The sequence below is a fragment of the Prionailurus bengalensis genome, chromosome B4 (genome assembly GCF_016509475.1).
Source record: "Prionailurus bengalensis isolate Pbe53 chromosome B4, Fcat_Pben_1.1_paternal_pri, whole genome shotgun sequence".
In the NCBI taxonomy this organism is placed as follows: domain Eukaryota; kingdom Metazoa; phylum Chordata; class Mammalia; order Carnivora; family Felidae; genus Prionailurus; species Prionailurus bengalensis.
This window is the reverse complement of record NC_057358.1, coordinates 7,188,689-7,258,704: the sequence shown is the minus strand read 5'-3', so window position 1 is coordinate 7,258,704 and position 70,016 is coordinate 7,188,689. Positions and strand designations below refer to the sequence as shown.

The following is a 70,016-nucleotide window of genomic DNA, read 5'->3' as shown; positions in this document are numbered from 1 at the left end:
CCCCTGGGTAAAGAGACTAGAGGTTTGAGACGATACAACAGAGGAGAAATATAGAAGGGCATGTTCGTAGGATCCTCCCCTACAGAAAATAGCTGTGAGGCACAGCCAGAGAGGTCAGCGGGCTGTGGAAAAGTAAAAATTTATCTATCACAGCCAAGGTTGGTAGGTAACATACAGAACACCCAGTTAGACTTGAATTTCAGATAACAACAAATAACCACTTAGTATAAGTATGTCCCAAGGATCACACGGGACATACTTATGCTCCTATACGACCCCTCATTTTTTAATTCACATTCACATTCCCATGGGCATTCTGTATTTTTATTTGCTGGATCTGGCAACCTTAGAGACGGTAAAAAGTTTGCCGTGCATAAAAGTGAAAAATCAGGAAAGAGGAGGAAATGTAAGTGTGTCGTTCAGAAATACGAAAGCAACCATCGCAAGAAACGACTAGAAGAGTGTAAGTGGTTTCCTCTGGGAGGTAGGAATTGAGGGCAGGGAAAGTTCAGGCCAGGGGACGGCCGTTTTTCTTAAGCCTTAGCAGGAGTGTTTGAATGTTCATCTAGGCACTTGTATAACCTTAACAAAAAGCTAAAATTTTGTTTAGCAAAGGAAATGCTTACCGATGACTTCATTTTAACGCCCTTTGTCCCCCTGGCTTTTCTTTCTTTATTTATTTTTGAGAGAGAGTGGGGGAGGAGTGGCGAGAGAGGGAGAGAGAGAGAGAGAGAGAATCCCAAGCAGGTTCCGCACCGTGGGCACAGAGCCCAACTCAGGGCTCGAACCCACAAATTCTGAGAGCATGACCTGAGCCGGCAGGTAGCGCGGGTGGGATCGGAACCCCGCAGACCCCTCTGGCCTCCAGAACCCTGCACTCAGCCAAAGTGGCGCCTCCCTGCAGAGGTGTGATGCCGGGTGTGGGACTCTGGCCCCAGCCCCACCTGGAAGTCACCTAAATCCCCTAAGTCAGGGGCCACGGAGAACGGCCGGGCCTTCTCCCCACAGCACCTAATTCCTTCTCTATTTCTAGCACTGTCCCCTTCGGCGGGGGGCGCGGAGAGGAGCCGGTCGGGGTCCTCAGAGCCCAGGGTGCCGTCCAAAGTCAGGAGGAGAGGAGGCCGGGGCTTGTCCTGTGCCTGGGTGTGTGCGAGCTCACGCGAAGGAGCCGAGCAAGCAGGGAAGGGTCAGAGCCCTGCTTCCTCCCTCCGCGTGGTGTGAACCCAGGGCTGGAGAGAAAACGAGTCTCAGGACCAAGAAAGAGTGGCCGCCGTTGCCCGTCGTTCTGATTATTATTTGCAGAAAGCCCAACCACACACTCAGCAGGGCCATAAATGCCCGGAACGTGGGCAACGCCCCCTGGTCCTTTTCGGGGGAGTCAGCCCGGGTCCCCTCTGCTACCATCAGATAATGGCCCAGATGATAAGTTTCAGCGACCTGGGCTGGAGCCTCCCCCAGGATTTGATCCCAGCCAGAGATCTGCTTCCCTCCTAAAGGCAGCTCTCTTTGATGTCTGCGATTTTCCTCGGGATAAGGGGCTCGACGACCTGCTCCCGGCCTGACTCAGTGGGGCCCTCCCTCCGGCTCTCTCGGGAATGACTCCCTTGCTGGAGGCCTCCAGGCCACGCAGCCTCTTTCCCAGGGTCTGCTGGGAAGTTCCCAATACCACTGTTTCTTTTTCTGCTTTTTGCGATTTTTTTAAAGTTTATTTATTGGGGGAGAGAGAGAGACAGAGACAGAGCACGAGCAGAGGAGGGGCAGAGAGAGAGGGGGAGACACAGAATGAGAAGCGGGCTCCAGGCTCCGAGCTGTCAGCACAGAGCCCGACGCGGGACTCGAACTCAGGATCCTGACCTGAGCCAAAGTCAGATACTTCACTGACTGAGGCACCCAGGCGCCCCACGTAAAACCGTTTCTTCAAACGAACATCAAGAGAAGGCTTTTTCTTTTTATATAAGGCCATAAGTCTCAGCCACCCCATGGGAGCCCATGGTTTTAAGAAGTCGAGTGGAAATAGTTAAGATTCTGGCTTAAGGGGAGCTCTGTGGGTCCTCACTCTTCCCCGTCACCGAACGAATTTTCTGCGGGGGGCGTCTCACTGACTCCTTGGGCACTGGGTGGCCCCTCAGGGTAGGCTCAGGGCTCTATTTAACTTTCAATCTAAAATATTTGTGAGACTGGCAGCTTGGGGGCCTCCATGTGCCTCTCTGGCGGGTGAGTGGGAGCTGGTTAGCCCTGCTGGGAAGGACGGTCATTGCTGGGGGTGCTGAGCCGCAGATCAGGCAGATCTGCTTACTGGCCTGCTGGTCAGTCGCTGAAAAGCCCCAAACTGTCCGGGTGAGCTGGGAACCGTCAAAAACTAGGCCTCTGCCACCGGGATTTGAGACTGGTCAGCGGCACAACTATTGTCGTGAGGTGGGAAGGGCTTTATTCCAAGTTCTGAATGTCTGGACTGGAGACACGTTCCTGTATTCATCAAATGCACACACACACACACACACACACACCCCTATGAAGGACTGATAGCTTGCACACGAAAACCAGATCAGATCACAGAGTCTGATAAGCCGAGGTGGGGTAAATCGCAGAGAGCATGAGGAACCAGCCCAGAAGCCATCCTGCAGAGCCGGGCTTTCCCCAACAGCAGAACTGGGGGGCACTCGTCCATATAGTGGCCTGGTTTCCCACCCGGGTGGGTCACTGCCTTTGGAAAGGTCGTGAAGGTAAGAGAGGGAGCCGCTGCTGTTTCCTCTCGCACTAAGAGTGGGGCGGTGGGGAGAGAGAACAAGCCGGACCACGAGGCAAACTCTGACAGGTCTGAATCCAACACCAAAGATGATCCCTTCTGTCTCTATTTTCTCCTTCCAGAATGGCATCATTCCAGACTCTGAAGTTCTAAGTTAGGGGGCAGCTCCCAAGGCTTAGAAAATTCTGGACAGAGCTCTCCGAGGAAACACCGCCTCCCTGAGATCTTCAAACCCCTTCAAACCTACTTCCCTGAGCCCCCGCAAACACCTGCCTGCCCCCCAGCTCTCTCCCCTTGGGCAATGCAGCAGCCCAAGATAGCAGCTCCCCTCTCTCTTCCCCCGGAGGGAGGGAGCCAGGCTGAAGTTCCGGCAGGTGCCTCTGCCTCGCCTTTTCTCCCAGGGCAAGAGGCAAATGCAGGCACCTCCTGCCACTCCCTCTTTCCTCCTAGTGGGAGTGGGCGGCGAGGGAGGTGTCCCAGCCACTCCCTCGGGCCCCCCAGGGCTGTGGTTTAGGGAGGGACCTCTGCTACCAACTCCTTTCTCAGAGCAGAGGGCTGAAGCCCATAATCCAAACCTCCCCCTCCCCCCCCCACCTCTTTCCCACCACCCCCAAGAAGCTTTATGGAAGCCTCCCAAATGCTGCCTCCTACACGACTTTAGCCTCTTCCCCAAACCTGCCATCAGGCATGGCTACAGTCCCAGCCCCGAGAGCGTCTGTCTGGCTGGGGCAATTCTGAAGAAATGCAAGAAACAGCCCTTGCCTCGAGGAGTTTGGAGTCTGCCCCCAGGAGATGGCGATTTGGCTACTTAGATTTCCAAACCCACCCTAAAGCCCTGGCTTGATAAAATCTCTTTGTCCCTGCTCCTGGATCTCTCATCTGACCCCTGACAGAAGAGGACTTTGCGAGAACATACCTCGGTCTCTCCCATATCTGATTCCCACCATGGGAAGGAGGGGGAAAGCGAATTCTTCAGGAACATGAAGGTTCGGGGTGGAGGATGGTCATCAGATCTTCTGTAGATCCCCGCCACAAAGAACTTCAGGTCCACGACCGACATGCTTGGCTGTGTTGGAGAGGCTACTGGCGGAAGAATGAAAGAAACATGGCGGGCCCTTCTAGGAAATGGCCGCTGAGTGTATACCTGGTCATGGCCTTGCCTGCATTTGGGGCTGCAGGGAAGAAGCCGGGACAGACAGGTTAACCCGTCAGAGGACGGTCTAGCACCCCCAATCCATCCCTACCCCTCCAGAGAAGGGTCACCGCTTCACGACACAATAAGATCCCCTACTGGGAGGGAGCTGCTGGGAAGCAGTGCTCTAAGGAAACAACGAGAACCCCAAAGATCCAAACCTGCCTTATCCATCTTCCAGAAGGAGTCGTAGAGAGACGAGGCAAGCAGAGGGGCGAAAGGGCTCCCAGGAAGCCCAGCTAGAGGCGGGCAGCGATATGAGGTTAAAAGAAGGGATAGGACGGTAAGAAGTAGAAGGAAGTCCGTAGTGATGACAAAAGTGACCTAGCCTAGAAAATCCACCCCCCAAAAAAGGTCCTGAGGTTTAAAGATAATTGTAATTTTTTTAATGTTTATTTATTTTTGAGAGGGAGAGAGACAGAGAGAAGGAGACACAGAATCTGAAGCAGGCTCCAGGCTCCAAGCTATCAGCACAGAGCCAACCACGGGGCTCAAACTTGTGAACCGGGAGATCACGATCTGAGATGCTTAGATGCTTAACTGACTGAGCCACCCAGGCGCCCCGAGAGAATTGTAATTCGTGACCAAGAGAGTTCATTGTTCCAATCCGAGCTTTTGTCACCTTAGACACTGGGAGCAAAACTAAGACAGGCTTGTATCCCGGCTGGCCAGACACAGGAACTGAGGAGAAGAAAAAGAAAGACAGAGACATGGAAAAGAAAGGTCACCCAGGGGCAGGATGGGTTGGAGCATAAAGCGTGACGGAGACGACATATGGGAAAAGAGACAACGTGCAGGAGTTATGGTAAGAGGTGGGCATTCTTCCGTTGTTGGTGGTCTACTGTCCTCGGGCCCCTCTGAGGGCCCGTGTCCATTCTGTTCTGGACAAGAATGAGCTCAGACCCTGGTCAGGCCCCCAGCTCCCTTCTGCTAAATGTCCAGCCACTAGATGTTCGGGTAGAGGGAACATTCTCCCAGAAGCAGTGGACCAGGACTGGGGGATTATGCCTGATGACAGTCATTCCTTTGGAAAGGGCCTGGCTGCACACCTTCTTCCGAGATCTGCCCGTGAGGCCGTGAGAATCTCCACATCACAACGGTCGAGGGTTCTGGGTAATTGCTCCCCTACTCGGAAGCCTCCTTCTCAGCCCAGTATTTGAGTACCAGTCTCGCGTCTCTCTCCAATGTTCCAGGGAACAAGCTGAGAACTCACAAAGATGCACCGTTTGACAGACAGGGGAACTGAGGCACTGAAAGGGAAGTGTCGAGCCCGAGGGGTGATGGTGCCAGAGCAGAGAAGAGCCCCACCTCCCGCAGCCTGCCCGTGCTCTGGAGTCTTTAAAGCCCAGGGCCTGCAATGTAATTACCTCGATTTCCCCATTGTTCCTGTAGAGACGATAGGGATGGCTGTAATGTGGAGCCCGTCCAAGCTGAGCTTTAAATGTCCTTCCTGGGGCGCCTGGGTGGCTCAGTTGGCTGGACGTCCGACTTCAGCTCAGGTCACGATCTCACGGTCCGTGGGTTCGAGCCCCGCGTCGGGCTCTGTGCTGACGGCTCCGAGCCTGGCGCCTGCTTCGGATTCTGTGTCTCCCTCTCTCTCTGCCCATCCCCTGCTCATGCTCTGCCTCTCTCTGTCTCAAAAATAAATAAAAACATTAAAAAATTTTTTAGAATAGTCTATGGAGACTACATCCAGGCCACACTCAAAGAGCTGTGTGACTTGCCCAAGAACACGTTAAGAATCGGCTAAACTAACCCTGGAATCCCGGTCTCATTACCTCCAGCTAAGAATGACAACAAGAAATTAGCATTGCCACCATTGGGTAGCCCCTTTGTGCTAGCCTGTGTACAGAAAACTGCTGTAAGCACATTGCTTACTAGCTTAACCCCACTTGTAATCACAATTTGAATTATAAATACTATCAGAAATATCACCTTTGGGGTTAAAAGACAGTAGTCCCAAAGTCTCAAGATGAAAGGAAGAAGGAAGGAAGGAAAGAAGGAAGAACAGAAGGAAGGAAGGAGGGAAGGAAGGAAGGAAGGAAGAAGGGAGGGAGGGAGAGGAGGAAGGAAGGAAGGAAGGAAGGAAGGAAGGAAGGAAGGAAGGAAGGGAGGGGAGGAAGGAAGGAAGGAAGGAAGGAAAGAAGGAAGGAAGGAAAGAAGGAAGGAAGGAGGAAGGAAGGGAGGGAGAGGAGGGAAGAAGGAAGGAGGAAGGAAGGAAGGAAGGAAGGAAGGAAGGAAGGAAGGAAATGTGACATGGGGGTTCATAGTAATATAGAAAATTACAGGAATGTCCTACTTCCCACAAATTCTGCACTACTGTATTTACATTGAATTTCTGGAGTGATAGCCTTTGAATGCGCCGGGGAGTTGGCTATCTAAAGTAATCCTACGGTGAATCCTTTTTATTAGCGAAAGCATCTTTTTGCAAGGCAAATAATTCCTCTTGATGTTCCTAAGTCAGTTTTACTTAAACTGCAGTGCCTATCTGTACTGAAAGCTAATCCCCATATTATTCCAAGCACAGCTCGGATTCCGTACAGGACGATACTTTGGAGCAGCGTGGGAAGAAAGCGCTTGAGGAGGAGAGGATCCTGGAGATAATTCGCATAGATTCTCTTCTTCCCTCATTTCTCCCATCTTCTTCACCAGAGCAAAGCCCCACCTTTGGGCCCTGAATAAAAGGGGTTTTTTTGGGGGGGCGGGGGCGTTTTATGAAAGAAAAATAATCATTAACAGGGTAGACAAAGAAGCTTATGTGAGAGTGAAGAACAAATAGAATCAAAAGGCAATTCTCAGCAGCACTAGGGCACGAGCGGGAATGTGTGGGACAGATGCAGAGAAGATGAAAGAAATTGATTAAGGGATTAAACTCATCGAGGATGCCCAATAAACGTTTTTAAGTTGATTATTCGTTGTGTGTTCGAGTGGAAGCTATAAAGAAAAATTAACGAACCGGGAGGGCCTTCAAGGGTAAACGGAGGTAGGGTTTACTCAGAGGAAGGGGATGGTCAGTTTTTCCATCCCCCCCCCCCCCCGCCCCCAAGGAGCGCAGCATGGAATCAGGTGAGCTCAAAGGATGGCTGACGTTTCGCTCGTGTTCTCTGATAATCCACGTAAGTCATGCTCCCTGTGGCAAACCTGGAAGATACAGTAAAAGAGGTAGGCGTACCCATAATCCCACCCCACAGGTAACCACTGCTCATTTGGAAGCACAGCTCTGGAGCTCTCTGAAGACAGAACATCTTTCTGAAAAGGTGTAAATGAGGCAGAACATTCCAATTCCACAAGACGGAGGGGGCCCAGTCCCCGCCCGAGAAGACTGCAATCCTTGGACCAAGACGATGAAATCTTGGGAGCCCGGAGAAGCACGGCTGCAGGTTCCGGGGACCCCTTCCTCCCCCCCACCCCCCCTCCAGGGCATGGAGCCCGAGCCCGGGGAGCCGCCGCCTGGCCCAGTCCCCGCCTGGCCCCGTCCCCACCTGGCCCGCCTGCAAAGCCAGACACCCGTCCAGGTGCGGGTGGGGCACTCCACGTCCTGACGAATGGGGAAGCGTCACCCTGGGGCATTTACTGCTCCTAAATCGAGTTCTCAGGTCAGGGAAAAAAATAAACCAAGAGAGGAATTTTCCACTGCCCCATTAATCATGAGCACGGCAGGCTGGGAGCAGGAAATTCCGCACAGGGCATTCCAGGTCTTAGGGTCCACCCAGTCCCACCGCTGCCTACCGTGCCCTGGCGGGGGCGCCCTCCGTTGTCTCCCCCTCAACGGGTGTTCGCTTGCCCGAATACCTCGTCAGTGTTTTGGCCCAGTGCACGAGGTGGGCGGGGGGCCTGGGGCCTTATCATCTCCGTGCGCAGTTCCTGTAGGACACGCAGCTCGAAGGCCATCAGAGGGAAGCTCTTGACCAGATATCTTCCCATCTTGGGTTCACAGTGGCTGATACAACCCCTGAGACTCGACTCCTTGACGTAAGCGCTTTCCTGCCCCCGTGTCTCTCTCCTGAGACGGCTCAGAATCGTGGCCAAGAGGTCACTCCACCACTAACTAGCTGCGTGCACTCAGGCCGGCCATTCTGCCCCCGTGAGCCCCTGCGGCCTCATCTGGAACAGAAGAATAGTATTTCCCTCGTAAAGTTGTTGCGAAGATTCCAGAAGATGAGGCGCGGACGGACTCCGGTACGTAAACAGTGAGCACTGGTTGTTGACCGTCCAGTGACTCAGCCCCTCGGCAATTATTTCTCGAACGCCGGCGTGCCTCTGAGGACGTGCGGCTTCTGCCTTCGAGGAGGCCTTCGTCCGACGGGGCCACGAGCGTGAGAATCAACGACGGCGACATCGCACGACAAAGTCCGTGCGGTGCGCGTCAGGGTCATGGTTTCGCAGGCTCTCTCGTGCCGCTTCCCGATAATGCCACGAGGCAGGTGTTAACGTGCCGGAAGGACGAGGCTGAGGTCCAGAGGCCACCAGTGGCTCAGTGGTCGCTTGTGGACTGGAATCCAGGCCTTCTGAGTCCCACCCTAGTGCTTGTGATCCATATTCAGAGCTTCCTGTTGGCTTCCCGAGGCTGACTCAGAAACCTGCTCGATGCTGAACACAGCTTTATTGTTTTTTATGCTTATTTATTTATACTGGGAGGGACAGACATAGCGCAAGCAGGCGAGGGGCAGAGAGAGAAGGGGAGAGGGCGAACCCCAAGCGGGCTCTTCACCGCCAGCACAGAGCTCGACGCGGGGCTCGAACTCACGCACGGTGAGATCGTGACCCGAGCTGAAACCAAGAGTCAGACGCTTAACCAGCTGAGCCACCCGGGCACCCCGGAACACAGCTTGAAATCCGAACTTGAACACGCTCGTCCACCGCAGGGCCAGCTTTTCCGGGGAGACGGAACACAACCCGCAAGCCCTTCCATCGGTCGTGGTTCCTGTCCTGCCGCCGTTGCCATTCCGGAATGGCGGCCCCGAATGTCACCCTGGGACATGTGGCCCTGGGACCATAAACCGCCACCAGGCCATCGCTGCTGAAGGCTGCCCTTCGGTGCCTGACGGCGAGGATCAAACGTGGCCTATTAAAGGGGCCGTAAAGAAGCCAGACATCCTGCGCGGATGAGCGGCGTGGGGCACAAACAATGAGCCAGATTTTCCTGTCTCTTAGGGGAGTCGCTCTCATCCGGCAGAAAAGGAAAAGAAAAAATCGTGCAACTCGAGGAAGCTGAAGGAGGCGCAGGGGAGGCTGAGAAGCAGAAAGTAATTTTATTTCTTCTGACGCCTTACCGCCCGTCCCCCTCACGTGCACGATTTACCGCCGTCGGCGTGGGGGTCATTCAACCCCGGGCCCAGGCCCAGGCTCAGCCTCCTCTCCTCGCTCCGGTCGCCGGCCCTCTGAGCATTGCTGCGGGAAGTCCCAGACGTCACGGGGCCCGCCCTGCCGCTTGGTGATCCTTCTGGCACCTCGAGCTGAGTCCGGGCCACGGTCCCACAGGCTGCCTGGGCCTCTCGTCCCCCCTGCTGACGGCCTGGCCTCCTGCGGCCGCCGAGAACCTGGCTCTCGTCGCGCTGTCTCTCCTCGGCCTCCACCAACCGGAGGTGGGACCTGTGTGGTGACACCCTTCTCTGCCCCCTCCCCAACTTCTGAATCTCTTTCCGTTTCTTCTTCTCCTCTTTTATTTGTTTATTTATTTTGGAGAAGACCGATTCCACCTCCTTTTTTCGAGGTCTTTGCTCCTGACCCCCTTCGGCCTCACTTCCTATAGGGTTTCTCTCCGGGTGGCCCCCTCGGTTGTGCATCTTGACTCTTGTCTTCCCTTCGATTCCTCCTTTCCTTCTGCTCGACAGCCTGACTTGACTGTTAGCCTCTCGGCCCCAGTCTCTTCTTGGGCAGAGGTCTCCGGGGAGGCGCCTGGGTGTCCTCTCCTCCTCACCTCCACGCAGGCCGTGTTCCACCCCCTGACAATCCTGCAGCCACCACAGCCATCTACGGAGCTCTTTTTCCAGATCAGAAGAGTCACCTAACGCAACAGCGGCTGGCCTCGGGGCGCCTGGGGGGCCCGGTCGGCGAAGCGTCCGACTTCGGCTCAGGTCGGGAGCTCACGGTTCGTGGGTTCGAGCCCCGGGTCGGGCTCTGTGCTGCCGGCTCGGAGCCTGGAGCCTGCTGGGGATTCTGGGTCAGCCTCTCTCCCTACTCCTCTCCCACTCATGCTCTGTCTCTGTCTCTGTCTCTCTCTCTCTCTCAAAACTAAATACACAGTTAACAATTACAAAAATAAAAAAGGTGGCTGGCCTCTTCTCAGCTCTTAACCTTCGATTTCTGCAACACTTGCCTTTTCTTCTTGAAACGTCTCCTCCCTCGGCTTCCAGGAGGCAGCTCTTCCCTCCCTGGCTCTGCTCTTGCCTAGCCAGCCCCTGTCCTTCCTGCCTCCACCTCTTAAATGGGGGCGATCTTCCGTCAAGCTCTACCGTGTCCTCTACCATCAAGCTCTCTCTGCGATCTCCTAGTCTCCCCGTGACCTCAAGGACACAGCCACACAGGCCACCCCCCAAATGCTCACCCCTCCCGCATTTCAATTCCAGGCATCTAACTGCCCGTTGGACAATGTGTTCAAGATGCCTCGCCAACAACTGAACTTGTTTGGGGCTGGGCTCACCGGTCTTCGGGATTCTTTGGCTCCTCGGGACTTGGTGCACTCTTCCAAGAGGCACCGCAGATGTGTGGTAGGGCAAGGCAGAGGAGAACAGTGGTCCGTCCTCGCCGACGCCTGGTGTAGGCTCACTCTACCTCAGCCCATCTCATCTACTCAGCTCCCAGGTTCCACTGGTTTTCCCTCCGGAAGATGCCTCCCATCCATCCACGTCTCTCCCGTTGCAACCCTGGAACGGATGCCTTCTGCCAACTGCTTGGGAGCCGGCCACGGCCTCCTGGCCAGTTTCTCTTCTGCTCATCTCGCCGCTCCCAACCCCATCCTCTGCTTGTCTGCAGGCGTGTGACCACAACTGGACCACTTCTCTGCTAAAATACCTTTTGCCTCCATGTTGAGTACTCAAGAAAGCCCCAACGCCGTGACCTACCGTTCAGAATCTGGCCCCAACTTCTCTTTTCAGCCTTTATGTGTCCTCTGTACTTTTAAGAACCCGGGCAACCCCAGGGTCACCTGGGTGGCCCAGTCAGTCGAGCATCCGACTTCGACTCAGGTCAGGATGTCATTGGCTCATGAGTTTGAGCCCCACGTCGGGCTCACTGCTGTCGGCACAGAGCCCGCTTCGGATCCCCGGTCCCCCTCTCTCCCGGCCCCTCCCCAGAGGCAAGAAAGGCAACTCCAGGTGAGGGCCTCCTCCTCTCCCACCTCCAAGTGGAGTTCACATCCTTACATCCGCTAGGGATGCCTTTGCTCTTTATGCCATCGTGCCTGATGAAATCCTCCCACCCTTCCAACCCAGCTCAGACGACACTCACTCACTCTCCGAACCCTCCCTGGTCTCACTCTTTGTAAGTCACTTCTTAGTTTGCACCTTCTTTGTCACACTTACCAGTGTTGTTATTGATGACGTGACTCCTGTTCCCCCATAGATCGTAGATCCCAGGCTCCTCAAGGGAAGGGTCACGCCTTTCTGTTCTTGATAGTGCCCCTGCAGCCTGGCATTGTGTCCTGCACAAAGCCCCCTCTCGGGGAGCACTTGCTGATCTTGCGGCTGGAAAGCATTTTGATCAGGAACGTGGTCTATAGAGCCCTTGACGTGAACACTTGGCCTCTGACGTCTTTGTTCGGAAAGCAGCATCTTCTTTTCCTTTTTAAAAACTTCTTCTCGGTTGTTGTTGTTTTTTCTTTAATGTTTATTTATGTTCGAGAGAGAGAGACAGAACGTGAAAAGGGGAAGGGCAGAAAGAGAGGGAGACACAGAATGTGAAGCAGGCTCCGGGCTCCGAGCTGTCAGCACAGAGCCCGACGCAAGGCTCGAACTCACAAGTCATGAGATCACGACCTGGGCCAAAGTCGGATGCCTGACCGGATGAGCCACCCGGGCACCTCTCTGCTCTGTTTTTTTAAGATTTTAGTTTCTTGTGGTAAGAACTCTTCACACGAGAGCTACCCCCTTAGCAAGGGTTTAAGTGTACGATGCGTTACCGTTGACTACAGGCACCAGGCAGTAGGGCAGAGATTATTCATCCCGCTCGACCGAAATGGTATGCCCATTCACTAGTCCCCCGTGTCTCCCCCTCCCCCAGCTCTTAACAGCCATCAGTCCACTGAGCCTACGGACTTGATTACTTTGGAGACCTCACGTAAGTGGAATTGCACAGTATTTGTCTTTCCATGATGGCTTATTTCATTTAACACAGTGTCTTCCAGGTCTGCTCCCGTTCTCATGGGCCGCAGAACTCTCTTTGTTTTTAAGGCTGAGTAACATTCCCTTGTATATACAGCCCACGTTTTCTTTCTCCATTCACCTGTTGTTGGACATTCAGGTTGCTTTCACACCTTGGCTATTGTGAATACTGTTGCAATGAACATGAGAGTGCTGATGTCTTTCAGAATCCTGATTCGGGTTCTTTTGGAAAAATACCCAAAAGTGCATCCGATGAGGGGCACCTGGGTGGCTGGTTGGGCGTCCGACTTCGGCTCAGGTCACGGTCTCGCAGTTTGTGGGTTCAAGCCCCGCGTCGGGCTCTCTGCTGTCAGCACGGAACCTGGAGCCTGCTTCCGATTCTGTGTCTCCCCCACTCTCTGCCCCTCCCCAACTTGTGCTCTGTCTCTCAAAAATAAATAAACATTAAAAAAAATTTTTAAGTGGATCAGATGGTAGTTCCATTTTTCGTTTCTTGATGTACCAAAATTCCAATTTCTCTACATCCTCACCAACACTTGTTCTCTTCAGCGTCATTTTCAAAGGCATTAAAGATATTGATGGTTGGACCCTTCTAATAAGACTAATAGTCACCATTTGTTGAATATCTTTCTACGCCATGCACCAGACTAAATATTCTACCTACGTTATCTCATCCAATCTTCATAGAAATCCCCATTTCACAGGTGGGAAAATGTATTTTCTACGGTCCATAAATATGTGATTCTGCTCCTATGAGCTTTACTGGAGCTCAGGAGCCCCAGGAGGTAATAACCGGCACTTCGCCTTGATGCCTAATTGTAAGAATATCTGAGTCTATGTAGCCACTAATTCTCTTTATGAAGAACCACTCATATGGAATTTGCCACTGCTATTAATCAGCTCTAGCCACGAGTCAGTATGATACCAGAGGCGGAAGAAGCAGTCAAACCTGTTTGTCTTACCGTGTCTGAATCATTTCGTTTCCAGTTTTGAACTTTTACGCATCTTTGGGGCCACTGGATCACCACTGAAGGCCACTGGATCACCACTGAAGACCCAGCCCAATGTCGGAAATATAGTGGGTACTTAATGCCTTCACTGAAACTCTCTTTCCCTCTTTAGAACGTAGTCAAATCGTTGTGCATGCACAGCTGTAATACATAACCAGGCACGTGTGTCTTGTTCGCATGGAAACACATCTTCCAAAAGTGCAAAAGAGAAAGAGCGTGCCTCCTTATCCCCTCGGGGGTTCTCAGACTCTTCTATGTTTGGGAGAGTCAGATACCTGAGTCTATATGACGGCTGATGGCAGACCTTGCGTGAATGTTTTAGGAAACAGGTTTAGATAAGAGTGCAGACGGTTGATTAACCTTAAACAAAGTCCAAGGACTCTTCCCAGCCTCTCTATGCTCCCGGAGAAGCTCAAGGCCACCAACTACACACAGGGAGCAGCCAGTCTACAGAGGGGACAGCACACTCCCCTGTGCATGCACCCCCAAGGATGTACGAGGGCTTTGAGTTCTCGCCCAGTCAGCGGCCAGTCCCAGCGTCAGAGAATCAGAGTGGATCTCGGCAAGAGTTTCCTCCAGTAATTAGTCCTACATACAGAGAAGGCAACCCTGCAAAATATTCTCTTCCCACCCAAATGTTGAGATTCAGCTATCTGCTCTGATGGCAGAGAAAAAATCACGGGCGTTTCAAGATAATGAATAAACTGACTTATATTTGATTTGGGAAATACAAGACGACCACGCAAGCAGGTAAACGTTTGCATATCCGCGGAGAAGCACGTACGCATGTGGCCTCAGACATCAGCACCCACTTTTGGGACCACCCTCGTCTGACTGGGCTCCGATCCCGTGATCGGAGGCCAATGTCTCGCTAGCGTTAAGTCTCAGTAACTTTTTTTTTTTTTTCCTGAGGATTCCCCTCAACACATGTGGGGGCCAATGTCCGGGCTGAAACCAACGTTGCCAATATTTTACTCCGGATGCCAAGAATATTGTATACAGGGGGTTAAACAGCATGTCGCATTATAACATTTTTCGCTGTTGTCCAACTACTCGACCTCACCCTTGGCTAGACTAGCAACCCTTGGGAATAACAAAATTGGCCACGACGGAGCTGACAGCACTTCCTTATTGATTCACCCTTCACCAAAGGACTCACCGAAGCTGTCATTACCATGACATTTCATGGTCCGGAAATGAGAAAACCGTAGATGAGGAAAGTAAGCCTCTTTCCGGGTACCACAGAACAAGTTCCAGTTGAGGCAGAGATGGAAAATCTCCAGCATTCTGGATAAGTTTCATCGCTTTGTATCTTGAATCTCCTCATTCCATGGGTGGGTGGGGGGGGGGGGGAGAGAAGTCGAAGTATCAATCCAAGCCCTTGGCAGATACCCAGTTCTCTCCCTGCTGATGAGTTCTTGCCTTTTTATGACACTGACAGAGAAAAATACAAATGAGAATCTAAATCATACTTACCCTTGCTATACCAATCCTTAAAATTCTAGAGATTAAAAAAAAAAAAAAAAGAGGGAACTTCAGACAGACATTTAGAAATTTGCTTTTGTTGGGGCACCCGGGGGGCTCAGTCGGTTGAGCGTCCAACCTCGGCTCAGGTCACGATCTCAGGGTTCGTGAGTTCGAGCGCCACATCAGGCTCTGTGCTGACAGCTCAGAGCCTGGAGCCTGCTTTGATTCTGTGTCTCCCTCTCTCTCTGCCTTCCTCTGCTCACACTCGGTCTCTTTCTCGCTTTCAAAAATAAATCAATAAACATTAAAAAGAAGAAAAAAAAAAGAAATTTGACTTTGTCGGACAATTCCTGGTGAGTAGCAGCCTCCATATTCCTGCTTATTGTCTTTGGAAAGCAAATTCTGTCAATAACTGCCTTTTAAAAGTCCAGGAGCCATCTCTAGGAAAGCAAGTCATTTTGATTTTCATTTAGTTTGGGTTCATTATAAATGTTCCCATTTACTCCACTAGTCCTTGATGGATATCACTTGAGGTATGCCAATGTGGACTTAACCTACTCAACGCAACATGGAATTATTCAGTTTCCAGGGTGCTCTGGTCTCGAGAATAAAGCACAAGAATGAATCATAGTACCAGCCTTATCTTGGATATCACAGAGAGTAACTACCTGCCTTTACAGCCCCTAAAAATATATAATGGTGGGCCTCCCTGGGATGCAAAACTAATCTTCAGAAGGCCTCTAATATAAGTCTTGTTGTCTTAAACATGTCTAGAAACAGAAATGCCCTGAGGCAGCCCTCCCCAATAGCACCATCCCAACTCAGGGACCTCCCTAAGTGCCCCTCCCAGCGCACGTCCACCCATCCCCCATGATTCTATCTTCCATGCTGACTCGAGAAGATTCTCCCAATCTGGGATATTTATCTCGAGTAAATTATTCGGGATCATTTTCCAATGCATTGGGTTTGGTGCCACTCAGCATCACACTTATACCAGTCCCACCATTGCCAACGATGGTGCTGGAGCAGTGGTTTCAAGTCCACTGGAAGGTCCCAGTGGGACCACTGGAAGGTCCCAAGCAGGATTCTGAATGACACTGACAGCACAAGGAAAGTATATCTCTCTAGCCCTCTGCTCTCCCTGCCCAAAGGATCCCTGATTGTCTACAACACTTCTCCTGTGACCTTGTCACTAGCTAATCCTTGCCAGGTAATCCACTGGTAACTCAACTCTGGAAAGACTTCAGTAGTTACAGGGATAATAATAACTCTTTAATATTATAGGTTGAATTGGTGTCCAACATAGTTCTAAGGACATTATATACATTAAGTGTCATATACATTAAGCATTTCACTTAATCCCCCACAATAACTAAATGCTTTGAGCATTCTCTTATTGCAGACAAAGCAACTAACACTTAGAGAGGTTAAGTAATTTGCTTTCAAGCGACAGATCCAAAATTTGTATCCGGGTCCTCTGGCTCCGGAATCTTCTTTTTACCATTCTGCCGTAGCTGGACATCCAAAGAGACAGAGAACCACCTGTTACGGGGCCGACCCGGCCCTCGGCAGCCCAGTCTGCAAACAAGGAATCTATCCGGGCCCTTCTATCCCAGCCCCTTCCCAGATCTTCCATCAGATGGGTGGCTCTGGGAAGGGTGTCCCCACGCTCTCACCCTCCCACTGCAAACTCACGGGGAATAAAGAAATGCATGCCTGGCATACCACCTTTGGAAAGTTTGCCACACGGGCTGGGTCCTCCCTCTCACCTTCATTCTTTTTTCCAAAGCAACAGTGTCAGTGACCCGGGTCCTTGGAACCAATTTCAATCACTAACCAAACCTGCTTCTTGGCCAAGCCCAGCAAGCTTGGGAATAGAAACCAAACACACCCAGAGGTGAAGCACACAGTACACAGCACCACGAGCTGAAACCAGGCTTCTAAAATTCTGTCCTTATGGTAATTCTGTTCACACCTCAAAGGGGGAGGGGCACCACGTAAAGCCCACCATCTCCTTCCCCCAACACTCCCCAGAAGAAAGCAAGACTGGGCCCAAATATCACAGGAAGTCAGTGAGAAGGAGACCTGACAATTTGGGGGGAGTCTGGAATCCCCATCCTGGATGTTTTCACCACTTCCTTTCAATACGCAACTTTGGAATGCCCTTCCGGTCCTTGGACAAACGCTCCAGGGTCGCATCGCCAACTTCGTTTGACCACGCCAAGGGGCACCATTTATAAAAACAAACAAATACAGTTTTGCTTCTTTTTGTCAGTCCATACACAGTTCTGACAGGGCAAGTCGTATTAATTAGCATTAGCCAGTCACCCTCAGATCCAGGATGAAAGGCAGGAGGCCCTGTACGGCATCCCACTATTAATAATATTATTATTATAATTATATTTTATGGCAGTTTCCCTAACCTTTACTGCTCAACACTGGTTAATTTCTCCATTGTAAAAAGTGGGTTCTTTTATTGGACTGAGTGTTTTGTGATTAGTTTGGTTGGATTTTACCAGCTATATATAATTAAAGGTGGCAAGTCTCCAAGTGGTGCCTGAAAACCCGTTATCCGCTCATGCGTGTGGGCAAGCAAGCAATTTGAAAGAAAATGACCACTCTTCACAGGCCATCCAAGACAGAGACTGCATGCTCCTTCTGTCGTGGAAGGGATTTGAAAGCCAGGGCTTCCACACTGGAGACTATGCTGGGCTCCTGAGGGCTCCCATGACAAGCAATGGAATCTAACCCCAACGTGCCTCTGCCGAGAACATTTTCCCGTGGGACACCAGTCCCACGCTCCCTAGGTGTGAATTTTTACTGCAGCCTTGACTTTTGCCTGCCATGAGGTCCCGGGCAAGTGATTCCACCTCTTGGGAGAGAGGGTTAAGTGGTTAGGCTCCCTGACAAGAGAGAAACTATAGGACAGTTGCTCAACCTAAAGAACCAATGGAAACACTCTGGGGGGAAAAAACAAACAAACAAAAAAAAACAACCCAAAGCTTGAGGACACAGGAGTACAGCATCCTCTCCTCATCTCCCGATTTGGCTTGACGAGCGGTGGCTACTCACATTGGAGGGCAGAATGCAGCAACACAGCTCTGGAGTCTGACAAGCTGTGAGTTTGGTTACCCAATGGGCTTGGCTCCCACCAAGCCTCTTTGTCCACCTACATAAAGCGGGGATGGTAAATAATCATATCTACCTCCTAGGGCCGTTGGGATGATTAAGTCAGAAAACACAGAAAGCACATAGTAAGTTCTCAATACACAGGGTGGCCACGAAGTCTAGAAACATAGGCGAATATATCAATGATTTATTGACATTAATTTCCTTACACAATAAAATAATTGCCACGTTTCCAGACTTGGAGACCACCTTACGCATTAGCCGATATTATTGTTCAATAAATCGCACTGGTAGGGGTTGAAAGACACCAAAAGGCCCCTTTGCCCAAAAATATCACACTGGCACTGGCACTTAGAATTCCCGTGGGACTCAAGTACTTGATTTAAGTACTTCTGTGTGTATGTCTACATACACGCACAGTGGAATGTTACTCAGCCATCAGAAAGAATGGAATCTTGCCATTTGCGATGATGTGGTTGGAGCTCGCGTGTATATTACACTAAGGGAAATAAGTCAGAGAAAAAGAAATACCGTATGATTTCACTCATGCGGAATTTAAGAAATGAAACAGATGAACATAGGGGAAGGGGTAAAAAAAAGAAAGGGCAACAAACCATCTGAGACTCTTAACTATAGAGAACAAACTGAGGGTTGATGGAGGGAGGTGGGTAGGGGACGGGCTAAATGGGGGATGGGCATTCAGGAGGGTGCTGGTTGGGATGAGCGCTGGGTGTTACATGTAAGTAATGAATCACTGAATTCTATTCCTGAATCCAGTATTATACTATATGTTAACTAATTAGAATTTAAATAAAAACTTGGAAAAAAATTAATTAAAAAAATAAAAATAAATCAAAAAGTCTTCTGCGTGCAGAGCTTAACAAAGAAGGGTAACTTCAAGCCTTTAAGAGTCATCTACACCTTAGGTCCAAGAGAGCGTGTTGGCTCTGACTAGCTACTAGCATGGAGTTGGGAGGGAAGATCAGTTGACATGCCCCAGAGTACAGGGATAGTCTTGCATTGAGGTTCTGCAGCTAAACGAGGGACAGTACCAGGAGCTCAACACCATGGTGACAGATACCAAAAGGCACTGGGTGGGGATCAGCTAGAGGGGATGGAAGTGAATGCAAGGCAAACTTCGCCTTCTGGAATCGGTCACCCATTCTCTCTCCATAACCCATCTCTCAGCATAACTCATAGTTTCTAAAGTCAACATCCCACTTAACAAATCCTACTCTATCCCATCAACCTCCAGGAAAATAACCTTTTTTTTTTTTTTAAGTAGAAGATCACAGTTCACCCCTCCCTTAGACAGCAGTCCATCTTGACCATGTCATTCTCAGGTCAGCCTTGGCGGGACTTCTACACGGTGCCAAAGAAGTCCCGTTGCCACTGAGAACTGGTCTTAGACTTGGCGAAGGGCAAGGTAATGCCCCGCCTACACATAGCCTGAGATAAGCTATGGACTGGTGAGCATTCCACTTTGTTTTGTTACCTATAAGCCTTCTTTAAACATCCCCTGGAAGTGCCAGTCCTTAAGTTGAGCGAGGCCACGCCTACGCTCAAGCTATAGGCAGGGTGGTATCCAACGGGAAGCTGGAGCCCTGTTAATTATAGGGCAAAAAGGTTGGGCTGAAGGGCTGCATGGGGCTTCTGTATCAGACATTCCATATTTCATGTGGACGAGTTTGATCCTTTAAGCTCTGAAAACACCGGAGGGCAAACTGTCAGCACCATGCACAAGAATTTTGCCCTGAACAAAATGACCTTTGAGCCCTTAACCGGTTTCATATTCTCCAGGCTTCTACGTACTTATTCCTCTTCGATCACTCCCCAACATCTTACGTGCATTTATTTGCTGGTAGGGTTGGCCCTCTCTGGCCAACAGCCACTGATTAACATCTAGTCTGCAAACCATGTAGAAACGTAATCCTTAACAAAATGGGGAAGTTCCGAACAAGCCAACATATTGTATTGATTTGCAAACATCAGCTCGTCGTGAGCATCTTTTCTCGCTACGTTATGGCCGTCTGTCTTCACTGAAAATCCACGGAGACGCCAGGATCGAGCTGGGGCTCTCCCGCCACATTATCGCAGACATCAAATTCGGTGGCTGGGTGTTGGGTGCAAAGTACGATTCTAAGGCCTCAAATGGGACATCCATTGACATAAATGAGACTTTTCTTTGTTTTTAAGACGTGAAGTCACGGTGACATCTTTCATTAGGGGCATCTTCATCTAGATATGTAACATCTTTTTCTCAGTGGTAAGCCAAAGCGGCTTTTCCCTTTGGTTTAAGGCTTACTCTGTAGACTTCCGTTTCATACTGTTAAGGCCGAGGACAGATATACTAGCTCTCCCGCAGTCTAGGACAGGCCCCTGGGGACAGGCCTTTCTGTGTCTGTGGGTAACTCAGATATGCCCATGGAGCTTCAGTTTCCTGGGTCATGACAGAGAGGGCAGGCCAGCAGTGTACCTTAGAGGACCAGGGTGATGGAAAAAGCGGATTGATACATGCCTCTTTCTTTCCTCCTCTCCTTTCACCTTTGTCCAGCCAGCTGGCTGTGGGGGCAGACACCCCACCAGCTCTTCTATCTGTGGTCATGGAAAGCAGAGACACCTAATCCCCAAGCTTCACCGTCGACACTGCCGTAGCTGAAAGCCTCTACCTTCATCAGAGCCACTGGTGACCAGGGAGGCAGCCAGCACAGCTGGCTGTGCCACCTTTCCTTCCTCGTCTCTGAATGGACACGCTAAGCAGCAGAGGGTCGGGCTGGGTCTGGAGTTAAGAGGAAAAGCTGCCGGAGGAAGGGGCTTGTCTAACCCACAAGATGGAGGGTCCATTTCTGATGGACCCGGGGCTGCGGTAGGGGCAGAGAATCGGGCTTCAAGCTCCAGCCCTTCGTGTCGCCACCAGTCACACTGAGGTTGCCCCCGTGGCAGGTCTCGGGCCCAGATGCAATTAAGAAGGCATGGTTCTCCTACCTCCTCTCTTGCGAGCCTAGGACTGAGCATCGGAACATGCTCAACCAGTGAGCCAGATCTGCGGTCCCAATTTGTCCCCAGGCACAGAGAGAGTAAGCTTCTAGAAGTGGAGCTCACGTGCAGGTGGATAGGATGTTCGCTTGCACGTACCGTTTATTAGGGGCTGAGGTATGTCCCAGGTATGTCTTGCTCCTCACCCACCAGAGCCTCTGAAGTTCGATCCCAAGAGCACTTTCATGCGGGTGAAAGGCCACCATTTATACATGACTAAGAACACTCGATCGTCCTATTACACTTGCCATTCTGGACAAATCCGGAGTAGTGAGAAGACACAGAAAGAGGGCTTCTTCCCTGCCCTTCCTTCGTGAAGCCCTCCCCTCTGGGAGTTTCAAGATGTTCACGAGAAATGAAAAAGATCACACTCTCACCTCACCTTGGGGCCCAAGGAACCCGCCGTCACCCTGTGAGATTAGAGGTTGTGAATAAAACTGCCCTGGGCTTGGGTAAGGGCCTTTCTGCCCTTCTGTATTTCTTTAACCAGTAGAGTAGACAGCAGCCAGTGGAACCAATTTCAGCGGACTACCGCCTGATGCAGATGAAGCCAAGATGGCACCCCAGCTCCAGGTGGGGATTGTTCAGTTTGAGTAGCAGAAAAATTCCTCAGCTTCCTGTTACCTACCCAGCCCCGGAGGGGCAGGGGATGGGACCCTCTAAGCCATCTGTTTCTCCAGGGGGAGGAACAGCCACTCCCTTTTGACAAATGAGGAATTCGAGATGTGAGGATCGGAACCAGAGGCTGGCGCAGCACAAGGGAAGGGCCATGAGCCAAGGAAGCGGGAGGCTCTGGAACCTAGAAAAAGCAAGGAAACAGGTCCTTCCCTGGGGCCTCCAGACGTGTAAAGAGCATAAATTTGGGCCATGATAAGCTACTACGATTTTGGTAATTTGTTACAGCAGCAGTGGGAAACATACAGATGTTGCCTGCATGGAGGCATTGGACTTGACATTCACAAAAAGTTTGCCTGGAAGCCAGAGATTTAGGTGTTCCTCTTCTATTACCTTATCTATGACCAGGCATCCGAGGAACTTCGAGAACATCCTGTCTGTCTCACACCCCACCCCACCCCCAGCTACTCCTACCTGCCCAGAAGGCTGTCTAATTGGAAGCCACCATGCTTAGTGAGTAATTTTGATTTCTCTTCTGAGAAAGGGACTGATATATGTTCAAAGCAGCGTAGCAGAGTCATTCGTGTCTCCAACAAAATGCTGAGCGTGGCCTATGCGCCAGGCACTTCCTCGCCGGGCTGCCGACATAGATCTGGCTGCTCCGATGGGGCCGGGCCTCCATCAAGGGGTGGGCTCTACAACCAGTTGGCTGCAAGTCGAAGCAAAGCCACTTAGCAGATGTGTGACTTTGAGCAAGTTACGCCCACTCTACCCCACGGTGTCCTAAGCCACGAAAGGACAACAGTTTTCCCACTCAACAGGGCTCTCCTGGGAATTAAGTGAGAAGATCCATCTGGGGAGAAGGGCACCCTTCCTTCCTCACGTCATGCGCTCCACGGAAAGGTTAATGGGTTATGAGCTTTGTCTGGTAGCCTAGGGAGACCAAACGGCCGCCTCCCGGCCCATCTTCCCACTCTGACCCCTCGAACTGTCCCGGCTGAGTGAGCCCCTAGGGTCAGACGGAACGAATGACCCGTCCCTTCATCCTTCCAGGAGGTCTCCATGGGTCCAGACACTTGTCGGGAGTCCTCGGGTCCTCAGAAGAGTGAACCCGATCAGTTGAGTGCTGGGAAATCCGGAATCCTCTGAGGGGGGCCCAGCTTGCTGCAACGCTGAAGACGTTCAAAGTGAAGAAGAGGGTGGCTTCATGCACTCGGTTCTCAAGTTTATAAAAGACAGGTCGGCCTACGTGCCCAGCACAGGATCGGTTTGCCTGCAGGAGAGAAGGGATTTCTGACTCAGTGCTGTGGGACTGTCGCCGGAGTGAGTCCCAGGCAGCTTCCGCTGCAGCAGCAATGACCATGGCTGGGGGCTGTGGCTGGAGCCCCCGCGTGTTCCGAGCGGCTCATCGGTGTTCAAGCATCACACCAGCCGTTCTGGGTAAGGCTCCGGAATGGAAATCCCAATAAAGGAGAGTAGAGTCGCCGCCCCCGACCATAAGAAAGGAGAGAACAGCCCCTTTTGACGAGGTGGATTTTACCTAATGATCCCTTCCAGTTCAGGAGATGGAGTTTTTAATGACCCTCAAAAAGCGAATGTTCTACCCAAGCTCCTCTCACCCTCACCCCCACCCCCAGCCAGAGCCCAGCAGATAGGACAAGGCATTGGAGATAAACTAATTGAAGATCAGGCTGCACACGGCCGATTCAACAGCAGCTCCCCCGCCCCCCCAATTTGCAGTTCCTTCTGTTTCTTTTCCTTATAAAAAAATTGTTTTAGTACTTTACCAGTTTGCTCAATAAGTCTTAATGAATTTTATAGTCAGAAACCAAGAAAGCCGAGGAAGGAAACAAAACTTTCATTTTCCAGGAGGTTTTTATGCCCAGAAACCAAAAGAAAGGAAGCCCAGATTAGCTGATTTCTAAGTGAGCTGCCTAACAGTGTAGGCATCGTGCGGGCACCATCCAATGTTTCTGCAGTGGGGTCCCTTTCAGGCCAATTCATCGAATCAGGATCCGGTTCCAGGAGCCAATGGCCTTGCCTGTGTCCACACACCCCTAAGGGGCGTCATTCTCCCCCCAAAGCTGCTTCCCTTAGAACACAAACTCCCCTCCAGGTGTTTGCACATCTTTGGGCCGGGCCTGGGCCGGGAGGTACAGGTGAGTGCTTTATAATGCCTGCCTTGTGTTTAGCCTGAGTCCTGTAGGGGTGGACGAGGAGGGGGCAGGGGGCCTGGGGGGAGGGGCTGTGGGCCGGCTCTCCAAATCCCCACTCCAATGTGCAGCCTGCCAAACTGCACACAGACATGACAGGGGATTGTAAAAACGCACCACAAACAATGTGGCTAATGTACCGGGATCCCCTGCAAAGGAGCTCCAGGGTGAGTGAGGAAGGACCTAGAGACATCAGAATCTGTAGAGAGCACCCCAAAAGGAAGAGCTTTGGGGAGGGGGGACGTTGATCTCCTTCCTCTGCGTGTCCCAGTCTCCAAAGAGGAGAGGGGTGGGGGAGGCCCAGGGGAAATGAAACGCTGGACCCTGGCTATCTCCCTAGAATAGCCTGTAAGCGATTCCGGCAGAATTTCTTTACACAATGGATGACTGAAATGTGAACCACGTTGCCAACATCAGCGGGACAATCAAGTCCTGTGTATTCCCCTCGAGAGGGGCCCGGACACATGGCAGAAAGAGTAGGGGATCTGCAGACTAGGACACTCACCCCTGTCCGGGGTCGACAGTCACAAAATATAAGTTAATTTTGTGTTTTGCAAGATTGTGCCAGGAGTGGAATCACCCCGACCCTTCTGGAATCGTATGAACTATTACCACCCTAGGCTTTTAAAATACGCCGGTCAAAACACTGAAGGTGATGTGAGGACGTCTTTCCTAATAAAGGATTGGAAAGAAAGAAAGAAAGAAAGAAAGAAAAAGAAGAAAGAAAGAAAAAGAAATCCAATGGAATCACAGTATTTGTCTTCTCCAGTGGTCTTGGAGATCATCTCGTCCAATGACACAGATCAAGAGCCGATTCCCAGAGAAATCAAACAATTGGCCTCAGACCGTTGCTCTTCGTCAGTGCAAGAGCCAGGGATGAAACCCAAGCTTTCGGGCTCCTACATTCAAATGATCAGTTAATTTCTCTGAAATCTCAACTTTTCCCTGCACTGCGCTTTTGCAAAGGATGTGGACAAGTCCGCTCTGAGGGTGTATTCACACTGGGCAAGAGGGAATAAACAAAAATGGAAGTGTGTCTCAGAAGTTCATTTGAAGGTGCAGGAAGGGGCTGGGGTGTGACCCAGCTGTTCTGGATAATGGTTAACATTTTTTGCTTTGCGGATAAAACTATATATCACGTACTATCGCCCCCAATGTTTTCTTTTGGGCTTTCAATTATTGCTTAATTTTCAAGTGATTACTATTATTAATTTTTAAATCTCTGCTTAGCTTGGTAATTGAAGGGGATTTATCTAGAGGAGTCCATCATGACTGCTGTCCAGGAGAGATCACAGAGACAATTCTAGACCTTGGGGTGGATTGGGGGTAGAGGACCGAGGGGGTGCAGAACAGAAGGGAGCATGGAGTAATAGTGCTTCTAAATCTCTTAAACGTAAATGGGACAATTCACTGCTGTGGGGAAGGTATCAGAGGAGTGGGGGGGAAGGATGGCATTTGAGTTTCTGGGTTTGAATTTTGCGAACAGATCTTTTTTACCAAATTCAAGTCCGGCACACAGACGTGCAAAGGATTTGCTTCCTGCACACAGTTCTTAATTAGGAAACACTAAAATGAAGTCCCATGATGAGGAGGAAGCTTTTAAAATGATTTTAAGGCCAAAGAAAGGCTTAGAAGATAGACAGCCACCTCAGAGGTGTGCTCTGGGGGTCCCCGCTTCTGCAGCCTTCTGTCTGCCTGGCAAATAACCCAGAGGCCGGACTGGGAGCCTCACCACGGTGCGTGTAGACAGCTCTTGAAGGGGAATACCATGTAAATGTCACACATGTAGAGTAAGACACTGGAGTCTTGGTTTCTCTATTTCCTGATCTGCTTTAAAAAAAAAAAAAAAAGTGGTTTTAAACGGACTCCAACCGAGACGCTCACTAGGTATTTGTTGAAAACGTGATAGAAGGGCTTAAATTCCAAATTTTAACTTCATGAATTTCCACCACCATGTACGAGGGGTTCGTAAACAGCAAAAGTGTTCAATCCCTACGCGATTTATTTTCTTCTAGTATGTTGGCTTTTTAAATGGTTTTAAGAAACGGTCCAAATTTGCACATGTATTTCACACCTAACCTCGTAGGGAGAAGCGAAGGTAACTATTTCAAAAGTGAGGTCAAACAGGTTGAAAATTAATTAGGGACGACAGTTTCCTCAAAAAGATTCCAGCAATATTTTGGCTCCCCCATCTCGTTCTGTTTTCCTAGACTAAACCCTCTCTCACACTGCTCTTCTATTGTGCCTTCTACTGATTCTACGTGAAGTCAAAAGAAAAAAAAGAAAGAACAAAACCATGAAAACACATGACAATGCTCCGAAAAAGTAACCGAATCATCGTTATCAGTATGTTTTAGATCTGTCACACCATCTTCTAGCAATTTCTTAGCAGGTTCAATCAACGGACAGAATGATAAAAGGACACTTCTCTGAAGAAGTAGGCTCAAAGACGCCAGAGTCCCCACAGTACCCAACACACAACAACGTGGCTGTGTGCGTCCTGAGTTTGGGATTTTTCTACGTGTGTGTGCGCGCACCGCCCCCACCCACCCCCCATCCCGCCCCAAGAATGTCAAGAATTTGAACTCTCTCTTCTTAAGGTGAAAGAGCACGGACTCAAATCTGTTCACGAAGAAAAGAGGTGGCAGGTCTTGAGGCATTGGAACCACACAAGAAAATCTCCCGAATTTAATACGGCAATTGATGACGATGGGAGCCCTCGGTGCTTCAAAAGTGGCTGAAAACAACGTCCCGAGTGCGGGTCATTAATCAGGAGCCAGTAAGATCTCCAGTTTGCAGCTCAGTAGGTCTCTAACTCCTTTATTTCAACATTTAGCCTTAGGTTTAAAATATTTGCTAAGAAAGCAGAGAGGCGATTAACAGAGATTTTAAAATGTGTGCCATGGTTACACATTCTGCCAACAGAGTAAAAGGAAACTATACAGCGTAAGTTACAAAAAACGGTTATTTTCGTGTTCCGCAAACATGCCAATAAACCCTCCACTGTGGTGTTATTCAACAGTAGGAAAGGAAAACAGAGAGGAACTCAAGCACCGGCCCCGCGCCGTCACATCTTGCAGAGAAGCATGAGGAATCTATCAGCTGTAGTCCGCTGGTGCATCTCCGCGAGTTAATCTTCCCACTGCTCCTGCGAGGCGCCCTGCGGGCCAGCAGGAGGGGCCGCAGCGCACTAGGGGACACAGAACGTACTCCGGCCCCCCCTCCCCCACTCCCCGAGAAAGCCTCTGGGCTGCACAGAGACCTCTGAAGACGCCCAGCCTCCCAAAGGAATACCTGTGGACTATCTGAGGTTTGCATGATGTCCTAGCCACTAACTTAACACGTTTGGGTTTTGTGTTTAAATTAGCGAGAGCTACCAGATTCTAGAAGAGCTTGGCCACCGCTTTGATACGATGTTACTTGGTTGTTTTCAAAATATTTTCACTTTATTGTGTACTTTTATATTATTATCCCAACAGACTGGATGAAAGGCAGTGATCACTAACACAGAACACAACAGGGAGCTAACAATCAGGCAGGCCGCTCTCAGGACCCGGTCTGTCCAGCCCAAGTCGCTGACATGCACGTCGGTAGCTCGTACACCTGCTACCCTCATAGCACAGGCTGCGGGGTGCGGGAGGGAGGGGCCGGATGCTGCTGTGCCCTTAGAAGCTATTTAATAAATATCATCAAGGAACAAAATGGAAAATAGACCCTCCGGAGCACAGCCGCCTCAGGTCAACTGAACATCGTCTAGTTTATTCAACCAACCAAAAAAAAAAAAAAAAACTGGAGAAAGAAGGAAAATATTAAAACAAAAAGTAGTTCTTAACACTAGCAGTAAATAAATTTGTACAACAATTCAGTCTGTATAATATGATGAAATAAATCTACATCTTTTCTTATTTTGGTGCTTTGAATTATACATACAAACAACAATTACAAGGGACTTGTTCACAAAGCGTGTGGGCCCGGAAAAGGCTTGCTGAGCCCCTCTACGGCATCGTGCGAGTGGTAACACTGATTGCCTGGGACTCACAGACTCTCCTATACAGAGAGGCCCACGGCTTTGAACAAATGATTTGCCTACGACTTTTTTCTTTTTTTTGTTGTTGTTTTTTTTCCTTTTTTTTTTTTTTTTTTTTTTTGTTTTTCTTTTAATGCATCAAACAACTATGGCCAGTGAAAGGAAACAACACTGGCCGTTTGTCCATTTGAATATCAGACCTAGTTTCTTCTCCATTTCCACACTTGATTTCCCCGTATTCCTTAAAATTCTTGGCGTCCTTCATGCCTTTCTTACAGCTCCCCGGATGCCGTAAAGTCTTCTTCAAACGTACAGTATTTCTTACAATATAAGTTATATGCAACGTTCAGCTCAGTTGCTTGCTCGTTTGTTTGTTTTCACAGCACTAGAGAGACCCTGTTCAATAGGGAAGATGAGTCTGAATGGCTTATTCACAAATGGGATCCAGATTCAGTGACTGAGAACACAGAGGCCACAGCGAGCGCCTCTGAGAAAGTGGCAGACGTCATTTTGCTTTGTGCCTTCAAAACACGGGTATCCATCGGATCTCGGCTTCATGATACTGCTCCTGCAAAAACGCACGTAGAAGGGGTTGGAAGGACTCTCGCCCGGAGGCCTTGAAGCATCGAGCAGGGACTCTAACCCATGGCGGTGACCATACTGGACGGGTGGTGAGGTCCGAAGGAGAGGCTGGACGGCGGGTGCATGGGCGTCGGGGTGGTCAGCATGTGGCTGGAGTGGCTGAACGGGGAGATGTGGCTGAGAGAGGACATGTGTCTGGAGAGGGCGGCCGGGTTGAACGAGCTGCTCTTGGGGAAGTCCTCCAGCGTGTCATGTGCCTTCTTGCACTTTTTGGATTTGCTAGACATTTTCCGGTTTCTGGTCTGGATGCCTTCCTTCTTCATAGTCAGGGGTCTGTTAATCTAAACAAAGATCAATTTTTTTTTTTTTTTACACTTTCTGGCTGGCTCTGAAAGGGCACACAGGCTTTCACACCTCCACACGGCTGCTCTGACTGCCCCACACCGGGGGTCTTGCTTACAGCCGGGCCCCCTCCTCCCCCCACCCCTTCCTGTCTCCTTCCCAGGGACCAGCAGTCACACAGATCCAGTCTGTGGAGGAGCACTGACTGTCAGCCTCAGAAACCAAGAGACCAGGGGTAAGGTGTTCCAGGCAGAGGGTGTTATTTACGGGTTTGGTTATTTTTTTAATGTTTATTTATTTTTGAAAGAGAGACAGAGCGTGAGCGGGGGAGGGGCAGAGAGAGAGGGGTACACAGAATCTGAAGCAGGCTTCAGGCTCCAAGCTGTCAGCACAGAGCCCAATGTGGGGCTTGAACTCACGAACCGTAAGATCATGACCTGAGCCGAAGTCAGATGCTCAGCCGACTGAGCCACCCAGGCGCCCCGGGTGTTATTTAAGTTTGTCCACATCAGTGACTTGGAGGAGAATCTGCCTTGGGAAACTCTGCGTTCCCAGGGACGGTATTCTAGAGACCCACCCACTAGGACTGCATTTCTCTGGTATCAAAAATACAATAACTGGTCTTATTTCCTTAGAATCTCCTTAGAACATTTCATGAGCGTGGAGGCACCTGGGGAATCTTCAAGAAGGAAATAACATCTTGTCTCCTTCTCCGACATCTGTGCTGCGACCATAAAACCACGGCCAACGCAATCGACCTTAAGGGTGTAGGTCTGTCTGCCCTGACAGACTAGCGTCGCACACCTGTTCAAAGTAATTTTTGGTCGCCTCTCTCCTGCCCGGCTTTATCGCAGTAAGAGGCGCTGTAAGATCTTCCCCTGGAACCTGAAGGCTCTGGGGTGGTGTTTTACCGCAGCGGGTCTCTCCACAAGGTAGTCTCCTGCCCCTGTCACAGCAACTTTGATGACTGAAAGTTGCAACTCCCGCCCGGTTCTGACTGTGCACTTCTACTAGACCAACGGCCCCCCAACCCGTCACCAAGGACTCGACAACCACTTTGGGGCGCGCAGTACTGGGCCGGCATGCGGGCACCCTCGTCCTGGAAATTGTGCAGCAGGAGCGAGCTCCAGGAAAGAGGCAAGGCCCTACCCCAAAGGTCTTCAGCTAGTCTGCGGCACCCGAGGCGGCATGCCATTCTCTCTCTTTTTGAGAAGCTTCTGTCTGTTTTGTTTTTAAAATACATTTTCCCGGTGGGGGAGACAGAATCAAGACAGGGGACTTTACAGAGCATCAGAGACCGCTCCCCACAAGGAGTCAGAATGGGATTAAACTCAATTGCAAACAGCTGCCCCACACAGCGGACCACGCATCTGGCCACACGTCGTCGGGATGTGGCAAAACAACTCAAGGAGGCGATGTCAGGGTCTCGGTCGTTGCTGACTCTGCAGGGACAAGTGTCATCTTCCACCCGGGCCCTCGAGGGGGAGAAAGACAAGAGGCTCCCTCATGCTCTCATGGCTCTAGGATCTACCTGTCCGCTCCCAAAGCTAGAAAGGGCAAGTTCAGGAAGAGAGACTCCAGCCGTCGAGAGAGAGAGGTGGCCAACCAAGTTTCTGGAAGCAGTAGACACACAGCTTCCCGAGGCTGAGCTGGGAGAGGTCACCCTGAAGAGGGGCACAGAGCCACATGCTGGAGCTGAGACCCAATCCCCCCTCGCACCAGGAAGGCAGAAGAGCTAAAAGGTCACTGCCAAAAGCACATCTCAGGGTTCCTTCTTCAAAGCGACAATCAAGATAAAGACGCAGACTACAGAGGAGATAGGAATCTATTGTCACATCAAATCTTCCCCCAAGATAATGTCTAGACACACAGCTCTTTACCCGGTATCTAGATATACACAGCCAGATATCTAAATATAATATCTAGTTACCCAGATAGCAGCACAGACCCAGATAACTAGTCTCAACGCCACCTAGAGACACTGATCCTGAGATAGGTAGTTATCGAAACACCTAGATAAGAGGAAAGGAACTATACATAAACATATACAGGTATCCAGGTGGGCATAACAAAACATGATGTGATGAGAACGTTAATAGATTACAATCTCCTGTCGTTAAATACACATCAATTGCCTCCTTCTGTGAGGTCTTGCGAAACCCGCGAAGACAGAAAAACCATGCCGGCCAGGGGAGCAAGTTTCTCTCCCGGGAGGGAGCAGCAAAGAGGGTTCCCTGACTGTTCTTTGAGTTGATGAGAAATCGATCTCCTTCAGAACTTTGTTTAGACTGGACACAACTGAGCCCGTATCGCATCGTGGCTAAGTCGTCAGAGAAATTTAGAGCCGGGTAACTTCCCATCGTTCCCGGGCTCCTCTGGGAATAGGGAAGACAATTCCTTGCTTTGAACCGAACTTCTGGCACACCCTGAACTGAGAAAGTGTTCACTTTCCACTGGTCCCTATCAGTCCTGACGCCACTGACCTCCCCGGAAGGCCTGTGCTGCTCGGAAATCGGTCCTGCCCGGCTCTTCCGTTCCATCAGCCATGTCCGTTTGCACAAAACACTTGATTCTCTGAGTCATAACTTCTTCAAGTACAACGGAAATAGAATAATTTCTGCCCTGTCTACATCATGGGACTACCTGAGGCTCAAAGGTAATCAAGTAACTTGAAAGTTCTTTGAAAACCATGAGTTACAGCCAAAAGCAACCGGAGAGGCTGGGCTGATGACTGGCTAGCCCATAAACTCTGATGCCCCGAACCTTCCAGATTTTAATCACAAATCTGTTTTTTATCTCCACTGCAGTGAGCAAGTGAGTCCCCAAAGTGAAAACGGAACTAGGGTTTCATTGCCGATAAACAGGTATACACGGCATTCGGAGGATCTGAGAGACAAGAACTAGAAAGGCCAGTTCTGCTGGGCTGGGCGTTGCACGGGGACCAAGTCAGGAGGGGATGACCCCAAAGGCAGGCACATGAAGGTTGCGGGGTCCCTGGGAAATCGCAGGAGCTTATTCCCAAGAGGCAAAAAGGGACCGGGATGCCGGGACCACCCTGAGAAGCTCTCTGGGACTGCAAAACTCTAAGCAGAAGAACTTCCTCCCGACTCCCAGCTAGGGTGAACGTGCCACGGAAACGGCCCTGAGCAAGACGCCCGCCTTCTCCCCGCACCGCCGTGGCCTCCGCCAAAGTCACACCGGCAAAGATGCTTTAGGAGAATCAGAGCAAAAGAGGACAGTGAGAGAGAGCCGGAGAGAGAGAAATGGTCCTTCTTCCTCTGGGAATAATTGAACCTCAAGCCTCATTAGGTCATGGCCTGTCAGCCGGAGTTATTTCAGGAAAAAAAAAAAAAAACAAACAGGATTTTTTTTTTTTTAACGTAAACATATCGCAAACCGGGAGGACCCCCAGTGAAAAGACCAGAAATGACCCAGCGGAGCCCAGGTGACTGACAGGCAACTCTGCTCACCCTGCTCACACGACACAGAAGAAGAAACGAGGGTTTCTTTCAACCCTGCTCTCTGGATAACCTCACTCCACTGCTTCCCTCCGTTCTCTGCTGCTTAGGACAAAGACACCTTGGCCACATCTCGCAGACGCTTCATTCCACGTCTTTGCGGCTGAGAATCCACTTAAAATTCACCACAGAGGTGAAGAGGCTTCTGCCCCTTTGAGTCGCCGAACTGTCCTCTGTCTGAAGACTTCCTGTGCCACGCATCACACTTTCTTGTGTGCCCTCTCTCTCTCTCTCTCTCTCTTGCAAAAAGTTGAAATTCTCAGGAACGCCACACTATCACTGTTTTCCCAAGGGAGGACGGGAAGCCCGGAGCGGGCCCACCGCGGACGCCGGGGCCCTGCATCGCACAGCATCGTCCACACCGACCTGGGGGACCCGCGTCGTTCTCTGCCCCAAGCTCTCCGGCCTCCGCACGGCCGCGTTGTGCCAAGTCGCTTCCCTATTGCACTGTTCACCTGAGGCCTGTTGCTGGGCCCGGAGGACGGCCATCAAATCCAGAAGGAAGCCTGCGGCGGGTGACGGTGTCTCCTGGGTGCACCCCCCCCAGGCCGGCCGCCGGCCGCCGGTCCCGGCCCCGTGACACTTACATTGTGTAGTTTGTAGTACAGCCCACAGGCGTTGCAGACGGGGTCTCCGTTGGCATTTCTTCTCCAGAGAGTGGTAGTGGTGGTCTGACAGTTTGCACAGGACGTTCCCGCTCTTCTCGCTGCCGACTGGGAGTAGGGGCGGAGAGGGAGGGAGAGGGAGGGTAAAATCAAACCAGATGTTAAATGTGTTTTCAGAACTACGGAGACAGACTTAAAAAAAAAAAAAGAAAAGAAAAAATTGTCATTGTCATTGTCATTGAAATCAAACCTAGTAAGTGGCCCCCATGAAAATAACAAAGACCCCTAAAAGCTGCCTCAAGAAGAAAACTACAGGTGATCGCTGGACGAGAGCAGGTCAGACCGTGGTCCGGTGGTCAGGGCGTAGCCTGCCGCTCCCCAGGCTGGGGTCCAGAGGGTCCGAGAGCCCAGGCCACCTCCCTGGTCGCCAGATGTTTAAGTTTTATGGGTGGCAACGCGGAATTCACCTGATTCGTTTTGGTACCGGGCTCTTGGGGGGGGGGGGGGGGAGGGTCTTTGTCAAGGGCAACCATGAAAATAGCAATTCTCAATTCTCCACGAGGCGATCGTCCCATCACAACGCACGAACAGCACAAGAAGAGGAAGCCCAAACATCGAGAGCACTTGACAGATCCCAAACGAAGAAATTCTGGATGAGAAAGAGAACAGAGGGCCAGCACAGTAGGAGAGTGTCCGCGTGTGTGTGTGCGCGTGCACATGTGGAGCTCACAGGACCTGCCCTCTTAGGAAGCACCAAGCACGACGCCCAAGCCTCAAACCGGCACCGGCCCATCCTTCCAGGCCGGGCCACTCCTGGTGACTGCCACCCTCACTCCCCTTAGCTGGCTTCCAGCTCACGAGACACACTGAAAAGCACGAAGAATTCGGCTCATCAACAGAACACCTCCCTGCCCAGCTCTCGTTTCATTTCACCTTCGTGAAATTAGGTGTTTCCTACTCGCTGCTCACAGGGCAGAATAGCTGTAGGTCAGATGTCAGACTCAGCTTGAATTTTAATTATTCGGTTGTGTCACTGCCTTCATTTCCTCGAAGAGGGAGATTTGTCTTTCGCTTTTTGATGCACGTAAATTTACAAGGGTGCTATTCTCGACGTCCGTGCTTTAAAAAAAAAATTTTTTTTTAACTCAAAAAGTTTCCAGAGAAAATGAAGTTGGACCTATTACCTCTGCTGTCAACGCCTCATCCCCCGATATAAACAGAGAGTTTTAACTGCAGAAGTGTTCCCTGCTCTGGACTCAAATATATTATCAAAAGCAAGAGAAAGAACAAGAATTCAGCTATCTGTGATCAAGAAAGTTCTGGCATGTCTATAAAAGCCTGGAACATAGGGATCGTGGTGTGCTTTTCCATCAATATTTTATCAAGTAAAAAGTTAGGATGGGGCGCCTGGGTGGCGCCGCCGGTTGAGCGTCCGACTTCAGCCAGGTCACGATCTCGCGGTCCGGGAGTTCGAGCCCCGCGTCGGGCTCCGGGCTGATGGCTCGGAGCCTGGAGCCAGTTTCCGATTCTGTGTCTCCCTCTCTCTCTGCCCCTCCCCCGTTCATGCTCTGTCTCTGTCCCAAAAATAAATAAAAACGTGGAAAAAAAAATTTTTTTAAAAAAAATAGCTCTCGGGGCACCTGGGCGGCTCAGTCGGTGAAGCGTCCGACTTCAGCTCAGGTCATGATCTCACGGTTCAGGAGTTCGAGCCCCGCGTCGGGCTCTGTGCTGACAGCTGGGAGCTTGGAGCCTGCTTCGGATTCTGTGTCTCCCTCTCTCTCTGCCCCTCCCCCACTCACTGCCTGGCTTTCTCTCTCAAAAATAAATAAACATTAAAAAAAATGTTTTAATAACTTAAAAAAAAAAACAGCTCTCATCTGTCATAAGTAAAAAAGTTCTACTTTCCGGCTGCCCGTTTTGGAATAATTCACCATAGTCCTGACCTCCTCTAGATGCCCATGCCCACCTGCCTTGATGAAATGTGCTAAGCTGAGACGCATATAACTTGCACTCGCATGCTCTTGGGAAGAAAATGATACACAAAATCAGCGCTTAATGATTCTGACAATGATGTTATCGTGTGATTATTACTATCTTCCTGTACTTTCTTCTTTAAAAGAGATACTCAGCTATAGTAGATTAATATCTACCCAGGCACCAGATTTCCCAGCTCAGCAACTTTGAATGTGTACTCCAAGCACACACTGCCAGCCGGTCAAACTCAAGCTCCAGACGATGAGGTTCCTGGTGTTAGTCCCTCCCCGTATAGTGACAGTCACATAAATACAAGCAGCCTCAGAACACGTCTCTGGTCCACAGACTCTAGGCGAATTTATACAGACCCTCTAAAAGCCACAGTGTTTGGTTCACTAGCAGGAGACAAAGTACATTAATAAAGCAAACTCCTCAGCGAGCCCTCAGACACACGGAAAACCTGGCAACACGAGGGAAAAAATATCGTATGGATCTTCTCTGCAGTCATCTCTTCTCTTTCCTGCTGGAGTGTATTCAGTGTTAGACAGGCATCACGCATAAGAACTAGCTCCAGGATGGGCTGGGTGTTCTGCATTGAATCTGCAAATGTGCAAAGCAAAAATAGCAAACCGGAGACACGGCACTGGCACGAAGGAACAGGCATTATAGGAAAGAAGACAAAGGAAGTTCTAGGTACTCAGAAGTCAAATACATCTAAGGACGGGGGAGGAAAAAAAAATAGCTCTCTATCCTGAATGCGCTTGCTCTGAGTCGCTCTCTGGAGCAAATGAATTCTATGGAACTAAAAATGTAAAACCACCCAGAACAGATGAGTAAGAAAGAAAAGACACTTTAAATGCGACCGCCAGTGAACTCCGGAATTAAAAGAAATTATTACTCAGAGTTCTGGAGACTTATGAAAGATGAATGAAGACACACGTCTATAAAATGCACGCAGAGCCTTCCTATGCGATCTGCCCAGACAGTAGAAACCCCAAGAAAATGTCAAATGCACGCTCACTCATCATTCAGCCCATCGTCTGAGACTTTACACCCTCTTTTTCCTTCTTTACTTTTTTACCTTAGAAAAAAACTCCACTTATGCTGATGGTACCATGACTTATTTGAACGAGAAAGTTTTTGTTGTTAGTTACGTTTCTTTTCCTCTCTTTCTTTTTTCCTTTCTTACTTTTTTCTTTCCTTCTTTCTTTCTTTCTTTCTTTCTTTTTTTTTTTTTTTCTTACTAAGGCCAGGTTTTGAGTGATTCAGAACATTCTTTTGTGGTGCGATCATATTCATTCTGTGCTAACACCTCCAGCCATTTTTTTTTTTTCAAACACGTCTTGTTCTGATATGTTCAAACATCTTGATGTTTAGGTTGGGGAAGCTGAGTTGTTGTTTATGAGTTATCTCCAGTGCTCAGATATCCGGCAGCTTTTTCCTAGGAAGTTAGCTTTGCACATGAGAGAAAGGAAAAAAAAAAAAGAAAAACCCAAGTGCATGGGGACAAGCAGGGGGAGGTTGAGAAAGGCTGGCGAAGGGGGCAAAGATCAGAAGGAATAAAGCTTAGAGACCACGGATCGCCAAAAATTAAAGTCACGTGGGCACTTCCATCCCTAGAAAGTTTTTCCTTCTGAAAAGGATGCGAAAGGTGTTGAGTTGCACTAAAATCTGATGGAGATGACAAATAATTCTTTGAAAAGAATACAGAAGATTTGTCCCCCCCCCCCGTCACCACACACACACACACACACACACAGACACACACACACACACACACACACACACACACCCTTAGAATTTGATGGATGCTACCTTTATCCATTAATCTGAGTGGGGAAATTCCCCTCCTCCCCTCTCTGCTTGGTGAATGTCATCACCACAAAAAGCATTTTGATCTCTTGACTGTGGTTAGGGTTGTCATTTGCCAAGCCTGCTTTTATTTGTCTGTTGCATACACTTGGTACTCAATCCGAGCCTGAGGTACCAAAGACAAGCTTACAAATGAACTTCTGTTGATTTTCTTTATAAATGTTTGGTGGTGCCAGGTTTCCTTGAGTATTATTCCTAAAGGTCGAGACATTTAAGAAAGAAAGAAGCAGGGATCAAAAACCCTCACCCTACCGACAGGAGTTCAAAGGGAAACTAAGACCAAATGCAGCAGACAGGAGACCAAGAGGCAGGACAGGAATCACACAAGTTTTTCCCAAAGGAATTAGCTGTGGCAAGTTCTCAATTCTCAAGACCACGGAAGAAGGCAAACTCCGCCAGATTCACTGGCCGCTGCTCGCGAAACTCAGTTAATTGGCCCCATCAATCTTCAAGCATGGGCTCATGAGACTCATCCACGGCACGAAGGAAGCGCACTGAGACCGAGCTCACTAGGAGCCCTGGCACTTAGGGACACGTCCTAGATGGTGGCTGGAACATTCCGTCTGCGTCCTACCTGTCACAGTGATTATCCGCGAATCTTACATCGCTTGCTCGCGTCCCATTAAAGCTCTCATGTAAATACATTAGGGATTGGGCCACCAGAAAGCCAGCATCCTTAAAAATTTGGTAAGGGACTTAGGAATTGTCAAGACGAAAAAGAGGGAGAGCTTTTCTGTACGTCTAACTTGAGAAAAGAAAAGGGGAGGGGGGAAAAAAAAAAACAAACAAAAACTATCCCAAGCAAGCTGACATGATTTTGAGCCTGTCCTGCCAATTTCCTGCAGAAAGCTCTCCTTCCTGAAGAGAGGAAATTAACAACACACAATGGTTAGTGTTAGATCAGTGCTTCTCTGGGGGGACTCACCAGCCTTCGCTTGGGCTTGATGAGGGGTCGGTTCTGTCCGTTCATTTTGTGGTAGAGCCCACAGGCGTTGCACAGGTAGTGCCCGGTCCCGTCACGTCGCCACAGCGGGGTGGAGGTGGCCCCACAGTTAACGCACTCCCTGCCTTCTGGAAACAAGATCACACATAAGTCACTTATGGAGGAAAAACACACAGAAAAAGCTGACAGCGCTCCCTCGGAACGAGGGAAGGAAAGTAGAATCAACTTTCTCTCTTCTCCCCCCTTTAGGAAACCTTCCTACCCCCACCTCCCTCCAGGTGGCTCCCAAGTGGACAAGGGTCACCGTGTGGCCCCGTCCACATTCAGCTCTGGCCCCAAGAAGGGACACATGAAGAAAAGGCAGCAGGACCTTGCTCTGGGGCTGCCTGACTTGACGAGGAAGATCAGGCACAGCCAAGGAGGAAGGCAGATTTGAACCTGAAATAGTTCCCTGAGAAAATTCTGAGGCCTGGGCAACGGCAGAGCAAAACATTCCACTCATTTCCTTCAAAGGAAAATAAAGGTGCCTCGTTATCATCGCCGGGTCTGTCTCCGCAGATTGATTCAACCACGGAGATTAGGACGGTGGTGGAAAAGGAAAGAGTAATCAATGGCGAGATAGATAAACAGATAATAAAGAGATGAATAGATCGATCAATCGGCTGATTGATTTTAGGACCCCAGGCTTTAGCTTTTACTTCCAGTAAAACTGCAAACGTCCCTGGCTGGCAAGTAATAGATGAAGACCCAGCGGGATCCACTCATTTCTCCCACCATCTTTTTCTCTCCAGAAAAGGCCAAGGTTTTCTAGAATTTTCCAGCCACTGTGCCAGAGACTGAAGGGTAAGTGTGACCCCAGCTGGACCAGGCCAGGAGGTGTTGGAAACAGTGCAATCTGCAGGCAAGGCCCCTGGAGATGTTGGCGGGAGGAGAGCAGCGTGAGGGGCAAGATCAGAACAGGCCAGTTAAGGAAAAATGGGGTGGGGGGGGGACTCCTGGTCGGCTCCTTAACCTAGGCCTCTCTACAGTTGCCCTTTTTCCAAAAAAACAAATAAACAAAATAAACAAAAAAACCGGCCAGGCCGGTTCACTCAAGGGCCAGGGAGAGTGACCCAGACCCATCTCCGGAGGGAAAGCTGCTGGAGAGACTCCCTCAAAACGGCACTTGAGGACCACAGGGGAGAGTTCAGTCCCTGATTTCTTAGCACCTTCTTCGGGAGAAGGAAGGGGAGGCAGTTTCTAGGAGAACCTGCCCAGCTCTTGGGGGGGCCCTCATCCTCCAAGGCCAGGTGTGGACCCGTGGCTCCGCAGGGGCGGAGCCACACCCCAGACCGGGGAGAAGCCCCCTCACCCCACTCCGCCCCCCCCCCCCACCGCCCCGGAGGAGGGTCGGCAGGAGCCAGGGGCCCCACCAGAGCTGGTCTCTCTAGGGCACTTTCTCTGGAGGCGCCAGGGGGCAGGTTTGGGAGGAAGCAAGGGGAGAAAGATGAGCCCCCAAAGGTTGTTTCGTTTTAGGAGATGAATCGGCTAACTCCAAACCACCAGGGAGACAGGGTGGAGGAAGAAAACCGGGCAGGCTGCTTGGGAATCTGGCCGGCTCCCTGTGCAAGGAGAACAAGGCTGGCTCGAGGGCTCTGGGACCTGTTGGCCTTTGGAAACCCCTAAACCAAGAATGAAGAACTTGGGTGGGGGGAGGGGTCCACATCTCTAAGCCTGTTTTTTGTGGGTTGTTTTTTTTTTCCTCTAGGGACAGGTTCTGGGAAAGGAAAAAGACTTTCAGAAATGGAGGGGTTTTGCCTGACATTGGAGTTCACGGTGGTACTGAATAGTTTTTGTCCATTTTCCTTTTGCAAAAAAAAAAAAAACCATAGGGAGTTAAGAGAAATTCTATATTTTTTTTCCTCCAAATTCCATAAAAGGTCTACAGAGAGCCTCCCAAGAGCCCCTGAGATTATTACAAACACGGGCAGTAGTGTTCCAGGAGCACATGGGCAGATGTCCACCATTTCCACCAGACCTCAAAAAGGCTGGGGACTGAACTACATCCAGACACCTTGCACTGGGGTCAGAAGCCGAGGCCAGGCCGGGGGCAGGCGAGGGGGAGGCAGGGAGGAAGGAGGAAAGGGCAAGCGGTCAAGGAGGTGCCAGCCAGGGGGCGGGTGGGCCACGGGCCCCAAGTAGGCACTGGGTCGGCCCCTTCTGGGGTGACAGCGGTCTGGCTGTCACCTGGGGTGACAGGCCCTGGCTCAGCCCCCAGGCCCACTCCCTGTGACCTGGCGAGACGGGGCCTCTCAGGTGCCCACGTTTTCTGTCCCTTTCTTCCCGGGGCTCAGGCAGGGGCTCTGGCGGAGGCTGGGGTGGAGTCACCCTGCGGCTGGTGTGGGGCGGGCAGCCCCGTTCCTAGGCACCTGGGCTGGGGGATCTCCCAGCCTGACGTGAGCAGTCAGATTTCCTTTCCTCTGTCAGGCAGTGGGGAGGGTGACAGCTTCCTTTTCAGAGGGACCTTCAAACACGAGCAACGGTTGCCTCTTCAGCGAGGCTCTGCACACTAGAGCAATTTTCTGTCTTGATTCACTCCGCAAGTTTGCGATTGCCTTGTCTGGGTTTTTCTTATTTTTCCCCCCTTTCTCATTGTTGCCAAACAACCGATTTTCCTCACGGAGGCCCCGACTGTCTCCTGCTTTCTTTCCCCTCTCCTCGCTCACTGCCTGGTGTGAGCTGTTCAGACAGACACCTCTCTCTTAGGTGACAAGAACCACAGAGGCCTCCTGACATTCGACCGCCATTTTCAAACACCCCCTGGCCTCCAACTGAAATCCTGAGAAACTGGGCTGGACGGAAGGGTGGGGCGGGGGGGGGGGGGGGGTGCGCGCAGAGGCTTCCAGATGCCCGAGATCAGACAAGGGTAGGGACAGCTGAGAACTGGCCTCTTTGCTAAAAGGCTTGGTCTTTTGTTTGTGGAGGGAGACCCAGCACTGACAGCCCGGGCGGGCGTTAAAAAAGCACTAGGTGCCCTAACCACCGTTCAACCGTTTCTCCCAACGGTGACAACCCTCCCTTCTCCCGTCTCCACCTTCGGCAAGTGCGTTCGTAAAGAAGACTTGAAAAAAAAAAAAAAAAAGCAACCACTAAAACCCAGAGAACTCCATCCTCAAGAGAAGTGTGCCACTGACGCCCCCTTTACCCAGAAGGGTCTGGAAACCCTCCTTCCCGCTCCCACACTCCAGAAAGTCCCAGCTCCCTGGCTGCCCAGATGGGCTGCTCTGGGGTGTCTGACTGTGATAGAGGGATAAAAAGGGGGAAGTAAAAAGCCAGATTGCAATGCCTTCTGTCTTCTCCCTCCTCCCCCCAAATATAAAAAGTAGATGATAAAAATAACAATAATAATAATAATAATAATAATAATAGGAGCATAGGTGCTCCTGGTTCTGGTTTAGGGTAACTGTGGCTCTTCCCCCCCACCCCCCGCCCCCAAAAGTTCAGGGGAAAGAGGGAGAGAAAAAGGAAATGACTCTCGGAAGACTGAAGGTGTAGACGCAGAGGGCGAGAAACCAGAGGCTCTTGGAAAAGTCGTTCTGCTCTGTCCCCTCCCCCCCCCCCACACACAAACCACCACGCCGGCCTCAGATACCACGACCTGCCCCCAAAACTTGGCGCCTCCCAGAAAAGAGAACTTTAAACAAACAAACAAAAAAACTCCCATCGCTAACCTCAAAATGCACCGGTTTGCTCTCTGTGCCATCAGTCCTCAAAGCCTTGACCTAATCCCGGCTTTTCTGAGCAAAGCTGAACCCCATTTCTCTCGAACCCTCCACCCTACACCCCAGCCCAGCCCCTGGCGAGGCGGCGAGGCAGCGTGGCCACTTTCCTCCGCCCGGTCTCCCTTCCTCTTGCTTTCTCTTAGACTCCACCAGCTAGCCTACCTCCCTCTCCCTCTGCCGACTTTCATGTACTGAACACGCAGGTCTGAGTTCTTCTGTCAGCCTAACCGCATCCGGACTCTATTAAAGTTCCTGGCGCGGGATAAACAATGCGACTGTCGCGTGCAGCAGTCTGAAAATAATTGGATTAGCTAAAACATATCAACTAAATAGAGACAGTCCTGCCCAGGCAGTCAGAGTGAATGTCACCCTGGAAAAAAAAAAAACAAAAAACAAAAAAACCCTGAAAAGTGATCTCATGGTCACTGGGCTCCCAGGGTCCTCCCTCGGAAGTTTCTGAAACCGGGGTTTTGCAAACCCTGTGTCAAGACCGCTGGCCCTACCACCCCTAAAAGAGCGAGCGATCTTCATCTCGTCTTTGTATGTTAGGAGCTCTATAGATAGAGGGCAGAGGTGAGACGTTGGAAGGAGCCAGGACAGAAACACCCACCCCTGAAACGGAGCCACCCGAGGAGACAGAACCCTCGTTGAAAAAAATCGTCTTTTTAAAATACAGTTAAAGCTCAAGGGAGAGAATCCCGAGGTCTCTCAGCCTCTTTGGTTAGGAGCAACGTTGGCGACGGATTATTTTATTTTGAAAGCCAAGATATTTTGTGGGGGTTGGGTGTCTTGTTTTGTTTTCTACAGCAAGCGTCTACACCAAGAGAATAAAACGCAGCGCGCGTTTGGACAGGGGGTGCTCGTTTGAGGGAGGATGTGCGGAGGAAGCAAAAGAGACTCACACCTGGGGAATGTTGTTCAGTCCTCCCTACCTCTTCTGGCTTCAGCTCAGGGGAGGACTAGGTCCGACGACGCCTTCCTGCCACCACCAACCACCCTCACCCTCCCGCCCTCCACCCCCCTGCCCCTGCCTGCGTTACCGCTTTCAGGTAGCTGGTCCATCTGCCTTCTGATTTGCCTTCCGGTTTCCCCAGGGCAGAGCCCCCCTCTCTCCCAGAAGTTGGGATGACAGCCCCCTTTTCCATGCCAAGAATGCGTGTGCGGTTTTTGCCAGGGTCCCGACCACCCCCACCCAAATATCCCCACGCCTCCATCATACACGTCTGTCTGAGGGGCTGTCCGGTCGGCAGGACCCCCTCCGAGCTCAGCCTGGAGGAAGAGGCAGCCGCAGAGGCCAAGGGGGGAGGGGGTGGTCACAGGACGGACCTGTGCTCGCTAAGGTTTCGTTTCAGCATTAAACACTAAAGATTTATTCCCTCGGCTTCCCATTTGGTCTCGGAAACGGACTAAAGGTTACAGGCAGAACCCGGAGGTCCCCAGGCAGGCAGGACAGGGTATTTGCTTTTGTTTGTCTTTTTCCTTTCCAGCTCAAGGGGGTGAGGTAAATTGGATCCCACTTCCCCTCTGCTCGGAGGACTGGAAGGAGATAGGATACACCTCATTCTTTGCCCGCTGGAAGAATGGGAAGAAATCAAATCTCAGAAGGGTCTGGAACGCCAGCCAGCTCCCCTGAGGGGCCAGACTCTAGCTCCCTCCTCCCTGCCCTGGATTTAGGGGCAGGGAGAGGTGGGGGGAGGAGAAAGGACCTGGCGCGTAGGGGTGGGGGGAGCGGAGATGGTTCCTACCTGTGCTGGATCTCGCCTTGGGCCTCGACTTACATCCGAAGCCGGTGGGGGAGCCCCCCAGCAGGCTGCTGGGCGGGAAGAGTCCGGAGCTGTATTCGGGGACGTAGGGCGGGTAGGTGGTGATGGGGTGGTGGGCCGACGAGGCCGCCCCTCCCAGGGTGGTCATGCTGCCCCGCGAGTGCGTGGACTCGAGCTTCATGCTGTCGGGGAGCGGCACCTGGTACTTGATGCACTCCTTCTCGTCCTGCCGCGCCGAGCCGGCCGAGCCCGGGGTGGACAGCGACGGGTCGGGGGAGACGTCCTTCGGCGGGGTGGGCGGGAAGGTGAAGAGGTGCGGACTGGAGTGGCCCGCCGACAGCGAGGAAGACGAGGCCGGGGGGTAGACGGAGAGGGGCCCCGGGGAGCCGTGGTGGATGGACGTCTTGGAGAAGGGACTGAGGTTCCAGGGCGAGGCGGTGTGGTGGCTGCCCAGGGCTTTGCCGCCGTCCAGCCAGGGCAGGGATCCGTGCAGCAGAGGCGGACGGCATACCTGACTCCCTGCGCGGGGACGGGGGATGCAGGCGGAGGGAGAGAGAGAGAGAGAGAGATGCCCGTGAGAGCAGCTTCGGGAGGGGGGGGCCCTCGGACGCATCTGGGGTTCCTCCCCTCCACCCCAGCCTCCCCGCCGCCGCCGGGCAGTCCCAAACAGTCCCGGGCGCAGGCCCGCTCCCTCGTCCAGGCCGGCCCGCCGGTACCTTGGCCAGCACACCCTCTACACCCATCTGTGCCACACCAATGTCCCATCGGATCCAGCAGCACGAAGGGCCTGTGTCTGACACCCGAGAGGTGCTGGGAGGGAGTGGAGACGGCCCCTGGGCTTATTTGGGCTCTCCAGATACACTTTCTGAATGGCATCCCTGCAGTCCCTCTCCAGAACCTGACTTGATTTATTGGTTTCCATCAATGGCCCAGCGTCCCCCTTCCCAGACCTAATCCCAGCCAGCCTGATAAGAGAGTCGGCTGTGAATAATGAGGCCTGAAGGGGTGAGCCTGGCCGCACAACTGCTCCGCACCAGGAAGATACTCGGACCCTGGAGACAGGCCCAGCTCCCCGGCCCCGGTGCAGGAAGGAGAGGGCTTGGAAGGGAGGAGGGGGAGCCTTCGGGGGTTCCCTTCAAGTGACCCCTCTGCAGTGCCTTCACGACTGGCAAGGCCTGAAATGCGATTTGCAAGGAAATAGTAATTGCTCAGACCACTGGAGGAAGTTTGCAAGGCTGGGCCCTGCCTCTCCCACTCTCCCCGGTCCTTTAGAAAGAAAAATAAAGTAACCCTCATACGCCCTCAAAGTTGTGATTCCCCCAGGGCCACATGCGAATTTTCACCAGAGCCCCCGAGACACGAAATTCCATCTTATGTATTTACAGCTGACTTATCCACACAGCACAGTCAGCCTGCGTTTGAAACACGCAGTTTTTAAGATGACCATAACTCAGACAACGCCATCCGCTCCGCGAGGGGGCAAATGCAAACCGTAAGTGCAAATCCACACACGTATTGATCTTTTAATCCACGACCTGCCTCAGCATTTGACATTCTATTTAACCATTAAGAACAATACTGAAACTAAAATCTTGAGAGAGGAAGGGGAGGGGAGGGGGAAGGAGAGTTCTCTGAACGCCAAGGGGTCAAGATTCATGTTATGCAGGAAGTAGTATAGTAAAGAATATTAAGCCTGCTTCTACGTTTCCACTTAACTGCTGATCTGCACCGAACCAGGGGCAAAGAGCGCCCCATCCGCAGAGACAATGGTTTAAAGCCCGGTAACAACAGGGCAGAGGATGCCTGCTGCAGGAGGGACTGTGTCCTCGGCGACCCGGGGACCAGGGAACCCTCGGTCGCCTGGAGAGAGGCTCCCATCTTCTCTGCCTGAAATTGTGCCTCTGTTTCTTCTTCAGGAACCCACGGAGGCTGGAAAGCTTAGAGCTCCCCCCCCCCCCCGCCCCCAACCACACAGGGCTGGATTTCTTAACATTTCAGAACTCTTACCAACTTTTCAAGGTGAAAGAGAAGGGAGAAAACAAAACAAAACAAAAACAAAAGACAACTGGAATCGCCCCCACGTAAAAAAGAAGCCCTGTGGTGGACCCTAACTCTTCTCCGCGAGCCTAATGGGACTGTCGTAGGCCGGAGGGGACAGTAAGGCACGAGTTTGGGGGGAGCAGGCAATGGGGCAACCTAAAAACAAGACGCAGGAAAATTCTGTGCAGCCGGGAATCTAGGAAAACTCCGAATGTCTCAAATTTAAGACAGCAGTGTCTCCAGCAAAACCCGCTCAAGTTCCAGAATCCCATTCCCCAGAGCCAGGAAGCAGGGGACCTGCCTGGCCACCGAATGCACTCGCTTTGCGGAAAGGTTGAAAAAGTAATAATCATAAAACCAAAACAAAAACAGGGGTGTGGATAAATCTCCCTCGGGCCTTTCTGCAGAGGTGCCGGAAAAAGAAACTGAGGCACGCTGGCCGAAGCCCCTGGACACAGAACTCCAGGCTAGCTGGGGGAGCGGGACCCTCTGAAGGAACCGAGCGCCAGCCGGTTTGGCGGCGTCGGCTGCGGGCCCAGCGAGCCGCGGCCGCAGAGGCAGAGCCCGGGCTCCCCGCGCCCCGCACCGCGGAGGCCCCCCGGGACCTGCGGCCGCCCGGGGAGAAGAGGGGGGCGGCCCGGCGCCCTCCAGGTGAGCGCCAGGCCCCAGGCGCGCCGGCCGCGGAGAGACGCCTGCTGCGACTTTTTAAAAACACACTCTCGCGGCGGCTGAGGCTGCTTCCTCGCGCATTTCCGGGCCCCAATTTAAAAAAAAAAAAAAAAAAAGTGGCAGGAGCGGCACTTGGGGGCTCTCGCGGGGTCTGCCCAGCCCCTGGTCGCTCCCCGCCTCCGGGACCCGGGCCGGGAGTGGGGAGGGGGAGCGGCGGCGGCTGGAGGGCGGGGGGGGGGCGGTCCCCGCACCCGGGGCGCACTCACCGTGGTGGGTCGGAGGGTACCTCTGCACCGTGGCCCTCACTGAGTTTCCGTAGTAGGAAGGGACGTGGTTGCCTTGACCGTCGATGTTAAAAAGTACATCCACCTCCTCGGGCAGGGGGTACTGCGCCGGGTCCATGTAGGAGTGGCCGAGGCCCGGGTGGTGCGTGTCCGGGTGCTGGCCGTTGAGGACCGCGGGGTGGTGGTGGCTCACCCAGCGCGGCTGGTCCGCCGTCACCTCCATGGCCCCGGCTGCGCTCGCGCCCTCTCGCCGGGCCCGGAACCCGCGCGCGGAGAGGGAGGGCGGTCGGGCTGGGAGGTCGCGGGGGGGGAGGTGGGGGGGGCGGGAGGGGGGGCTCCGAGGCGCTGCAGGTGCTGCTGCCGTCGGAGGGGCGGGGGTCGTTTAACGATTTGCTTTCAGTGGGGCAATGCTGGAAAGGTGGGAAGGAAAGGCGAGCAAAGAAGGGGAGGGGGAGAAAAGTCTTTTAAGTGGTCGCTTAGCAAGGAGAAGAAGAGGAAGGAAAGAGGAATCCCCCAAAACCAGGGAGGGAGGGATAAAAGGGGACCGAATTTGAAAGCGGGGGGTGGGGGGCGAGCGAGGGTGGCTGGACTTCTGCAGAGACGAGGCTCCTCTGCGCCGGGGCTTCCTCAGCGGCTCCGAGGCCGAGGCTCTGCTCGGCTCACCTGCGAAGGAGAGAAGCGGGGAGACCTGGATGAGGTCCTGAGGACCGGAGCACCTGAGTTTATGAAGTGGCACCACCTCCCCGCCGGCCGCCCGGCCCCGCGCCCGAGCGCCCAGGACACGCGCGCACACACGCGCACTCGCGCACGCCTCCTCCCGAGCGAGGCAAACCCGGCCGCGGCCGCCCAGGGAACGAGACCCGGGCACATCCCCGGCCGCCTGGCCCTCGCGAGGGCCCTGCCCTGACTGAGCGGATCCAGTTCGGCCGACGGCTCCCTCCCCCCCCCCCCGGGGACGGCGATCCCGGGACCTGCCTTCCAGCCTCCCAAAAGAGCGGGGCTGAGTTTACAGTATTTTGAAAAGTCCTCCCAAACGGAGCAGGGGGGGAAAAAAAAAAAAAAGAAAAATCAAACTTAAAAAAAAAAAAAGTTGCCAGTACCAACCTGGGTCTCGAGGAGCAGAGAGGAGGAGGAGGAGGAGGCGTGTGACCTGGGAGAGCAGAAACTGCTCGGTCAGATTGCGTGGCTCGCTCTGTCGCGCGCGCTCTCCGTCTCTCTTTTCCTCTCTCTCTCCCTCTCTCAGTATTTTTTTTTTTTTTTACAGGGAATGCATTCTTTCTGAAAGTATCAAGACGGCGCCAGGCAGCTCAGTGTTCGCAGACAGCTGTGGCGCGACGCAACTTAAGGAGGTCCTAGTGTCATCCGCGCCGAGGGGGCGGAGCCTGGCGCTGGCGAGGAGGGGACAGGATCACTAGCACAAGGAAACTGCAACCCAAACCCGCTCCAGGACCTCACCCCCACCCCCCCCTGCACCCCTCCGCCCCTGCCCCCGCCCCTCCACTGACCGGAAGGGGGGCGCCGCGGAGGGCGGCCCGGGGGCGGGGGGGGGGGGGGGCGGCGGGGCGGGTGGGCAAGGCCCGCCGGGTTTGGGGCGGAGGGGGGCGGGCAGGAGGGAATGCGCGCTCTGGCCCTTTAAATGTGGCTCCCGCTCCAGCCAATTCATTCCGGCCCGGTGGATTATTCCGTGCCGGGGAAACCGGCCTGCCCCATTCATAAAGTCAGCCTTTCTACAGGCAGCCTTTCTTTTTTTCAGACTTTTCTTTCTTTTTTTTTTTTTTTTAATGACCAAACTTGTTTTTCAATTCAATCCGGTATTGGGGACGTTATGGATTTGGGGTTACGTGCCTATAAAAACCGACGAGAGAAAGAAAAAAAAAAAAGGTTTTCATGCCAAAGGACTTTGGGATTTGCCTCCCGAGAGAATTGCTTAAGAGCTGGGGGAATCGGGCAAAGGGAGCGAGCCTTTATTGGAAGGTGTGTGTTCCTCGGGTGGCCGCCGTGCACGGTTTCCCCAGCCTTTTGTGTTAGCAAGCCTCTCAAATGCACGCTTCAGCTGTCGTGCTTTGCCTTTCCAGACCTGGAATTTGCAGCCCCTGCGTGCTTCCGACCTGAGTGACCATGGTGATGGGTGAAGAGGAAAGGGACAGACACAGGCACGCCAGCCAGGTCCCTACGTACAGTGAGAGCGGCCGCAAAGCAAGAACTCGGGGCCTCTTTCCACTTACCCAACTTTTCCCTTCACCCCGCCCAGGGCCCTACTTACTCCGGCTCCCGGCGTTTTTCCCCAGCCGAGGAACCGGCCCCTTTCCAGCGACCCCCATCCCGGCCGGCGGGCAGGACTGCGGCGACCGTCCCCGGACTCGCACCGCCCGGGCCAGGCAGCCTGGGGCGGAGGGGGTGCGGCTCCAGACGCCCCGGCGAGGGGGGCGGGGCGGGCGGGGCGGGGCCGCGGAGGGGCCAATCAGCGGGCGAGGCTGCGGCCGGGCCGCGATTGGCCGGCCCCGCGGGCTCCAACCTCCCCGGCCTCTCTCGGTCCTTTGAGCCACTGCATCCCCTAGCGGCGCCCTGGCTCCTGCAGCCTGCAAGCCCGAAAACGCGGCCGGGGCGAGCAGGGGTCAGGCGGGAAAAGAAGACTCAGGTTCCACCCTCTGCTCACCCTAGGGCAGTGTGTGGGTTCTCCCGCAGGCGATCCCACGGCCGGCACTGAGAGCTTGATTTGGGGTTTTCTCTGAGCGGAAGCCATTATTCCCTCTTGTCTCCTCCACCCCATAAAATTCCCTGCAAACACAAAAAACTCGAAATAGAAGGGAGGGTCCCTAAAAGTAAGTTCTGGAGGATGGCTTTCATGCGATGAAGGAAAATCATCAGTATTCAACCTTAACGTGGGGTGTGTGTGTGTGTGTGTGTGTGTTAGAGTGGGGGCGAGAGATGTCGTGTTTTAATACACAATCATTGTAGAAAGATTAGTAAAATTTATTTGAAAGTAGTGGAAACGTGGGTCCTCCCGATCTTGGGTTTGGAGCTTCTCTGGAATCTCCGTCTTCTGAAATCTGATGTTTGTTAGAAATCAGGGTTGAGTTTCTAGATACGGGACAGGAAGAAAATTCCTAAATTAAACACACACACACACACACACACACACCCCGCCTCCCTCCTAATGTTTCTCCCGAGCCCATTTAGTTCCCGTTTATGAGAGCGGCCCAGTAAGGAAGCATCGATTTTTTTCTTCCACTCTGACCACTTCCCTCTAGGGCCGGCCAAGCTCCCAGCCTCTACTCCTGCACACGGTGCTCTCCAAACCTTTTAATTATTTAGTTTCTGTCTAACATTCAGCGGAAACCGCTTCATAAACAAGGACAGACCGACGCGCACACATTTTTGCCAGAAGTCCCCGAGATTTAACATTAAGGATGCAAGCAGAGAGAAAAACTGAAAAGCGCTTCTCCTCCGCGCGTCGGCCCCGGACCAGGAGACGCTAGACCCGGACCCCAGTTCAAAGTCACGCGGGGAATCCCAAACGTGGCTTTCTGGTCCGGAGACCTGGAAGCGGGGGGGGGGGGGGGGGGGCGGCGAGAGGGGGGGAAGCCATCCTCGGGTGAAAACAGCTGCTGACGCCAGGACTTGAAAATGTCAACTTGTGAGCTTCCAACAATTTTAAAAGACAAAGAGAAAATATTTGAGAAAATGAGGCCTTCCGGTGTATCGGCGCCTCTCTGATAACGCACAAAAGTTGGGGGGCGGGCATTTATTCGTTTTAATGAAAAGCACCGAGTCGGGCTGCACCGAGATGAAGAGTCCCTCCCCCCCCCCACCTCCTCCCCACACCTTGGAAAAATAAAAGATCTTGAAGGCCCTTCTTGGTCTGGATGGTTTGGAGTTGGCAGAGAGGCGTGGGGGGCTGCGGCTGGACGCCCGGTGTAATGGAGCCAGCCTGTAGGGGGTATTTAACATTTAATTCCCAGCCGGTCCGCCCCTGTTCCCGGACTGACAGTGGGTAATTGGGAAAGAGGACGTTGCTCTTTTGATGGCCCGCGCCGGCCAGTCTCGCCGACGCCACACTGGGTTTGACGTCACGGGCCCAGCCCCAGAGCCGGGAGCCCCGGGAAGGGGGGTGGGTAGGGAAAAGGAGGGGAGGGGGCTACCCGGCGGGGAGGGCCGAGGTCGGCCCCGGGACCCGTGGGGAAGCAGAGGGGGAGGGAGCGAGGCCGGAGAGACGCTGCAGCGCGTGGCCTGAGGCGGAGAGCCGGGCTGCGGGGGTCTGAGCCAGGCCAGGCGCCGGCCTGACCCGCCTCGCCGGCAAATGCAGGCCGGGCTTCCTCCTCCCAGTGCGGGCGGGGGAGGGGAGGGGGCTCGAGGCCGGGGGGAAGGGGGGGGGGGAGGTGGTCCCGACTCCCCCTCCGCCGTAGCCCGCAAAGCCGATCCTGGCCTCCTGCAGAGACGCCTCAGCGCCCTCCTGCAGACCTGACGACCCCCTCCCCGGGCACCCCGGCCCTGGCCGGGTCTCGCGGGTACCCCCTCCTCCCCGGGAGCCGCCGGCGGAGCGCCGGTGGAGGAAGCGAGGAGACCCAGGAGGATGCCGCCGCCGCCGCCGCCGCTGCAGGGCCCGGGGCTCCTGCGGGGCGCGAGGCCTCCCTAACCAGGGTAAGGGGCTGTCGAAGGGCCTGGATGGCCGGGACCCCGGGGGCGAGCATCCCGGAGCCGAGCCAGCGACGCCGCAGCCACCGGCTCCGTCCCAGGAGCCGGGTCCCGGGGCCGCGCGTGGGGCGGCGGGAGCCAGTTGGGCCTGTCGGAAAGGCCAGGCCTCGAGGCGGCTGCTGGAGGCGTCAAGTTGAGTGGGGTGTGTGTGCCCTCTTGGGGAAAGGGTAAGAAATGGAGCCTAACTTTCTCTCCTCGGTTGGGGTAAGCTGGGGCACACACACACACACACACACACACACACACACACACACACAGATGCCCAAGTACAGGTCCCTCCCACCCGCCCTCCCGGGAGCGCAGAAGCTCTGTCCTGGAGGAAGTGGGTCACCCAGTCCGGCAAGGGAACCGGAGCCCGCGACGCAGAGGGGAGGAGCGCGCTCCCAGGCTCACCCCTGGGGTCGCCGCACCCCGAGAGCAGAGATCCACGCGGCCAGAGAGCGTCACCCACCCGAGCCTGGCGACCGGCGCATCCAGGCGAGCTCCGCGGGGTCGAGGCGCCCGCGCGCTGCCCGCGGAGGCTCACCCGAGAGCCGAGGCTCACCCAAGAGCCGAGCCTCGGGGTCGAAGTCATAAAGTTACTAATCCCGCGCAGGGGGAGTGAGCGTGCTTCGCGCCGCCTGGGGCGGTCATTTGAGCGTGTTTACTTAAGGACTTTGCAAGCGGAGCGCGCGCGGAATAGTCGGATTTCCAGCGAGGCAGCAAATATTTGCAGGCAGGAGAAAGAAGCGGAGCCGGGCCGCGACGCCGCGTCCCTCCCCCCGGAGCCGCGGCGCCGGCCTGGGCGGACCCGGCCGCGCTGTTAAGACAGAAGTGAAGCCGGGAACCTGCGGGGCTGGGGGCAGGGAGGGCGCGGAGCTACAGCAAAGGCCAGAAATTGGAGCGCGGCCCCGAGGCCCCGGCGAGCCGGGGCTGGGGGAGGAGGAGCCCCTTCCCATTCCCGCTCGATCAATCTTCCTTGGCTGCGATCGGTCAATAAAAATGGTGTGAACCGGCCGCGGTGGCTGTACGTCTGGGGAGGAAGTGGAGGCCAGAGGTGCCGAGGCCGGCGCCGGCGCCCCACGCCAGCCGGGTCCGCGGCCCGCCGGTCTGCAGGCTTCAGGCCGGCGGCCAGTTCGTCTCCCGGAGCCGAGCGCTGCCCGGCGGGGCCTTTAATTGGGTGTCTCCGTTTTAATAGTGGCCATTGTTGGAGCAATTAGCGAGAGACAATAACCGCCAAGAGGCGTTTAATTCGATTCCTTGCGCTGGCTGAGCCCGGCACCGGGGCGCTCTGGAAGGAGAGGCCGGGCGGGGAGGAGCTGCTTAAGGGCCGGCTCCCGTCCCTGGTACTTTGGTCGGAGGTGTGGGGGGTTCTAACGGGGCAAGTTGAAGGCAGAACGAGAGCAAGCAGGTCCTGGTCCAGGACGGAGAAACCAGTCCTGGGCCTCGCCAGCCCCGCGGGGCGCCTCCGGGGCGGCCGCGCTCGCGGGCCGCGCGCGTCCACGCTGCGACCACCGCGCGGGCTCCCCGATGCCTGTTCGGGGGAGAAAAGCAGAGAGCACACGGACGTGGAAGTCGGGCCCCCTTCCTCCGCAGCCCTGTAGGGCCCCCACCTCGATCACCCAATTTCCTTCCCAATCGGGAAGAGAGAAGAACCCCCTTCTGGCGCGTACACACCTTCCCCTCCTCTGCCTCGGCCCTGGGATTAGGTTACCGTGGCCGGGCGAGGATTTCCACTGGTTAAGAGAATAGCACAGGTAAAGCTGTATAAACAGCTCGCAGGCTTCGGGGCGGGAGGGTTACGCCGGGGACACGGCCCAAGGCGCCACCGCCGGGCGTGAGCTCCAGCGGTGAAATGACCAAGGAGCCCGCTTGGACGCGGCGCCCCGGGACCGCGCAGGTTAAACACGTCCTGTGTTGTATCTGTATCTCTGCGGTTCCCTTCCAAGCCCCCTTTCTCTTTCCCGCATGAACTGAAATGCAGAGAGTGGGGAGAGGAATAAAGGTGATGAGAAAGCAGCAGGCGTTGGCTAGTGCCCGCCGTTCTCCCACGAAACACGGCGAGCAGGGGACCCCAAAACTCACTGTCACAGGGCAGATGCTGGAGGTGGAGACGTCAAAGGGGAAACCCACGGGAACTCAGGCGAAGAGAGCCCCGGACCCGCACAGCTCGCTTCCCGGTTCCCACGCCCACCAGCCTCAGGCCTAGAGTCTACCTGCCCAGGGGAATGAGCCATCACTTTAGGGGTGGTAGGTGGTTTAATTTACTTTTTTTTTTTTTTTGCTTATTCATCTATCACCGTTTAAAACTCGGAAGGAAACCCGCCCAGGCCAGGAGGAGCGGCTAGAGCTGTGGAGAGTCAAAGAGAGGAGATGCGCTCAGAGATTACCCCCTCCTTCTCCACTCCCCACCACCAGGCTGGGCTCTCCAGCTTCGGGGGATCCTGGCCCTCCCTCTGCCACTACCCTCTTCTCCTCGGGTGAGAAAAACCCCGATGGTATCGAGATTAAAGAGAAAAAAAAAAGGGTAGGTAGGGGTGTAGCGGAAAGAGGGAGGAGGAAGGGAGAAGACAGGGGATTTCTGTTTTGAGTGTAACAGGGCACAGGCCGGCGGGTGGCTGTGGGGGCAGCCCCGGGGTTGGGTAGGAGAGAAAGATCCCCCTGGAGAACGATTAGAAAGGACTTGACGTCACCCCGAGGAAGGGCGCACCTCCCAGCTGCCCCTCCTTCCTGGCCCCGGTGGTCTGGGGGACAGGTGGGAGACCCAAGAGAGGACCAAGGGGCTCCAGCAGGTCGCATGGTCCCTCCCGAGCCATTAGCCGTTTATCTGGCTCCCAGCAGTACCACTGGCCCTTAGGTGGAAGCTGGCTGTGTCTAGACTCAGGCTCTCCTTCCCCAGGGGGTCCTCAGGATACATCACTGAAGCATCCCGGACTCCCCAGGAAGGGAGCAGCACGGGAGCCAGGAAAGCGTCAGCAGTGCGGGATTCACCCGTGTGAACTCCAGGCCCCAGCATTTTTCGGAGGAGAAGGGGTGCACTTGGGACACCTGCTCTGTTCCCCGCAGCACCCCGGCCCTCCCAGCTTGTTGCCCCCAGCCGGCCGCAGCTCGGGGAGCCTCAGGCTCTCACCTTAGCCGACTCTCGGGCCACTAAAATTTGGCATTCCAGGAGGAGGGCTTACTCTTGGAGCTATTGTGCTGTTTCGGTTCTCTGGATTAGCCAGGAAACCGGGGTGTGCTTGTTCCTGGATCATGGACGGTGGGCTTCGAGGAAAGGAGGGAAGTGGGGGTTCGTAACAAGGAGAGGGAACATGGGGAAAGATCATTTCCTTCAGATCAGGAGACAGGAGAGGCCAGCTTCTAAAAGCACGAATTGTTCACATCTTCCTTTGGACACGCTGGAGACCCCACGGTAAAATCTGTGAATCTCAGGGCTCTTAGGAGAGGGCTTCCTGCAGACGCCCTCCGCCTTCTCTTGCCTCCGGAGCTGCACCCACCCGCCCGCCTCTCCCCGCCAGGCCCCTGGCTCGCGCTTGGCTCTCCGCCGTCTGCCACCTCGCGGACCTCAAGCAATTTGTTATATAAAACAAAATAGCAACCACACACAAGAGCCTGCAGACCCACAGCGACGGACACCCAGGGAGACCTCCGCTCTGGCACCCTGGGCAACGCATCTCTTTCTCGCCCTTCCAGCGGCCGCACCCCGCCACCACCTCTAGTCCCCCGCTGCCCAGCGACCACAAGCAAAGCGGGGTTCGGCCTCCAGCAACGAGGCTTCCCTGGCCGGATCGCTGCGGCTGTTAAACCTCCCTCCGGTTACCCCAGCCATTAAGAAAAAGGTGATCGAGAAATATTTGGTCCACACACAAAGACATCCAGCGAAACGAAGGCACATTTCTGTGTGAAATGGCACAGGAGCAGAGGAGACAACGCGTCAGTGCAGCCCAGAAATGATAAGAATAACCGGGTGCCAGAGAACAGTGGGCTTTTGGGTTCTGCCCCCGCGCACCTTATCAGGATCCCTAATTCCCTGCCACCTCCCGGGGTTCCCAGACACAAACCGCCTCGAATTCCCAAAGAGGGGCTCTCAGCCACCCACCTCCCACATACCTGCCCCTTCCTTAGGCTCTCTCTGTGTGGCCCTGAGCTGCTGGGCGGCCCAACACAGAGGCTCCACCAATGAGTGCCCAGGGGCGCCCACTCCCATCCACTCACTGCACCCCCGACTTACCCCCACCTCATATATCAGCTGGAAAAAAAAAAGGCAGGGTGGAAATATCAATAAAGGAAAATGCAGCTTCCCATGTCTCTGGGCTTTTGGCTGGACAGACTAACCCCAAGCCCGGGTCTCCCCGTGGCTGGCAGAGGTAGCTCGCATAGAATGGAGGGTGGGCCTGCAGGGATTGTGAACCAGCGAGCACTCACCCGTCTCCTCAGGACCCAGCTGGTTTCTCAAGCCAGGAACCTTAGGCCTGGCGGGGCGGCTGTCTGGAAGCTGAAAGCTGGACCCCCTGCTGGATCCCACAGGGGAATCAATAATGGGAGCCCAGGGGACCTGACCCTGACCTGGGTCTTGGTCTGGCTGACCTGGACACCATGGCTCTCTCCCATTCCAACGGGCAGCAAACTATCCTCTTCCTTAGAATCACACAAATGTTTAAAGGGTTTCATGGGAAGCCTCCTCCCCACACTCAGCCATTTGGGCCCTGCAAGCGTCGGGCGCATCAGCTTGGGTTGACTCCCTGACCCAAGCCAGGCACGGGACCGCCCCACCTCCTCAGCCCCCCGACACACACCCCTTTTCCGCCACAATCGCTAAGGGGTGGAGAGCTACACATGCTACTTCACTGCTTGCCGCCTGCAAGTCCATAAGCTCCTTCCTGTCATGACCCCGGTGTCCTAGTGAATGAACGTGGGCAACAAGGGAGGAGAAAAGAGCCGAGAAACACGGGAACCGAACCGAGGGAAGACCCTGCGGGTTAGACTCCTTTCCATCCCCTGCCCTAGATGGAATCACCGTGTGGGTTTCCCCGGGGCACCCAGCAGTATCCGCGAGGAAGAAAACGTATAGCAAGGCAACTCTCAAGCAACTTCCCACGCATTTTAACCGATTTCTGTCTTTGTAGGGAACTGCCTCTGACTGAGTGACTGTGGGTCCAACGTCCCAGGAGAAAGTAGAGTTCTCGCCCCTCTGCCCGTCCTGCTCCCCCACGACCCTGGCCGCCCTCTCTTCTGGGCTGTGGTTTTCTCACTCACCTCGGGGTGCTCCTGGAAGCAAAGGTGCCTCCCGGCCACCAGCTCTCCAGGGATGCCAGATGCCCACACATCTGGATTCCCACCTTGTATCTCACAGTACACAGCTGTTTCTTTAATTGTATGCAGAGACAATGAGCCTAAGCAAACACTTGTAAGCAAAGGGAAATAAACACGCAATCCGCACTGGAACCTTCCGCCCGCCACCTTTGGGAGAAGGCTGAGCTGCTTTTCCCTAATGAGTTCTTACCCCCAATCCTCTGCCCACCCTGAAGTGGAAAGCGTGTGTCCAGCCCTTCCGGAACATCCCCGCTGTCTCTTACACTTCTGTTTAGTTTTTCTTCGCATGCTTAGCTCTACTAGCTTTTTCCTCCATACAAGGGCACACACACACACACACACACACACACACACACACACACACACCAGCTCGCCCAAGGTCATTGCAGAAAGCCAAAGACTGCCAATGACCAGGAAAAAAAAAAAGACAATAAAGACTGGGGTCTAGTTCACTTTCTTCCAGGGGCAGCTGTCCCTTTGGAGTCCAGACCTCCTCTTAATTCTCTCCACGTGGAGCGGGAAAGCGAGTGCGGAGTTAGAAGATAACGATATTCACTGACCTGGGTATTTTGCTCCCGCGGGCCAGCTGTGTTTTATTTATTTATTTTTTCCTGACTTGCCGGAGATCCGAAGGCAGCAATGACAGGCAGACTTGGCCACTGTTGTCGCCGCTGCGGTCCTGACCGCCCCAGCTGCTTACGGCATCTCACACAGCCTTCCAGCCAGCAGTAAAACCTGGGTGCTGCGCATCCTTCCTAGGAACCCCCTCCCTCCGCCTTCTTCTGCTCACTGTAGAGAGCGGAGCTCTTCCGGGTTGCGAAGGGGGGAAAGGGAGGGAGGAGAGAAGACGGAGCGAGGAATGGATTTCGCCCCCTCTTGCAAACGCGCAAACCGCACATCAGGGGTGTGTGAAACCGGCTGAGGTGGGGGTGGGGGGGAGGGGGGAAGACTGCCTGAAATGTGACCAGCCCCTGGCGCCTCGCAGCCCACTGTCTCTGGCAGGGTTGGAATCAACACTGCACATGGCATCGGTAGTGTTGACCGGGTCCTTACCTACCGGAGATGTAAAAAGCTTTCGCCGGAGTCTCTGCCTCCCATTTTTGGAGCACGTGGGGACCCAGTGGGAGCGTCTAGAGGCACAACCCGGAGCCACCACGGCAGGGCCTCTGCCTTTCAGCGCTCGCTCTCCCTCTCCCTTCTGACTTCCTCCTGTGTATGCAGACGCCTTCGAGATGCCTGTGCTCTGCCTTCATCAGTCTTGGGTCCGGCTGGCCAGTAAAAGTTTAGGAAAGAATGGTTGGCGAGTAGGCTCTAGGCTCGTTGGTGCCCTTTGTCCCTCCTCACGGTGGGCATAAAACCATTCGGAGGTAGGCATATCCGTGCGCGCACTAGGCACACGCTTGGGGAGGAGGCTCTCTAGGGGTCCCAACTCTTTTTAAGAAGAAAAGAGGGAAATTTACCATGTAGGAGAGTGAGATAAGGGAGCGAGCGTCGCAGGGAGCGCCGGGGAGAAAACGTCTGGAGGAAAATCACCCTATTCGTCTACCCGCCGGCCCCAGCGCCCGCCAGCCCTCTCCTTCAAAGCCCCCTCTCCTGTACCCTCTCTGCTTCTGCTGGTGGGGGATCAAAAAATAATCCACGGAGGGGGCAATCTGTCATAAATAAATTCCTGCCAGAGTGAAAGGAGGCTCCGTGAACACCGGGGTAGAAAGGTCAGGGTCCATTTGTTTTGACAGGTAGCGTTTTCCCTTCACAATATTTACACGACAAGAATGTGGAGACTGGCTTTAACAATAAATACATCTTTGGGACGAAATAAAACACAATGTATCCATTGCTGGGCCAGGAAGTCAAGAACTTTCTTGCGCGGGACCCAGTTCGGTAGTAAGGAGCTGCCAGGCTTAATGCTGCCAAGGGGTTGGGGGTGGCTGGTTCTTGGGGGTGTCGGGGGGGGCGGGGAGAACGAGGCCATTGGCCAGCAAGGGCAGAGTGAGGGGTGCAGAGGTGGGCCGCGCGCCCCGAGGAGGGAAGTGGGGAGAGTCGAGGGGTGCTGCGTGAGCGTCACGAGCGCCGGGTACGCAGAGGAGGTCAGAGCCACCCCCTGGCTGGGGGGGGGGGGGGGCGCCGGGTTCGGGCTCCGCGAGGGGCCTGCGTCCAGCCGCTCGGAGTCCCTCGACTGCCACACGCCGCCCAGCGGCCCGCGCCCTCCGCCCCCACCCTCGGGGGGTGGGGGTGGGGGTCCGGCTCCGAGCCCAGGGTGGGGGCAAGCCGGCCGGGAGAGGGGAAGGGGTGTCCCCGCCACGGAGGGAGCCCCGAAGCCCACCTGGCGTCACCATCTCAGCCCCTCCCCGCCCCCCTGCCCGCTCCCTCCCGCCTGCCGCCACCCAGCGGCGGAGCCAAGTTCTCGGGCGCCGGGACGCGGAGTCTGCAGGGCTGCGCGTCGCGAGGACGCAGGACAGAAGGTCACCCGCTTGCCAGCTTGTACCCAACCTGTTGCCCCGGCCCCTTCCAGGTGGCTGCGCGGCCCGCGGCGAGCGGAAGGTGGGGTGGGGGGGCGGGGCCCCGCGGGCTCCCCATTCCCCCCTGGCTGCTCCTCCAGCGCTGCCTCGCGGGGAACAGGGCGCCCCCGGGAGACGGCGACAGTCCTCTCCTCGGCCCGGGCTTGAGGTGCGCCCCGACCCACGGGGCCTCCGCACTGGCGTCCCTGTCCGGGCTCCCCTCCTCCTGCCCCTCTCCCCGCGCTTCCCGATGGAGAGCCTGGCTCCCTCCCGGGCGGCGGCACCCCGCCCTGCGCCCCCCAGGGACCCCCGCCCCTCGGGTCCCCCTCCCCACCCCTCCCACCCACAGCCTCGCCGCCCGGTCCCCCGCCGGGGTCCGCGGGTCTGGCGGCCCCTCTCCGCGTGCCTTTTCTGCTGACGCGGGCACTCGCTAGACTCCGGGTCTAAAGTGACGCTTTGGTCGGGGACGCAGGAACCTGATCGCGGGCTCCGCTCCCCCCATCAACCCCAATACTCCCTTTAGCAAAGGAAGGCTTCATTTTAGGAAACTCGACTGCCAAAGACACTCGGGCTTAGAAGGACTCAGAATAGGACCGATTTTCAGTTTATGGTCAAGCCGGGCAAGATTCAGGGCATTCTTGTCGCGGTGAAATGGACTTGGGGGGCGGAAACGGCTGCTGATTTGGGATACAAGCGCGAATTAGTACAGGAGGGTTGGGGGCGGTTGGATGGTGGGGGGTGGGGAGGGTGAAGAAAGGAGAGAATTTATCCTGAGAAATGAACAGTGAGGGAAAGACGCTGGTCGCTCAGTGAGACGCTGAAGGTTTATTCTTGATTCGTGGACACCGGCCCTCGCACGCTGTAAAGATGTTGCTTTAATGAAGCTGCAAGTCGCTTTCTGAATTTTAAAAGCTACCAGTCCGGCTCGCTGATTCGCGGTTCAGGTCTCTGTGCGTGTGTATATATCTGTGAGAGAGTGAAAGAAAGAAAGAAAGAAAGAAAGAAAGAAAGAAAGAGAAAAAAAAGAAACCCCCGCCCGTTATTCAAGGGCGCTGTCTGTGTTCAGCGCTGAGGGGCAGCGGATCCCAGGTGGTCAAGAGCGCGTCCTATTCTAACAAGTCTGAGGGGACAGGTTGCCTCCACTCCCAAGATCTCGGGACTCTCAAGGGAACCTTTGCCTTGAGGAGTCCTTCTTTGGTGCGCACCAGGAGCGTCGAGGCCAGAAGGCAAGAGACCCCCTCACACTGGGGGGTCCTCACCTATTGCCTGCACCCCGCGCCCACGTGCCCTGCTTCGTGGCTTCCCTGACTCCTTTTCCCCTCTCTGGAGCCCCTACCACCGGCCTTTTAACCCCTTAACCCTGGGCAAGTGAGCATCCTTCCCGCCCCTCCCCTCTAGAATTCAGAGGCTGGAGGCAATCACGACACCCTAATTGGTGCCAGCACGAACTGCATTAAATCCTGTGCTGTGTTGGGCCACATTCCTACAACCTAAGGCATGTGATTGGGTTTTAAGTATAAAAGGAAGTCACTGGGCATGTGGAGGTAGAAGACAGATCAGTAAATGACTAATGGTAATGGAAACACTCTGTCCCGGATCTCCGCCATGGCCGAGTAGATAGGAGGTTCACCTGTTGGATAAAGAAAAAGGAGACCCTGTAGGAAGAAAAACTCGCTGGCAGTATCTCCAATCTTTCTAAGGATACATAGCGACTTAGAGTTGTTCGAAGCAGGGCTAGGGGAACCGTCTATTTATTCTTCCAGGTTTGCAACATCCCATTTCTTTTCCCTAAAACATAGGTAATATTTTTCTCCCTGCCTATCGGTCTCCAGCATCATTCCCCTTGTCAATTTATCTACCTTCCTGGATGCACCCTCGGATTGGTTGAGTTCCTTCACACGTGCTCTCTAGCAGATGAAAACACGCTCCATATTAACCTGGGTTTGAAAGTTCCAATCTTTCCTTTCCACTCATTGAGTTTTGTTTTATTCTAAGTGTGTAGGGTGGGTGGGGGGGGATTGGGAGGGTATAAAGGGGCCTGGGGTGAGGAAAACCAGTTCTTTCATTTTTCTTTTCTTTTCTTCTAACAGAACATTTTTTTATTAAACTCAACTTTTGGGTCTGTGAATTTGCCTATGTTTCTGTGACCAAGAATTGCAGCCTGGTTGGAGGTGGGTGAGTGGGTGGGTGGTGCAGGGCCTGGGTGGTGTGGAACCAGGGACATCTCAAATGAAAGTTTCACAAAGCAGTGACTGGAAATTAAAAAAAAAAAATCAGACCTATTCCACCCAGGCGCCCTAAATAAATAGCCCCGTTTGCAAATTCCTATCAATTATTACGTGATGGGAAAAAATCCTATCTGAAAATAAAGCACGTGGACGTGGAGAATTTTAATTAAATCTTACTGTGGATATAATAACATGGAAGTGATTTTTCATCCGGCGCTTGCCTGCTCACCAGTGTTTTATGGCGTTTTCTTGCCTCTGACTTTATTTTAAAATATTAGACGAGGTGGAGAATTATAAACGACTCTTTCCTTATCTGTACTGCTCACATATCCAGGATCAGAGGAGCTGATTAAGAAAGAAGTCAGAGGCAACGTTGGATTCATAATGATTTGGAATAATGAATCCTTATCTCTGCTTTCCAGATTATCTGCCTTTCAGCTCCCAATGTTTTGTTACATGGGATAATTTATTGCATCTAATACATCACAATGAATCTGATGGTAGAAAGTGATGGCCAGCGTTGTGAAAAGGGGGCCCTTATTTTTTATCCCGGGGCAATGAAACTGCTTTTTGCAGTTTTTAATTGGGAAAATATAAGGTAGATCTGATAAAAAAAAAAAAAAGAGAGAGAGAGAGCTGGGTATAATCTTGCCTGCTCGTGCCTTACCACGCGGCTCTTTAATTACTGTGTCAATTTCAGGCTGAAATTAACAAGATCGACCTGAAACCAGCCCTTACTTTCTCTCCAGCACCTAGATCCTAATTTTTAACATGATTTATTTTTATGAAAAAGGAGATAATTAATCATAAACACTGACTAAAGCACAGAGCCAAGTTAAGATAAAATGCCATTTGCATCTTTATATAGAAAGATACCAATAATGTTAATTTTCCTGAGATTTCCTCTCTCCTCACCATCGCCTGCCCCCACACAGCTCCCACCCTGACCTGCTCCCCACTCCAGCCTCATTCCAAGTAAACAAGGGGGAAAAAATCAATTTCAGGTTTCTCTTATTCCCTGCTCTCTTTTTTAAAGTACGTATATATTTATTTATATATTCAGCTCTTCTAGCTTTGTCTGTTAACACATGCAGGATGTGCACAGGGTCCCCCCCCCACACCCCCAGGAGCACAGTGGTGGGTACCTGTTCTCCCAGATTCCCCCCCCCCCCACCTACCCTCATCATCTTCCCTCCATTTTGGAGTTGGAAAGAAGACGACACACATCTCATTTAATGGTTAATTAGTTACGATAATTGCCATTTTTGTTTCTTTTGTATTTTGCCCTAACGCCAAAGGAACAAAAGCCACCTAAACGCAACAGGCTTTACTCTCTGCCTGTTTCAGGATGAATTTCAGAATCCAAGGCTACACCGGGAGTCCCCTCCCAACAGCTAACAAGAGCAACCTCCCAGCTTCAGGAAGTAGAAAGGGCAGGAGTCACTGGTAATTTGTTCTTTAAGGTTTTTGTGCCTGTTGACTACTTTCTGGTCGCTTGGATTTAACAATCGTTGCAAATATGCAAACCAGGGAGAGGAGATTCATACATGTTGGCTCTCCAATTGTTCCTCCTGACGTCAGATCCTAATTTCTTGGTAATTGGATGGCTTGTACCCGAATAACGCCCATCTGAATTTCTCTACCTTTCTCTAGGTCAAGGTAGATTTTGTACTGGGAGATGGGCAGGGTGGGGGGTAGGGGGGCAGGGTTTGATTTTTTTTTTTTTTTTAAAGAATTCATTTCACCATAGTCCTATTGTCTCCCTTTCTTCCCCACACTTCAGAACATTGACTTCTGAAGTGACTCGGCGGTTTGTTTCCCGGGAATGTAATTTCCCAGACAGTTCTAGAGTGGGCTGAAGAATGTTGAACACAGGTGGTAGAGGTGAAGGGAGTGGGGGTGCACTTGGGGCAGACGCAAGGGTGAGGTTCTGTAGGGCCAAATTCACTTGTCCTCTGCTTCGACCCACAAGAGTTAGGCTCAGTCACCCCTTCCCACCAGACAGCCTTCCTCTCCTGAGATTACCCTAGGTTCCCAGCGATCTGGGGTTCAAGGGTCAGTTCCTGATCGGGTCCCACACTCTTGGGCAGAGTTGGCAACCAAATAATGCCAGAATTTAAAAGCTTGCTTCTTGATGATGAAGATACTTCAGGTTTTAGGCGGGAGTGGAGAGGGAGAGACCTGATTTTCTGGGATACTCGCCCTTTATCTTTCCCCTTACTACAGGGGATTTCAGGTGTCTGGTTCCAATTTTGTATTAAATATCGCATGACTTCCCTCTCCAACCTCTCTCTTCCTCTCCCTCTCCTTCTCTTCACCCCCTGCCCCCTCTCCCGTTTCCTCTCTTTCTCTCTTCTGTCTCTTTAGGACACATCACTCCAAGAATTTCAAGTATCAATTATAAGTAATATTAATTTCTCAGTCCCAACCAGGGAAGTGAGGATGATCTGATAGGGGCATAAAAACGGTGCTTCCCTAGATGAAACAGACCAACGGAGCCTACTGGGCCATTTCCCATGCCCAGATGAACATTCAATTTTCCGGCATTATCTCCACACTTAAACTCGCGTTCTCCATTTCTGTGCCAAGATAAATTTGCATAATATTTGCAGCTGTAATTAGCTGATGAGCATCTCTCAGCCTCCGCCTTTTGTCTCTCTCTGCATTTGGTCTTCCATTGATGCCACATTTGATCTTTAATATTACAGGATTCCCGATAGAGGATTGCATATCTTATCTTCTCGGCTCCAAAATCTTTTAAGAAGGAGGGAGAAAGGGAGAGAGGGGGTTTGGGGAAAAGCCTGAGTGCAGAGAATGAAGCTTCACTAATCAGAGTTTGAAAAGGTTACGTCGGAAGAAGGTATAGGTAGAGACAGAACAAATAAGAGAGAGATGGAGAATTATGGTGGATGGGGGTGGGGAGAGCTAGGACCAGCCTCTTGGAAGGGGAGAGTCTGGAACAAATGGGTTATTCTGGACAGAATTCAGGAGTGGGCTTGGGGAGGTGGGGCTGAGATCTGGGACATGGCTGAGGTGGGGGACATTTGTTGGTTGCCAGCCTCAAACTGTGTGGCCCTTCCTCCCCTCTGGGAAGAGGGTCCTTGTCTGCCGGGGCTCCCAGGAAGGAGCTTAATGGGGTAGCACCCCTCAAGCAGAAACTGGAACTTCTGAAACCAGGTGGCTCTCTTATCTGTTCATCTGGTTGTCTCTCTTTAATAGAGAGCACAGCACTGCTGAATTTCTAATATGTTCCAGGCATTTTCATTCTCTGCATTGCTGTTTATAAGAAATAACCCCCCCCCTCCAAGAAAAGAAGGAAAAGAAAATGATAATGAGAGCCAGGGGCGGGGGGGGGGGGGGGCGGAGGGGAAGCAAAAGCAAAGAGATAGGAGAGTCTACGGAAAAAAGGAGACAGGGGAGTCTGTCCTAGGGAACGGTATCACCTCCAGAAGTGGAACAAAACCAGAAAAGTCCCCCCCCCCCCAGCCTCCTCCTGGTTGTTATTGTCCTGTTAGTTTTCTCCGATTAAGTTTTCTGACCTGGGTGGCGGCAGGGTGGATGGGAAGGCGGATTAGAGGAGCCACTGGTTGAATTAGTATTTGTGGGAATCCGGAGGGGTAGAGAGAGAAAGGAAAGGAAAGCGGGAGAAGGAGGAAAAAAAGAAGTCAAGACAGAGTCGATTTTCATGCCAATCATTGGAACAAATAGCTAACATTTAACGTTTACACCCGCACTGGCGGCGCCCTGGCGCTCCGAGGGCCTGAAGCCGGGCTAAAATGTCCCGAAAGCCTTTGGAGAAAAACGAGTTTCCAGCTATCAGGTTCTCCCCATCTCCCCCCTTGCACAGGGCTTCGGTTTCAGGCCGGACTTGTCCAATGTCTGCGTTACCGCTGCGCGCTCCTAAATGAGTGTCAAGGAGGCAAATATCAAATAGCGCCGGGGTCAAGGCGGTTTAGTTAACCGTGCAGGGCGCTCGGGACTCGAAACTTGTGTGGGACCCACAGGGGAGTAAGGCCGGCGGAGGGAGGGTGGGCGGCTGGAAGGGTGGAAGGGCGGATGGACGGATGGGTGGGCGGGAGCGCGGGTGGGTGGGAGGGTGGAGGGGTCCGCTGAGCGCACCTCCTCGCACCTCCTCGCCCTCTCAAGGCAAAGTAAGGCTCTCAGTTTGAGAAAAGTTCCTTCAAACTTTTTCTTTTCTTCTTCTTTTTTTTTAATGAGGCCAGTTTTCCAAATCGAGGTTGACGTTGGTGTCTCCTCTCGGCCCTGTCGATGTGTACCTTTAGTAATTCTTATCAGCTCAAGGCCTCAGTTGCTAATTGAGGGGGTTGGACAAGATGATGGCCAAGGTCCCCTCCTGCTGGGAAAAAGAGCAGGCACTGGGCCCAGGGCGGTAAATCGGGAGTGGAGGGCGCCTGAGGTGACCGGCTCTCCAGCTCCAATGCACCCTGGGGACCCCGGGACGGCCCCCAGCTTGGCCCTCAGGCGCTGACCAGACAGACTTCCAGAAGACTGAGCCCAAACACCGCCTCACGCGAGCACTGAGGGGTTCCACCGAAGCCCAGAGTTCGGTGGCCAGGAGCTGTAGCGACGATCCTGGGGTCACCGCCCCGGGGAAGTCCAGCTTTCCCTACCGAGCCCACCCAAGGTCCTGCGGCGCTGTCTCCTCGCTGTCTTGTGCCTCTTAAGTGCTTCCAAAGGAGAACATCTTTTGGGGGGGGGGGGGAGCGGATGGAGGTTGCTCTCAAAATGCCTGACTCCGAGCGCCAGAGCGGAAGTCCCAGCAGAAACAGCCTTGGGGCGGAGAGCGGGGACCCGCGCGCGGTGTCAGAAATGGATTAAACCGGAGCGCGCTGCGTGGGATTTAAGGGTGTCTCTTTTGGCCCCGATTTCTGACCCGGCTGTCAGCGCTCAGGGTGCGGCGCGGGTGGCGCGCTCACAGGTGCGCCGGGTCTGCGTGCGCGGGGGGCGCAGCCCTGCTCCGCGCGGGGGGCCCGCGGGTGGGCCGGGGGGTGCGCCAGACTCAGCCGCTTAGGTCCCCCAGCGGGGAGCCGAAAATCGAGGGGAGGCCAGAGGTTGCTTCGAAGGCTGCTGTCCAGGGCCCAGAGCTGGGACCCAGGTCCGCGCCGTCTACGCCCTCACCCTCAGCCTGCAGCAGCCCCCAGCCCCAGCTCCCCACTCCTCTTGCATGGCTGGGGGTGCGTCCCAGGCCGCCCAGGCCCCAGGCCTCTGGTCGAGTGAGTCTGTGCTCCAGGCAGGAGGGACAGCGAGGGGCGGGGTGGGGGGTGGGGGTGGGACACCAGAGCGAGGTGCCCAGACTGTGCGGGGGGCGGGGGGGGGGGGGGGAGGACTGGAAGGGGGGGCTGTCTTCTTAAACAACCCTCTTTTGGTGAGTCTCTCCCTTCCGTCGGTGTAATTCTCAGTGATAGTCATGAAGACTAATCACGATGCTACTTTCCCCCTTCTTTCTCAAATTAAAAAGACAGAGAGAGAAGGAGAGAGAGAGAGAGAGAGAGAGAGAGAGAGAGAGAGAGAGAAAGAGAAAAAAAAAATACGCACCCGACTCCACTACCGTTCGGGTTCCGGAGAAATTCTCAAATAGAGCAGTGTAATTTCTCAGTTGATTTTGATTGACATACTGTCCCTGGGATCATGTGTTAATCCCTTCTTCACTCAAGCCTTTTCATAACTCATTTCTCTCTTGCTAGATGGGGACTCTGATGGTTACCGAGGCAACGACGATAGCACTAAGCTATTTCCCTCTCTGCAAGGAGACCATTATTCCGCATGCATAGGCCATTTGCAGCAGAGGTCGTCGCAAAGTCATTCACAACACAGCACACGTTTATTAAACTTTTATTCTCTTTTTTTCCCCCAACACAGAAACTAGTTTGCACTTGTACCCGGGGGTGTCATTGTCCCGCTCTGTGTCGGCGGTGACTGCGCTGAAAGGGCGCGGGCCCCACGGGGACCGTCAAGTGCGCGCGCGCCCACACCACACCCCGGCGGCGGCGCTGGGGCCAGAGGTGCGTTCACTTCCCCGCCAGCCCTCGGGGTCGCCTCCGACGCCACCTCTGGGACCTTGAAGATAAGAGGCAGGGGCAACATCTCAAGTGTAGACCTGGGAGGGGGCTTCCCAGGCCGCGGACCTCCACTGCAGACTTGGTTATCGGAGGCTCCTTCTCTGCGGACTTTGATGTCCAGTCACCTGCCCCCCCCCCACTCCCCAGGCCCTCAGGCCCCCCCCTGGGCAACATCCCTTTCTCCTCTCCAGCCTGGGCTCTGCCTGTCCCCGGGGGTGCCTGCGGGATCCGCTGGGACGAGCCGGCCCCGGAGCGCAGGGGTCTCGGGCCCTCTCCAGGGCCCGCTGGTGGCCGCTTCAGTGTCCAGCACGTCGGGGAGGGGGCGCTGGGGAAAGGACGGCTCCGGTTCCCAGTCTTGTCCGCATGGGCCTGGGGCAGGGGCCGGTGTGGCAAGCATTCTCATCCCCAGTTAGGAAAGCCGCGAATGACAGCTGCCTCTGTTTCCCTCAACGTCTCCCGATTCCTCTCTTTCCTTCCTTCCTTTTTTTTTTTTTTTTTTTTTTGCCACTTTCAGCCTCCAAGTCTTTGTCTTTTTTGTGTGGTTTTTTTTTTTTTTTTTTTTGAATAGGGGTGGTGGATGCTAGGGTATGAGTCTTGGGCTTCAAAGGCCTCTGTGAACTCAACCGGAAGGCCTGGCCTCCACCCGCTTCTCAGCCCGGTCACTGACCACTTTCCTGGGCTCCTGCAGCCCCCACAGCGCCTACCTCGCCCCGTTCCCGCTCAGCCCACAGCCAGGGGCACCTCCCAAAGGAGCACCCTCCAGGCACCGCCATAGCTACCTGTCGGGGGCACCCGGCGGGTCAGCAGCTCAGGGGACACCGGTGGGGACCCTGAGCTGCGCAGGGACAGACGCGTGGCAGGCTAGAAGGTTAGGGGCCGGGCTCCTAGATCAGCAGGAGGAAGGTGCCCCGTGGGGCTCCGAGGGTCAGCCTCTGTCCCCAAGCCTGTGATGGCCCAAAGGTCTGTCTCCAAGAGCAGGCGGTGAGGAGGGCCAGAGTCTCCCCCACTCCTGTCCTATTCCTAGAGTGCGGCGGCACTCTGCTCTCGACCGCAAAGGGGACATCGCCTGCCCAGTGAGGAACGCGCCTGTCTCAAGGTCAAAGATCCCACGGTGGGTCCCCACAGCCCCTTCACGGCGCCCCCACCCGCGGGGCCGTGGGGCCCCTAGTGCAGGCGAGATGCCGGGCAGAAAGGGAGGAGACCTTTCCCACAACTACAGACCTCCTCCAGGAACGTAATCCAGAGAAATGAACCCTCAGGCCAGCTCGCCTTCCCAACAGGATCTAGAACATCCTGACGGGGCTGGGAGGGGACGTGGGGTGTAGGGCGGGCTGCGGTGGCCCCAGCAGAGATCCCGAGTATGGATGGGTGTCAGTGTCTGGCCGGCTTTTTAAAAGAAGATTCCAGCTGCCCGGAGAGGGTGGAGGGCAGGAGGAGGCCCAAAGAGGCCACGTCACAGTCCCCTTCCCCACGGTTGGATGGGAGGGTGTGGTCTCAGATCTGGGTCTGCGTGAGTGTTGGAGCCAGGCACCTGCGGGGAGCGACGGGAAAGGCCACAGATGTCTGGGATGCGGGGGGACATATAGTCAGTGGGGGTGAAAATCCAGCGGTGGCCACGGGAGTCTTCCTCCAGGGTCAGCTTTAGGTCTGACCAGTCTGCCCTCCTGCATCTTAAGGCACCAAATGTCACCCCTCACCACCCAACTGTGTCATCCTGGGGAAAACCAAACTGCCAAAGTCCTGCCCTAGGAAAAAGTCCATCCGGATTACTAAAGCTTGGGCACTTGCACCAAAACCCATCACAATATTGTTATATGGTATTAGTAACCGCATCCGTCATAAAGCACACAGGTTACTAGATGATGCTCCTCAAATACTTAGAACAGCCTCTAGTCGGGGTGCCTGGGCATCTCAGGCGGTTGAGCGTCCGACTTCGGCTCGGGTCACGACCTCACGTTCCGGGGGTTCAAGCTGACCGCTTAGAGCCTGGAGCCTGCTTCGGATTCTGTCTGTCTCTCTCTAAAATAGATAGCACTAAAAAAAAAAAAAAAAAGAAAGAAAGAAAGAAAGAAAAAGAAAGATAAGCAAATAGATAATTATAGAGGCACCAAACCCTCCAGTAAAGGCAGGACATGTTGGTGTGTGAGCCCAGAGGAGGGAGTGCCCGGGAGTGTCCCCACAGGCCGACCAAATTGGTGACGCTTGATCTGGGTCTCAGGGGATGCTTAGGAGCTTGAGGAGCAGAAGGGGGGCAGAGGGCATTCCAGAAAGGCACAGGGAAGTTCGGCGGCACGGGGTTGAGGAAGGGGCCCAGAGAGGCCAATGAACTGTGAGAAATGTCTGCCCCGAGCAGGGCAGAAGTGGCAGGGGCAGGAACGCACATCCGTGAAGGGCCTTGAAGGCCAGGCCAAGCGGCTTTATCTTGCGGGCCCTGGGGAACCGGCACTGAGCGTCTGTTCAGGGAGCAGCGCGATCGGGAGTTAAGCTATAGATTCTAGACGCCGCTCTGGTCTGGTCGGTAGCTTCTCTCGGACACCCCCCTGAAATGCAAACTTTGCCTCCACACTTCCAACAGTATCAGGTAAGTGGGCGAGAACAACCCTGTGCTCTTGGGTTCGTCTTTCCGGACGCTTGGGCAAAACCAACACGCCGCGGGGCTCGTGTTTCTCTGTGTTGTTGTTCTCCATTTTGCGGCGCGGGACCTTCGTCCTATGGGGTTGTGTACGTGTCCCGAGCACAGCCGCCCCGGTTGCTGGCTGTGCTGTGCTGGCCCAGCTTGGCCTGGACCAGGGGCGCTCGGACGGGTTGATCGGGGAGACGAGGCGAAGGCCAGAAGGTGGGCAGGGAAAGTGCCCTGCAGCTGGGGCTCAGCAACATATGGCAGGTATCTACAAACCCTCACGCTAATTGATGGGCTCTCTATATATCATCCTAGATAAAGGGCCCCAGTGCAGTAAATGCTGATGTTTAGAACATCCTGATAGGGCTTTGTTAACAAGAAGATAACGGAAAAGCAAGATATGTTTGCTTAGCTGCCTATAGATAAACCCAATAGGTCTTTGTTAAGTTTTCATGACTGATGGCAAGCAGTCACCATGATAAATAATCCCGGAA

General features: G+C 53.5%; 1 protein-coding gene across 4 annotated transcripts; it reads right to left on the bottom strand.

Moving 5' to 3' along the window:
• Window positions 1-26,521: 26,521 nt before the first annotated feature.
• On the bottom strand, window positions 26,522-48,537 carry GATA3 (GATA binding protein 3). Of its 4 annotated transcripts, none has more exons than XM_043561412.1 (6): window positions 48,373-48,537; window positions 46,092-46,772; window positions 43,099-43,635; window positions 37,575-37,720; window positions 32,786-32,911; window positions 26,522-28,679 (listed from the first exon to the last, which is right to left on the bottom strand). In XM_043561412.1, the coding sequence occupies exons 2-6, from the start codon at window positions 46,330-46,332 to the stop codon at window positions 28,395-28,397; spliced, it is 1,335 nt and encodes a 444-aa protein (XP_043417347.1). In that variant the 5' UTR covers window positions 46,333-46,772; window positions 48,373-48,537; the 3' UTR covers window positions 26,522-28,394. The 4 variants fall into 4 exon arrangements, with proteins under 4 accessions (XP_043417347.1, XP_043417349.1, XP_043417348.1 ...); XM_043561414.1 differs by having other exon boundaries at window positions 37,575-37,717; window positions 48,373-48,494; XM_043561413.1 differs by lacking the exon at window positions 48,373-48,537 and adding an exon at window positions 47,214-47,580 and having other exon boundaries at window positions 37,575-37,717.
• Between the last annotated feature and the right edge of the window lie 21,479 nt (window positions 48,538-70,016).

Bases quoted from the DNA above. Each gene is read 5' to 3' on its own strand.
- GATA3 (XM_043561412.1), bottom strand. From the start codon at position 46,332: ATGGAGGTGACGGCGGACCAGCCGCGCTGGGTGAGCCACCACCACCCC. The intron at 43,636-46,091 runs GTGAGTGCGCCC...GTCCCCGCGCAG, and splicing joins GTACCCTCCGACCCACCACG to GGAGTCAGGTATGCCGTCCG. The intron at 32,912-37,574 runs GTGAGTCCCCCC...CCCTACTCCCAG, and splicing joins TCAAGCCCAAGCGAAGGCTG to TCGGCAGCGAGAAGAGCGGG.